At 40.7% G+C, this 72,089-nt stretch overlaps 1 long non-coding RNA gene across 1 annotated transcript; it reads right to left on the bottom strand.

Annotated features, from left to right (window-relative positions):
* Positions 1 to 46,181: 46,181 nt before the first annotated feature.
* Positions 46,182 to 51,297, bottom strand: LOC121141946. Its single transcript, XR_005878929.1, has 4 exons — positions 51,000 to 51,297; positions 50,684 to 50,731; positions 49,753 to 49,879; positions 46,182 to 48,306 (listed from the first exon to the last, which is right to left on the bottom strand). It is a non-coding gene; the product is annotated as an uncharacterized LOC121141946 (long non-coding RNA).
* Between the last annotated feature and the right edge of the window lie 20,792 nt (positions 51,298 to 72,089).

The raw sequence follows: 72,089 nt of genomic DNA, 5'->3' as shown, positions 1-72,089 counted from the left end.
TGTGCAACTAATTTGCATAAAAGGATACTATTTAAAGGTTGTTGCATGAAGTGGATAGTGCTCGGTATGTTCCAAAGTCTCACAGGTTTTGCAGAATATATGCAAATAAATGATAAAAATTATTGAAAGAACAGCCAGCATTTACATTAATAAATAAAATGAGATAGGACATCTCAACTTTGGGGAATTCTTTAGAGGAGTAGGGAATAGATGGACTGTTTATTGTCAGTTAGTTGTTCTGAGATGTCTTTCATTGTTCACGTAACCAGTTGGGAGACTATTTCCATGGGTTTCTGTGCATCCTATGAGCGAAGGTCTGGAGCAGGTCCATTGTCTGTGCAACCCAGTCTTTTCTTTTTTTGGGGGGGGGTTTGAGACAGAGATCCGCCTGCCTCTGTCTCCTTGGGAGTGCTGGGATCAAAGGCGTGTGGCACCAACACCCTTTTTAAGGATTTATTTATTATGTATACAGCACTCTGTCTGCATGCATGCATACAGGCCAGACAAGGGCAAAGGCATCAGATCTCATGTGAGCCACCATGTGGGTGCTAGGATATGAACCCAGATCCTCTGGAAAAGTCAGTGCTCTTAACCACTGAGCCATCTCTCCAGCCCCGCAGCCCAGTCTTTTCTAGTAAACATCTAAGCTGCTTTGAACTTAAGGATTCTCAACTCAAAGCCGTTGTATGGGCAGCATCAAAGTAAGTTGCCCCACATAATTTCTGTGGGACTCCAGGGGACGGTGGAAAGGACACATGCACACAGCTCAGAAATTACATGTAGTCAGCTTGCAAACCTTGCTAAAAGTACTCGAGTTTTTCAAGGTTTCTTCTGAGTGTTCTCAGGCTTTTCTGGACTCAGGACTGCTGATGTGGGTCACTGTTTACTGACCTTTGTGAGGCCAGGTGGAAACGGAAGAAAAAGACAGTACTAGCCTGAAGCAAGTAAGAGATAGTATCAGGGGCTCAGAGCTGATCTGATCTGGTCAGCTCCCCACGCTAAGTTCAAAGCTACCAGCCGGGAATAAATGGAATAAATGGATCGGCATCAGTAGCCAGGATGGCTCATATCCCAGAAGCAGATCGGCAGAAAACAACCCTTGACTTCTTTCCTCTAATAGGTGGCTTCTCACACAGACTGAATTTCTTCTTTAAGACTGACCTTTAGGTAATTGCTGGGCAATTTTATTAAGGTGCCAAATCCTCGGATTCCTCTAGCACCGTGGTGAGCTAAGTGAGGCTCTTCACCTGATGGGGAGGGTTAGCTGAGCCCAGACACACCTTTTGTAGTGTGTTGGTTCTCGATGCCTGGCTCTCTAGACTGAAGAATAGGTTGTCTCTCCTGGGACCCGTGACCCTTGGGGATGCAGATGAAGGTAAAGAAGATACAGTACCTTGGGCCTTAAGAATTCATCGCGAGGAAAACGCAAGTTGATAGTGGTTTATATAGCAGAAATTTCTTGGTGTAAATAGTTATGGGACCCTGAGAAATTTGAAAGTGCTGTCTGAGCACTTCCTAAAGGGAATGTGGTTACATCGCAGCACTCCATCCAAGCTGGCTCGCCAAACCATTGGCTACACAAAACAGACTTAAAAAAAATAAACATACTAAGAAACATGATGGTCACAGTGTGCTCATATGAAAGTTTGTAGAGGAAACTCACAGTTATGACTGTTCTTTTTTTATGGATTCATAATGTCGTTCTAAGTCAGCTAGTCTATTCAACGTTATGGCCAGGATCCTCAAAGCAAGACTCTTAATTAGAACATTCAGGAACAGTTTATCTTAGAAATGTATAATGTGGCATGTTACCCTTTAGTTTGCTTATTCTTATCTGCGATGGAGACTGTAGTTCTAAAAGCAAACTTTGGATTGTAAAAGGGCAAACTGGAGCAAGTATAAACCCAAATAAAGAGCTCCCGCAAAGCACAGGCTCTTGAGAAGGGCCATAACTGGTTGTCCATCCTAAACCAAGTTCAAAAAGAGGCGTGGAGCGTGAAGTGTAGCGCTACAGGGAAAGCCAAGAAAAGCAGGCAGAATGAGATCGGGTTGCGAATTTGGAGATATGCTATAGTTCCAGGGCAGCTTTTGAATGGGGTACACTGCCTGACTTGAAGTACAAGAAAGCAAGGAAAAGCTTAGTTTGGTGGTAAAGAAGAAGGAAAAACAAATGCTGGTTGAAATGTTACTTGGTCGCAGTGGCACCCTAGATAAGGGAGGGAAACTGCTGCAAAAGGAAGCCCCAAACAGTGGCAATTCCGCCTATGTAAACAAAGTGAAGTAGATGGGAGGCCGGTGCTAAGACTCCTAAATTATAATCTCGTTTGTTATGGGACCGGGTAAGACTATGCATGCCTGTAATAACTGTGGTGTTAACAGCAATTAGAGCCAAGAATGGTATTTACCTCGCCCTTTTTGGCTGGAGGACACAAGTGCCCTGTCTTGTAGGTTTCACCAGACACTGGCATTTCAGAAGCTCGTGAGTCAAACTGAGGGAGAATATAATCAAGGATGGGGCTACATTTAGTAATTTAGAGGTGTTCAAATGCAGCATACAACTGAAGTGCCAGAAAGTCTTAACTGGAGTCAAGAGTGAGTCCCCCCCCCCCCGCATTTCTTCTCAAGAATCTTCTCTGCTCTAATAATTTAGCCATGTTGGTTAAACAAATAAGCCGACTATTATCAACACTGTTAAGAGCCATGATGAAGGTCAACACGGACTCCATGAATAAGTCCGGCAATGGTAGGAGTGAAGAATGTGAAAAGTGGCCGTGCGGTGGTGGCACACGCCTTTAATCCCAGCACTCGGGAGGCAGAGGCAGGCGGATCTCTGTGAGTTCGAGGCCGGGCTGGACTGACAGCCTCCAAAACAATACAGAGAAACCCTGTCTCATAAAACAAACAAACAAAAAACAAACAAAAAAACAAACAAAAAAAGAATGTGAAAAGTGGAGGAGAAGTTTACCAATCTGTGTTACAGGGATGAAACGGGAATAGACAAGTACGAGAACACAGTACAGACTCAGGTTTGTGCAAATCTTATAAGTTGAGAGAACATTCAGAAAACCTTTGGGATTTCAGTTATTTAGCTGGAGAGCCATAGAAGCATCATATAAAAGCAACATACACACAGGCACGCGCACACACACACACACCAGTATCTTAAATAAATATAAATTTCTCTGCTATGGTAAACCAGCTCCCATCACAAGGCAGCAATCACTCACTATGCGCCTTGACCTTAAGTTCATCTTTCTGCCTTGGTCTCCTGAGTACTGGCATTACAGGTGTGTACTACCACACCCAGCTATGGGTGGTTCCTTCAGTCATAGTTGGGCTCTTCCCCAGGTGAGCTTAGCTTCATTAGAATTCCTGTGCTGTTACTTGGAAACAGAGTTCAAGCTTTTTGGGTGAAGGAGGAAGAAATTACTCTGTCTTGCATAGAGGCCTACATTCTGAGATTCGAACACCCCTCCCTCAAGAGTCCAGTCATCACAAACCCACATACCCTAGTAAACCTGTGGTAATTCTTCACCTTAAGTACTTACTTACCTTAGTGTAAAGAATGAGCGTAAGCTCATTCCTGATTAGGCCAAAAGCAGGCTCAGGGACATGCTTACAGCGAGCTATGTGCTTCTCTCTGGGAGACACATCTATACTCCTTTGGATGATATATGTCTGACACCTTTATATCTGTTTTAAAGATGTTCCAAAAATGAAATATGACTCTTAATACCTCGCAGATAGTATCTATAGTGATAAATTGTTGCTAGGAATATTTGAGCTTCTGTGAATGCCTGAAAAGGCAATTATAGAGAAGGTATTATAATGCTGTGTTACCCAAATAATTTGTATGGTTCTGGGGATGAAATGCCTTGTAAACCCCTAGGTAACAATTTGAGACATGAAATTCAGGCAGCTTGTAAAAATGATGAGGGACCAGAATGATATCTAACATTAAGTATTATCTGGGTTGCTATTTGTCTAGCTTTTGGTGGACACAGGTATTTTATTTTCCTTCTGAAATACATTTTTTTCATAAGGATGGTTACTATGGTACTAGAACTTAATTAAAAAGTGGCAAGTACATGAGGAAAGTGATAAAATGTCATTTAAGGCTATTTCAAATATCTCAAGGCGTGAATAGCACTTGGGTGCTTTCTCTGTATTAAAGGGCTGTAGTTACATGTAGAATATTTGACTCTGTTGTTTAGCATATTTTAAACACCAAAATAAGTAGTATTTGTTTTGAAGGATAATTACTATAAATGTGTTAGCTTTGATCCAGATAAAGGTATTAATAACTTCCAGGGGCAGTTTATAAAACATGGGAAGCTTTTTTTTTTTTTTACATAGAAAAGAGCAAGCCAAAATCCATGATATGAAAGCAACAGCGGCATACCTGTTGTGTGTGTGAAGGAGATCAGAATGGAGAAACCGATGAGGGTGGAGAGATCTGGAAGATGTCCACAAGCTTTCAAGAAAGGGTGGTGCCCGGTACACATATATTGCAAAAGGGTCATGGCTATTCTGTCCATTTGGCAATTCCCAGTTAATTGGATTAAGTATCTGTTCCAGTTTCTCTTCAGACACCCTTCTTGCTTGGCAAGTTGTTGCAAGCTTCTGTTGAGTACATGCCTTCCCTCCAAAGCTTTTTTTTTTAAGAAAAGCATCCAGATTTATTAAAAGAATACTCGGGCCATTGCTCCAAACCTATTTAGCAGCCTTTAAAATCATTTTATGACAATGCTCACTAGTTAGCAAAGTCCTAAGAGGGGGAAAGACTCATAATTTCTTCAATAAATGAAAGTTATTTACCAGTCAGTTGTGGTAGTACCATCCTTGTAGTTCTAGCACTCAGAAGGCAGCGACAGGAGGATTACCACAAGTTTGAGGTCATCCTGGTCTGCACAGAGAGTTCCAGGCCAACCATTGGTACATAGTGAGACCTTGTCTCAAAAATCCTAAGTAAATAAGATATTTACCTATAATAGTAACCTAATTGTCATGTGTCGCGTGGTGTGTATGTGGTGTGTGTATGTGTGTGTGTGTGTGTGTGTGTGTGTGTGTGTGTGTATGCATGCATATGCTATGGTTTCTTTGTGTAGCCCTGACTGTCCTAGTACTCACTCTGTAGACATTGGCTGGTCTCAAACTCAGATATCTGTCTGTCTCTGCCTCCTGAGTGCTGGGATTAAAGGTCTGTGACGCCACCACCATCTGGCTTTAAAAGCTCTTAAAATGACTAGTGTTTTCTTTCTCTCTCTTTTTTTGTCTATTTATTTTGCTTTCTGAGTGGGGGGATGGTTTATTGGCTATCAAAGCTACCTGCTCCCATGGAAACCGAGGTACCCAGTGGGATAAGGGTTCTTTCCTCCTCTGTCCTTAATGAAATTGATTGATTACCCTCAACGGAGGACATCCAGCTCTTAGTTTCTCAAGTGCATTGGTTTCATTACTCTGTAAGTAGGATAACCTTATTTTACATGTCAATCCCAGTTCCCTCTCCCTCCCCAAATTAATATTTTCAATAGAGCAAGTCCTATTTTATTTAGATAAGCCATATAAACGGACCACTATCATGTTAAGTGTTGTAAAAGAAGGCAAGAAAATTTCAAGGCTCTTGAATATTTGAGAATTTCCATCACATTGATAATATGTTAATTAATGGTTTCCAGTTAAGTCTCTTCTAGCTAGTACTCACAGATAGTTCAATTTATGTGGGGAATAAATTTGAATATACACATACTCTTTCAGACACACTCATTGATGAGTCCCCAAACTAAATATTGAATACATTGTTTTCTCAAAACTGCTCATCTCATGAATAAGGCCTATGATGGTAGATGACAGCAATGAATTACTTTCTCCATAATCTAAAGCTTGCAACTTCCAAGTTTTATTAAAACCTTGTAAAAGATGTTGCCTAGGTAATTTTGCGGTTAGCCAATCCTGTTTCGAGGCCAGAGTGATAATGCTGGGGCTGCACAGATATTTCTAGCTGTCTGGGTGTGGTGAAATGGGAGCCTGCAGAGCAGGTGACTGGTTCTGTCTGTTGGCTCAGAGGCCTGTGCCTGCCTGTCTCTGGATGGGTGAGTCTGAACCACCTGGTGCGTGTGGGTGTCACTTTCTGTTACCGAGTGGCTCTGAGAAGCATAATCTGACTTTAGGACAAAAACCCACGAGAGAAAAAGCTAACAAAAGCCTCTTGGGGATTAGGGTGTGCGTACAGCTGCAAAGGCATGTTCAGAAAGAGTGACAGGTCGGTCTGGTTTGTGAGGTACATGCAGAGACGTGGAGATCCATTCAATACTGTAGGGCTTGAGACTGGATCTTGAGGAGCCTACCTTAGTATTTTTAAAAGGCTAGAAAGTCCTGAAAACGAAGGTACAAGCAAGCTCGTTTCCTGAGAGGGACACTTAGATCACTGAGTCCCAGCCCATCATTTCCCTGGCCTTGACATCCCAGGCTCCACATTTCACGCCAAGTGCGTTGTTTTCTTCTTCCCTGCCTTATTTTTCTTTTCAGAATTTGTTAAATTAATTCTTTGACAATGACATAATGTATATAACACATTCTGATCATACGCAGCCTCTGCCCTCTCTTACTCCCCTCCCGCTCCGTTAGCACCCCTCCTCCTTATCCTACCAAGCCCCTCCCACTTTCAGGTCCCTTGTGCCCTGTCACATCGAGTTTAGCCAGGGCCACCTGAGTGGGCATGGCCGTGGAACTGTAGATCACTGGTGGATGCAACACTGAAGACTTTCTGTTCTGCAACGGCCACCAAACTGCTGCGGTCTCCCCTGGTTCCTCCCTCATAGTTGACTGAATTTCTATACTTTCTCCCTGGTTCCTCCCTCATATTTGACTGGATTTCTATACACTTGACCTTGGGCAGGCCCTATGCAGACCGCTGCAGTTTTTTACGAGTTTGTGAGTGTCTCACCGTCTCAGCCGTGGCTTGTCCACAGACAGCATTCCATAGACCTCTTCCCTTAGATACCTTCTGTCCATTCCTCTGCAGTATTCCTTGAGCCCAGGAGAGGGTCTGCCAGGAGTTTTGTACAGTGCAGAACAGTCCACAGTTGAGTCTAGGAAGGGTCACATGGGTGCGTTGTTACATGCCGGTCAGTCAACAGTCACTTGTTTTCAACCACGTGTCTCTGCTTGAGCGTCATTGCTGCAAAGAGAGGCTTCCTCGATCAAGGATGAATAACAGCCTTGACTGTCACCATGAATGGAAGTAGATAAGAGGCTGCTTGACAGTATGTTTATTTAGCAAAGTAACAGTAGTAGTGTGGTGTCTTGAATGAGGCTCATATATTTGAATGCGTTGTGCCTAGTTGGTGGACTGTTTGGGAAAGATGAGGAGATGTGGTCTTGTTGGAGGTGTGCCACTGTGGGGTGGTCTTTGTGGCTTTAAAAGCTCACACCAGGCCTATTCTTGCCTCTCTGTCTGTGGATCAGCTACTGTTCCAGCACCATGCCTGCCTTCCATATACTGATCATTGACTAACCCTCTGAAACTGTAAGCAAGCCCCCGATTAAAGGCCTTGTTCTGTAAGTTACCTTGCCATGGTGTTTTTCACAGCAATAGAACAGTACTGAAGACAAGTGGGTTCATTCCTAGTGACTGTAACCTTTCAGCAATGGGTATTTGATCAGGTCCCCAGTACCTGGGCGAACTCCTTGCTACAGAGACTGCTTCAGCTCTAATCAGAAAGCTGGTTGATTAAGGACAGACTTAATTGCATCTCACATGATTTGAAATGCCACATTTTCTGTCATAAAACAGGTTGTTATTGGGAGGGATTCTTTGATCAATGGGTTATTTAGATGTGTACTTCTATCCAAACATTTGGGCCTTTTCTAGTAACTTCTATTATTAAGTTCTTGCCTAATTTCCCAAGATTAATGGCCTTAATGGGTTGAAATTCATTGAGGCTTGATATATGATCCAATGCTTTGTCAATTTTGGCAAGTGGTTTTCTTTCTTTTGTGCATGAAAAAAATATGGCATAGTATTATATATAGCACTTACATGAGAGTAATTAATCATGCTTCAATCTAAAAATTATGGATTTTCTTTTGCTTATTCATTACTGAAATAAATGTGTTCAGATCTTTACATTTAAATGAGAACATATTTAACTGAATTTTTCCCTTTTTCCTTCACTTAAAGGGAAAAATGAAGTAATGTTTAAACATAAAATTGAGAAATTAAGCACCTTAAACTTTAGGGTTATATGTTTTACCAATATGCTGTTTTTGCCCTTTCTGTGTCCTTATGTTTGTGATAGGTCTTTTGTAAGCAATACTGACTTTAATTTTCAATTCTAATGATTTTCATAACTAGAGAAAATCATACAATTTTCTAAAATGCTTGTATTAAAATCTATCATCATATTAGTTCCTGACTCATCCTTCTGCCTTTAAATTATCTTCTTTGTCTGGCCCTTTTAAAGTCCACAGGTTATTTTTTATGAGTTTCTATTAGCAGATATTACTTGATGTTTTCTAGTTCTTAAAATTTAATTTTATGTGCATAGTCTGAAAGATAGTAAAATTGACATAATTCTTGCTTCACAGAAAAAAAGAGGAAAGACATTAGTTTATTTATTTATTTTATGTATATAAAAAGTGTTTTGTCTGCATGTGTGTATGTACATGTATATGTACATGCACTAGCCATAGAGGTCAGAAGAAGATAATAGATTCCCTAGAACTGGAATTACAGACAGTTGTGAGCCATCATGTGGGGTTCTGGGAATAGAATCCGGGCCCTCTGGAAGATCATCCAGTGCTCTGAACTTCTGAACCATCTCTCCAGCCCCCAATAAGAGACACTTTTGACTCAGCAGCAACTGAAAACTGTACTTTTGCTGCTTCTTGAACAGTATTAAGATGCCATGACATTTTGACTCCATGTATTACGTTTCTGCCCTTTTCCCTTTCTCCCTGTATGCATAAATAAGTATATTTATAAAATATACATATTTCAGCACCCTTCTTTAAGAATATTGTTTCTGTGGTTATAGCTATTTCTGTCTCCTCAAGTATTTAATTCTGTGTTATATTTTTATATTTCTAGTTGTGATTATTTTCCTTCAGCCAAAGGACCTCTTTAAATTGTCCCCTATATGCTGGTATACGAATAACAAATTCTCCCACCATTTTTTTTAAAGTCTTTACTTCTTCACCTTTTAAAAACAACTTTAGAATTGTTCTACGTTCAGCTTCACTTTATTTTTCCTCTTTCCATCATTTAAAGAAAAAAATGAATTGAAATGTACAACATAAAGACTTAGCTTTGAAAGAGCACACAGAGTCAAAAGGGTAAGTGGTGGGAGATAGTGTAGGGATTTGAAGGGAGGACGTGGGTGTGAATTTGATCAAACACATTATATGTTCGCATAAAACTCTCAAACATAAAAAGTTTAGCCATGTCAATAATTTGAAAGTGGCCATTGTGGCAGGGTTAAAAACATTTGCATTCTCATGGAAGTAATCTCTATGCATTTTCATCTCACAGATTTTCTTCAACACTGATTTAGGAGTTTTGCTTGATGATTGCTTCCTCTTAACAACTCATAATGAGAAGTCAGATGCTAGTGCTATTATTTCTTGTTAAGAGAAGCTTTTTCTTTTGCTAGCCGCTTTGGTTTATCCCCCGCTAGTCGCCTGGGCTCTGCCGCGCCAGCCTGGTTCTAGATCCGTATGAGTCCCAAATAAACACACAGGAGGCTATATTAATTATGAAGCTGTTGGCCTTGCTTGTCTCTTACTGGCTAGCTCTGCCTTAAGTAATTACTCCATAATTGTTAATCTAAGTATGTTTCTTACCGGAGAATAGCTCCCGGCGTCCTACCCCCATGGCGTCACATGTTGACTCTCCTGTGTTTCTCCTACCCAGAATCCTCCTGGATTCCTAGCCCCTCCTATCTAGGTTTTCTATTGGCCAGACAGTACTTTATTGACAAATGCACAGGCAAATAACAGGACTTCCCCAACAATTTCTTATTTAGAGGAAATGGCTCTGGTTTCTTTGCCATAAAAAAGTAAGACTTCTATGGTTTGATTGTCTGCCCTTCCATGTCTTCTCTTCTCTAAAGGATCTGGAGGAAATTCTATACATGGGGGGATTGTACAGTCAATGGGTGAATACAAGGTCTTTCCAAGGGTCTTATAATTGGACCTTTGATCATTTGTTCTATGGGCAAATGTTTGTGAAAGGAAGGAGTATCCAGAATAGTACCAACCTATGACCAAATACCAAATACGTGAGTATTTTGGGAACACTGAAAATATAAACTACAGAAAAAATTATATATATGTATATACATACACATACATAATACATATATATTGCAGCAATGGAAAAATGAACAAAGGTCACTAATATTATGCAGAAATATATGCAACTGGCAGGAATTTATAAATAAATAGCCAAAGTCAATAATTATTAAGAAAATATAAACTGAAACAAGATTATTTTCTCTATTATATTAATAATACTTGCTTTCTTACTACTGGTGGCAATGTAGATAAATTCAATTTATACTAATGATTGCTGAAATTTGTTGAGTCTGTTATTTCTTATATGTATTACATTATTTATTCTCATAAGATTTCAAAGTAAATTCCTTTTTCTTAAGTCTGTTTTCTATTTTTGAAAGTTAAAAGCTGATATTGAGAGTCAGTGAAATAGTAAAGGTGATTTTCATCAATCATAACCCCTTGTGTCCAATCCCTGGGACCCACGTAGTGGAGCCTACTCTACAAGTTATCCTCTGACCTCCTACACACACACACACACACACACACACACACACACAGAGAGAGAGAGAGAGAGAGAGAGAGAGAGAGAGAGAGAGAGAGAGAGAGAGAGAGAGAGGGAGGGAGAGAGAGAGAGAAAGACAGAGAGACACAGTTTAAACGTACTGATATTGAGATAGTTAAATTATTACCAGGAAACGCTGTGAGTTTGGTTCCCATGTGGAGGCTGACTGTAAAGCCCACTCACGTGTCTATGAATTTGGACTGTGTCTCACTTCAGCTTCTAAAGCTGCATCCTGCAAACATGGCTAGGCAAACGTGCAAAGAGGCTAGCTCCCTGTAATATTGCTTGAGATTAGGAAGTTCTTGAACTTTGGATTATGAGCATAATGTTGTGTGCACACAGTAGCCAAATCAGGAAATACTCCGTGTCAGTTACTAAGGATAAGGTTTGTTAAAATTTAGTCACATAGAAAAGTGACGAAGAGCAGGTCTCAGAATGGAGGAGGTAAACTGCGGTCCGGTTGCCCGCAGCCTGACTCTGGCCATCGCCGCCAACGCGGGGGCACCGCACGATCCAAAGGAACCAGAACAGTTGAGGAAGCTGTTTATTGATGGCCTGAGCTTTGAAACCACAGATGAAAGCTTAAGAGAACATTTAGAGAACTTACAGACTGTGTGGTAACAAGGGCCCCCCCCCAAACAAAACGCTCCAGGGGCTTTGGTTTTGTGACGTGCCCTTGTGTTGAAGAGGTGAACTCTGCAATGTGTGCTCAGCCACACAAGGTTGATGGGCATGTGGTGGAACCAAAGAGAGATGTTTCTAGAGAGGTTTCTGTAAAGCCTGGGGCCCATTTAACAGTGCGGGCAATTTTTGTTGGTGGTGTTAAAGAAGATACAGAAGAATATAATCTGAGAAACTACTTTTGAAAAGTATGGCAAGATTAAAACCTTAGAAGCTGTGGAAGACAGGCAGGGTGTGTAAAGAGAAGCTTTTTCTTTGCTAGCCACTTTGGTATATCACCCGCCGGTCGCCTGGGCTCTGCTACATTGTAGTCCCCAAATAACACACAAGACGCTGTATTAATTATGAAGCTGTTGGCCTTGCTTGTTTCTTACTGGCTAGCTCTGACTTAAGTATTTACCCCATAATTGTTAATCTAAGTATTTCTCTTACCGGAGAATAGTTCCCGGCGTCCTACCCCCATGGCGTTACATGTTGACTCTCCTGTGTTTCTCCTCCCAGAATCCTCCTGGACTCCTAGTCCCTCCTATCTAGATTCCCTATTGGCCAGACAGTGCTTTATTGGCATAAGACTTCCCCAACATCTCCTCTTTTTTGTTTAAACAAAAAGAAAGGTCTTAACTTTAACACAGTCAAATTGTATACAACAGTTATCAAATAAGAACATAGTTACAATATTTTAGCAAGATTTAAAGAAAATATCATCCATCCCATCCTTGTAAGTCCAAAGTTCTATATGTAGCTTATCTTTTATTATAACTAAGGAAAACTATAATTATAACTATCTATCTTCAACTCCATCAAAGACCACAGAAGGATAATATATAAACACTAGGATTGACAGAGACATCTTACTGCCTGGACAGTCACCCGAAGTTCCACTGTAACGTTGGGGCATCCATCTTCAGCCCATAGGCCACAATGTGTCTGGAACACTTCTCAGCAAAGCAGGAAATTTCAAACTGTCCATCTGCGTTGGCAGTCTGTCAGTCATTTTTCTGTGTCCTGCAGAAAGTCTCGTAGACTCTTTCATGAAGCAGGAACCCTAAAGGCTGAGTTCAGTAGTCACTTTCCTGTGGGTCCTGCATGTCCAGATTATACAACAACAGTCAAACAATCTAGGCAAGAGCAGTTTCTTGCCCAAATGGCTAATCTTGCCATGTTGAAAGCAAACTCCATAACAAGTTTCTTCAATGCCTATCTTCCTCTCAGACATAATTGGTGCTGCCAAGAGCAGATATTTCTCATTGTCAAGAAAAACCCTAAACCATTTTAAATGCCATTTTCTGAAGGTCTTTGAGAGGTTTGAAGACTGTTTATCTATCTCAAATATATTTCTGTATACCTAGAAAACCTAACTTACCTAACTATAAATTCTATTATAAGTAACTATCTATAGTCTGTATTCAATTATGTATTATGTTTTAAAAGATCAGTATAAGCACAATACTTAATCAAGAGGAGAAATATAAGCATCACAAAATTGACCTTGATTTTGTCTCAATAAATGAAAAACAATACCCATACCATAATTCCCCTTTTTACCATTAAAAAAGATTGGCTGTGATCATTAGCCAATTATAAACAACCCCATTTAAATGAAAACAAAGATTTATAAAAAAGATGGGAATTAGGACGTCGCTCATTCCAAACTGCTTCGTGCTGGAAGGGGACGCTGTTCATACCATGGGGATCATGACAAAACTCAGAAACCTGTATAAGTCCTTATTTTCAGGTCTGTAAAGCTCCATCATCTTAGCTGTTTCAGTTGTTGGAACACCTGGTCCACTGCTTCCGGGGGTCTTGGTTCGTCAAACCACAGAAGTCTGGAAGGAATCCTCAGCTTTTCATTTTCTGTGGAAAAATAAACTAAAACTCCTTTTCTGAGTAACATATCCTTATACTTAAATTTTGAAGTCAAGGCATTTTTAAAAGATAGAAGTTGGATTAATTCAGCAGCATTTATAATCAAGTGTACTTTAGTAGCTGTTCCTTCCTGAGCAATCAAAAAACTGAAAAACACAATAGCGTACAGTATCTAGATTCTCTGTGTATTTTCCATCTTTACATGGCTTATTTATTTATCTATTATTATGTTATTTATTTTACTTTTATTTATTTTTCTCTGAGACAGGGTTTCTCTTTGGAAATCTGCCTGCCTCTGCCTATGCCTCTGGAGCAATTTCTACCGGCGTGCGCCAACACAGCCGGCTTCTCTACTTATTCACCACTTTGACTTTTTTTTTTTTTTTCTCTCTCTCTCGATCTTATGTATTTTTTTTAAACACACTGTTAACCTTTAGAGGTTTTTCTTTATCCAAGTCTGACTTTACAGTAAATCTTTATGTTTTTCTGGCCACGTGTCTTATCTGTTAAAACCGTGGCCGCTTAAACTGCCGTATTTTCTAAGATGGCAGGCGTAAGCGTGACTCCAGCTTACCGCCTCAGTCCATGCTGACATCCAGCAAAAGCTGCCACTTCCAGCTGTACGTACACACCTTTCAATCGCTAGCAGAGTCTCTTAAAACAACCTTGGTGGTTTTTTTTTTTAATCCCGAGTCAGGAAGACTAACTTAAGCCAGCCGGGAGTCTCTGCTTGCTGCTAACAAAACAGAGCCCGCCTGAGAAAATGCTGCTACCAAAAATCTGTGCGTCTTTCCATTCTTCTGTTTCTAAAATTCCTTTAAAGCTTTTGTCATTCTGCGTGGAAATTCATGATCCCACCGCTGCCACCATTTTGTAAAGAGAAGCTTTTTCTTTGCTAGCAGCTTTGGTATATCACCTGCCGGTCGCCTGGGCTCTGCCACATTGTAGTCCCCAAATAACACACAAGACGCTGTATTAATTATGAAGCTGTTGGCCTTGCTTGTTTCTTACTGGCTAGCTCTGACTTAAGTATTTACCCCATAATTGTTAATCTAAGTATTTCTCTTACCGGAGAATGGTTCCGGGCTTCCTACCCCCATGGCGTTACATGTTGACTCTCCTGTGTTTCTCCTCCCAGAATCCTCCTGGACTCCTAGTCCCTCCTATCTAGATTCCCTATTGGCCAGACAGTGCTTTATTGGCATAAGACTTCCCCAACAAGGGTGGAAAAAAGAGAGGATTTACTTTTGTAACAGTTGGTGATCATGACACCGTTGATAAAGTTGTTGTTCAGAAATACCACACTATTAGTGGGCATAATTGTGAAGTGAAGAAGGCCCTTTCTAAACAAGAGATGCAGTGTGCTGGATCGCAGAGAGGTCATGGAGGTGGTGGATCTGGCAACTTTATGGGTCATGGAGGAATCTTTGGAGGTGGTGGAGATAATTTTGGTCGTGGTAGAAACTCTGGTGGAAGAGGAGGCCATGGTGGTGGCGGTGGTGGCAGCAGAGGCAGTTATGGAGGAGGCGATGGCGGATAGAATGGCTTTAGAGGTGATGGTGGCAGCTATGGCGGTGTCCTGGTTACAGTAGGAGAGGAGGCCATGGTGGTGGTGGTGGTGGCAGCAGAGGCAGTTATGGAGGAGGCGATGGCGGATAGAATGGCTTTAGAAGTGATGGTGGCAGCTATGACGGTGTCCTGGTTACAGTAGGAGAGGAGACTACAATGATGGTGGACCAGGATGTAGAAACCAGGGTGGTGGATATGGTGGTGGTGGAGAAGGACATGGTGGTTACAGTGAAGGAGGAAGTTTTGGTGGAGGTAACTATGGTGGTGGTGGGAGCTACAGTGACTTTGGAAATCAGTGGACAGCAGCAATCAAATAATGCACCCATGGAAGGGGGCAGCTTTGGTGGGAGTAGCTCAGGCAGTCCCTGTGGTGGTGGAGTGGTGGAGATGGTGGAGATGGTGGAGATGGTAGCAGAAGGTTTTAAAAGAACACAGCAGAAAAGGGCTGCAGTTCTTAGCAGGTGAGAGAGCGAGGAGTTGTCAGGAAAGCTGAGGTTACTTTGAGACAGTTGTCCTAAATGCATCAGAGGAACTGTAAAAATCTGCCGCAGGAGGAACGATGATCCATAGTCAGAAAAGTCACTGCAGCTGAAACAGGGAACCCTTCTTGTCCAGGACAGTCATAGCCACAGTCTGCAAACAGTGCAGCCATTGATTAATGCAGTGTAGTGTCAATGAGATGTACATCCCTGAGGGCTTTTACCTGCTGTAGCTTTGTCTTTTCCTTTTCATTACATCAGGTATGTTGCCCTGTAAATTGTGGTAGTGGTACCAGGAATAAAAAATTAAGGAATTTTTAACTTTTCAAAGAAAGAAAGAAAAGTGCCTAAGATATAACTTCTGGAAAGAAGAGATTAGAAATCCTTTGGGAAAAAATATGAACTCATACAATAGTCATATATGTAGCTAGATATGTTCATATTGGTATATATTAAAATATTAATAGTGATTTATTCCTGAAAGTCAAATTTTGGTGGCAGTGTCTTTTTAACTTATACAAGCATGTTTTACTTTTTAATCTTTATACATTATGGACTACTTTATTATTTAAAATTATATAATATAAATATATAAATTATGTATAAATATTTAAATTATATATATATATATTGATATGAACCTTGAGAAGTTCTACCATCACCCCACAGCACCAGCCAAGGCTGTGAACTTTTAATACATAGACCTTTGGGGACATTCACGATCCAAATTATAGCAATAATCAAATTGATTTCTGTTTCAAGAATGCATTTATACAGATAGCTTGTTTAAATCAGAATTTGGTTCTCACACTATGTTATATTTAATTACCTCTTTTAATCTACAAGCCATGAATTAGTTATTATTTTAATTATTAAGAGAAGTGGTGCCAGGCATAGTGGCTCATACCTGTAATCCCAACACCTAGAAGTTGAGGTTAGGAGATGAATGTGAGTTAGAGGACATCCTTGACTATTCAGAGTGTTTCACACCAGCTTGGTCAGAGAGAAACCCTGCCTCAAAAGCAAATAAATACATTAATTAATTAAATAATTCAACTTCAGATCCCTATAGCTACTTAAATTATTTGACAACCCATTGTTACACATTGAAACTTAGATTTTAATCCTATTTGTAAGCATCTCTCCACCTTCTACCGTTCACCAGTGTTTGAATGCTGAATTAAAATGAATGTTTCTTAGGATTTTTATGCAAAAGGATATCAACACAGAGTGTAAGAACACAAAAGGAAAAGGAAGTGCCACATTTTAAAGTGAAGTCTTAAAACTGAACTAATTTTAAAGCTCTCCTATTTTGTTTAAACCAGAAATTGGATTAAGTCATCCCAATGGTTAAAGTGTGTGTAAATAAATCCTATGTGAAAATCTGCATATTGTGGTTATTTAGTCTGCTACACTTATGCCACTCCCATATCCTAGCTTCAAGACAGTAACAATCAAAAGTCATTGGTGTGAAAGTCAACACACACACACACACATATATATACATCATGCATATGCATATCTAAAGTCCTTCAGCTTTGGAAAAATAGAATATGAATTTTCAAAGAAAGACAAGCTGAAAATTACAATCTTGCACAGAACTCTTCAGGGCAAAGCATAAGCATCCAATGCATAATAGTAAAGCTGAACATCATGTGGTTAGTCCTGGGAGGTGATACCAAGATACAGCAGCATTATTCATCCTGATCCAATGATATCCAGTTAGTACCGATAAAAGGAAGAACAGAAAATGAGAGCAAGAGCTTCAAGATCATAATGGACTGATTGATCACTTAATGGAAATTCCCAAGAGACATACCGTTAATGCAATTCAAGTATGTAATTAGGGGACAGATAGCACTGGAGGAGAGAGAAATATATAATTCTCTAAACAACCATGCACATGTCAGTCACTGTTGAAGGCATTTCATCTAGAAATACATAAAATATAGTATACATAGGTACATTCTTGGTGAATGCCTAGAAAAAAATGGAATTATGAAAAATATGTTTTATTTTTATTTCTCCTGCTGATGCTAAGTGCACATTCTACAACTTACCAAAGGAAACTAATATTTTTATTATTCTCACTGGTTACTTCAACATTATTAAAATGCTTCACGACATTACAATTGTTCATAAAACAGTATGGTACTATCCTCAGTCATTCACTAGCTTTTTGGAATATTAGAAAAGTATAGACACATTGGTATCTTTTATACTGAGAATGTGCTAAATGTAAGCTGTATCAATCTGTACCAACTGAACTCTTGATTGTTGATGGCTGAAATATATTTTTACAGCATCACTGAGCTTGTTGTAATTTCTCCTGACTAGGAAGAGTGAAAAAAAATGACAAACTCTATTGGCACTGTTACCTAAATTGCTTGTCCAATCAATACTGCTTTGCAAAATAATAGGTTGTCTCACTTTATTAAGCTCAGAATATAATTTTGATTTTTCCTTTCTTTGAGGGTTAACATACAAAGCAGCGGGTTTCACCCCAGTGTCTTTATACATGTGTCATTTCTTTGCTTATGTTTGTTCTCCTTCCTGTTAACTTTGCTACTGTATTTTATTTATACTTATTTTGTGGAAGAGTTGAAGCTTCAGAGTGAGCCGAAATGCCTCCCATTCTTTCCCAGGGTCCTCTTAGGTGAGTGTGGACGTAAGAATCAGGGATATACAGTATAGCATTTCCAGTTTGGTAAGCCTAAACAAGTTCTTTACTTTCAGTAGAAGACAAATTTGGGACTGAGTATTTAGCTTTCTTAGGTCAGAATTATATATTTACATAATGTAGATTTTTAGAACCCAGCTTCATTTATCGTGATGTACATCTTTGCTCTGTGTTGAGCAGACACAGACAAAGCATTTATGATTTAAACCAAGTTTCTCAAACAGGGCTAAGTGCAGAAAGATAATAGTATGTTGATAAGAGTGAGGGTTATTGTAAAAGATCAAAAATAATTGGACAGAAGGATCTCTCAGAGCTCACTCATTATACTTTTACTGAACTCATTTGATGTTTTGTCCTGGTCATAATTTAGGTGAATGATGCAAATTTGTTTGAGAAATGAATGCACCAGCAAATCATCTCGGTCCTGAGATTTGCACAGACAGACTAGAAATAGGATTTTAAATAGTCTGTCACCAAGGGAATGAATCAACCTGAAAAGCATCTTACAGATGCAAAACAAAAAAGTCTACATGCAAATACAGCTTTCATATTTGGCAACAATAAATTAAAATGAGAAATAGGATGGGCCTTTGCATGGGTTAGGGTATACATTAGTTGTGGTCCTTCAAATGTTTATGTGACTAAAAGACTACATTCCAAGGTGGTATTGGAAGTATTGGGCTTTTAAGAGGTGGGGTCAATTTAGTGGGAGGTCCTTAGTTCACTGGGGGCTTGAGGCAGTTCTTATGTGAGCCCTTGTGAAGGGTCATTATGAAAGAAGCAAGCATGACCCTTTCTCCTCCTCTCCTTCCTGGATGGACATATGACAATTGGCTGGCACATGCTTCCACCAGGTAGTGCAGCCAAAGGCTTGGCCCAGAGTCTTAACTATTTAGATTTCAACTTCTCAAACCCTAGGCTATAAAGTCTCTTTTCTCCTAAGCACCTTGTATCAGATGGTTCGTAAGGAACTAACTAATGCAGGTCTAGTGAGGTCAGTTGACACGTGGTGTTTACTGTATTTCCTTCCTTGCACTGCTCGTATTTTGTGCTTGATCTTTTCTGGGTCAGAATTCCAATGGTGTCCACAATTCACAATCACATGGTTTCCCAAGTAAACTTCTTCCCTAAGTATTCAAAATTATTATTGCTGCAAAAACAGAATTGCAGCAATGTCTGCTAAGTTTTATTTTTTGGGGTTATATGGGCACTGTTTCAAATCTGGCATGTCTATCATAAAAGCTTTTTTATTCAACATTTAAAATGTCATATTTTCAGATGTCTGAAGTACTTGAGGACCATTATCTGCTAAGTATATCCAAACAAGAAAAATGTTGCTTGTTTCTAGTTCTAGTTTTAGGCTTAACTTTGAAAACTTATATGAGAAGCTGAATCTGAACATATCAAAGGATTTGATCCTTTAGGAGGTGGCAGACAATTAACTTGCACATCTTATAAGATTAGGATTTTATAGATTTATCCCTGTTGAATTTCACCTTAAAAATAACCATTTCTGAATTGAAGTTATTTTAATATCAAGATAAGACCTTTAACTCATAAACACAGTCCACAAAGAGACTGGGAACTTTTCAAATCCTATTATAGTACACCATTATAGAACACAGCAGTTTTCTGTATGACATAGTTTATTAAAATAGCTAACAGCTTAGCAATGTTAGTAAAAAACAAGGAGGTTAGGCATACGTTCCTAAATCGGTCTCTGGCGGCCTGAATAGACCTTGGGTAAAGAGACCCTTTGCCAGAGTGCTTAGGTCACCATCTGGCTCCATCATAAGATAGAAATACCTCAATCTCTGCTGTTTCACTGACCCTAAATTTTAGCTTTTTTACTTATCTATTATTAACAAAGACATTATAATAAAATATTTTATACATTTAAACATTTAGAAAACAGTTTCTTAAAATTATATAATTTATTTAAACTGTGTAAAACTCTAAAATTTTCTTTGGAAGAAGTTGGAGATTTCTCAATTGTGTGTTCTGATAATATCCAACTAAAGTACCTTTTCATTTCAAGAATGAAGACACAGAGCACAGCCATTCTTTGTAAAAGGCAAAACCAAGTTTCAACAGTGGAAAAAATTCAGTGTCTCTAAATTAATACCAAGTGGATTGCTCTTCTGTTATAAAATCTGACTGCTAGCAAGATACATCCCTGTACATGAATGCATGGAGGTACAGCTTTAATACCTCATTAAACCAACATGGTTTATAAATCCTCTTTCATAAACTGCCTTTTCAGAACAGGACAAGAATTATCATACAAAAAATCTATCCTAATCCAAAATATCTTGGAGATCTGTTATTGACTCCTTGGTAGACCCATTCCATGTGGTCACCTTTAAGCAAGATGGTGGTGATGTCACATGACCTCCCTCTTCTTCAACCCTAGTCAAAAAGGCTGCCCACATGGCTGCACTCAGTTTGGTTAAGAGGGTGGCAAGCCACATGCTGTTTCCCAGAAGAGCTCCAATTTAGGGTTACATGTTTTGTTTTTTATTTTTATTTTTTTTTGTTTTTTCGAGACAGTGTTTCTCTGTATTGTTTTGGAGGCTGTCCTGAAACTTGCTCTGTAGACCAGTCTGGCCTTGAACTCACAGAGATCTGCCTGCCTCTGCCTCCCAAATGCTGGGATTAAAGGCATGCACCCAAAAAAAAAAAAAAAAAAAAAAAAGGCGTGCGTCACCAATACCTGGCTGGGTTACAAGTTTTAAGTTTACTTTTGCTGTAGATTTTTAACCATGCCCAACTCCCTTAGATGTTTTTTAATGAAGTAGAACAGCATAAAACACCTTTAATATTATTTGTGCCCAAATGACATTATGAATTTCAAGTTTTGGCACTAAGATAATAGGTTTTCTGCCCCCTACCCCTGTTGGGGAAGTCTTATGCCAATAAAGCACTGTCTGGCCAATAGGGAATCTAGATAGGAGGGGCTAGGAGTCCAGGAGGATTCTGGGAAGGAGAAACACAAGAGAGTCGACATGTAACCGGCATGGGGTAGGAAACCCGGAACTATTCTCCGGTAAGAGACATACTTAGATTAACAATTATGGGGTAATTACTTAAAGCAGAGCTAGCCAGTAAGAGACAAGCAAGGCCAACAGTTTCATAATGAATATAGCCTCTTGTGTGTTTATTTGGGACTGATGCCGATCTGGAACCAGGCGGGCGGGAAGGCTCCTCTCAAGAAAAAGCTTCTCTTAACAAAATACCCCATAATAGGTTTCTCCACCAACACAAATCAAGCTGAACTAGAAAGTATAACAACAGGTTTATTTGAGCAAAGCAACTCCCAGGCGGTTCCATAGTCCCAGAGATCGAGCGGCCAGAGAAGCCGCTCCCACAATTGAAAGCAGAGAGACTTTATAAGTTGTAGTGGAGGAGTGATGATATGTCTGCCACAAGCTGGGTTTGTGCCCAGGTATAGTAAAAAAACTGACCACTTTAGGTGGGGACTTGGATGGCTGGCAGCTCTAGGGGAGGAAGCTGCAGTAGCCGCCACGAATGCAGAACTAGGCTTTTTGGTGCCTTCCCTATTTCTGGAGACTCTCTGAGTGGGTGGGGTTTGGAGAGAGAGACAGGAATAGGGTTTTCTGGATCATGCAGGAGCAGGCCAGAGGTTCCAACTGAACATGATTCATAAAACAATCACATTATAAGCATAACCATCAATGCTTGCTGAATCATATCCATGACATGATAGCACTTTTGTTGGCATGAAGGTAATACTAAACTATAAGTTTCTCAAGGTAGAAAATGTACAGATTTTTTTTTGAGATAGGATAACATGTATTCACGGCTGAATTTGAACTTGCTATGTACCTGAGAATGACCTTGATCCGACTTCACTGATAGGGATGTACCACCACTGTTTTTATGACATGCTGGGCTGGATCCTAAAGGCTTCATGCATGCTAGGTAAGCATTCTACCAAATGAGCTACAACCCCAGCCCTTAATGACTTTTTAATATCCAGCATACATAGAAAGCCTGGCATAGGAAGAGAGAATAACCCATATTGGTGGGATTAAAATATTACATCCTATCCTTATGTCAATGGACTTCTGGATACACCAGATGATTAGAAATGGGAGGTACCTCACATCTGTTAATGCCTCAGAAGTTGGCATGGTTGGTACAGCCTGCTTGCTGGTTTACATTGTGTTCTAGACTTTCTCGATAAGATTTCACAGAGTGGACTCCTGAACTAGAATTTCTTTGTAGGTCAAATAGAGTTTACTTTGAATGCTTAGGAACAAATGTTTTGGGATTTGGTATTAATTTTTTTTAATGTTTTGATATACATAATGAGCTATTTGGGGATTTAGTGAAGCCTATGCAAAAAAACAAACAAACAAAAAACCCTTCACTTTTATTTAATATAAAAACTCTTCCACTTCAAGCATAAAGCTAATTTTCCAGACAGCACAAGGCTGATGTACATATGAACTCACAGAGACTTTGACCGTGCAGACAAAAGTCCCCATGGGGAAGGGGAAGTGAGAGCCAGGTCCCACCCACCAACCGAGAAGATATTTGCAACTGATAACCACTGGGAGAGGCACATCAGTTTTCTCCAGGGCAGTGACACTAGATATGTCACCCACACTCTAGTGCTGGTCTTATGTTCAGGAGAAGTTGGTGAACACAAAACAGATTTAATGATTTTTTTGTGTGTATTTTTTTCCCCTTAATATTTGGTGTTGTCTTCCTTGTTTTTGTTTTCTTTCGTTGGGGATGGAGAACAAGAAGTTAGGTGAGGAGTATATGCGAGGCCTTGGGGGGAAGGGAAAGAATATGATCAAAATATATTTTAGGAAAAATTAAAAAATGTAAAAACAAAGTGTCGGGTATTCATATATGCGGGTGTTCATTTTGGGGATCTCTACTCTGTGCTATTTATCAGTATGCTCATCTTCACATCAAAATCACTATTGTGGACTGTTGTGTAAAACACCCTTTGTTTCTACTCTTTGTCCAACAGGCCATTTTGAGTATTGTATTCCCCTAAGTATGTAATTGTAATTCAGGATAACTGCCAATGGGCTTTCACACTAAGTTTTTGGGGGGATGGGAGTCGGGGGAGTGTGTGGCTTAGCATAGTTGAGAACCCTTTTGGAATCAGAGCTGCACCTCCTGTCCTTATTCAAATATGGCTGGCAGGCTGCAGGCTGGGCTGCCCGTGGTCAATTTGCATGACTAAATGAAGCCCCTTGGGAAGAGTCAGGTCAGAGGGCTTGCCCTACCAGATGCTCCAGGCAGGAAAGAGAGCATCTTTATTTCTAGCACCCTGTTAGTTCTTCACTTCCGCCCCAGGCCTCACGGTGGAGGATAAGGTGTCCACAGATTTCCTCACCTCTTGAAGATATGGGGACACTAAGAATCTCTATTTTGGTCGCCAGGCTCAAAGCAAAGAAGGAAGAAACCGTCTCCTTTTTTTGGATGGCACAGCATGACTTCAGCACATTGAAGTTTCTCCAAAGCTCTTCACCTGCTGAACTGTGGGAATTCAGCATCCTAAGGGCTGTTTCCTACAAATCAAAGTCTCTGTGCTTGCCCCTGTGCAGGGAGTACAAGCGAAATAGATTTGATTCTGTGCACTCCCAAGGAGAACTGGGAAGCCTTTGAGAGAACCTGGGGAATCTGAAAATTGTAATTTGGGGGTGAAGGGGGTACAAACAAAGCAGAAATATGGATTTTTACTATCAATGTTCCGTAGTCCTATTTATTACATGGGTCTCATATTGTGAACTATGGGCAACATATTCTGATTAGATAGATTAAAATACTGTGTTTTGAATATAGTTTATAAAGATACAAAACATATAATCAGTTATTCAACAGATCTTTAGAAATGTATCCCTGTTTTGCACAATTCTGCTACTCTTAGATGTGTGTGTGTGTGTGTGTTTATATGTGTGCATGAATGTGTGTGTGCAGTTGCATGTGCAGGCCAGAGGTCAATGTTGGGTGTCTTCTTCAATTACTCTCCACTTTATTTGTAAAGTCAGAGTCCTCTATTGGACCTGAAACTCACTGATTCAGCTAGACTCGCTGGCCAGAGAACTCCAGGGATCTTTCTTTCTCTATTTTGCAATTCAGATTACAGGCATGTACCCCCAAATCCGGTGTTTTTCCTAGTTAACCAGATCCGAACTCAGGTCTTCATGACTGTGGTCAAGGACTTATTAACTGCCATCTCCTCAGCACCTTGCCTAATTTTTGGGTGGTAAACATTTTTCTGTGATGTTACATGCTACTTCTAAAGCTCTTGAAAGAGTGCAAGTTATAAAGTATGCAGAGGGATAAAATTTAGAAAAAGCCTTGTCTGCTTTTCGGCTTTTGTTGTATAATGAATGGCTATTTATTGCTTCGTTTTACTTACTTGTTTTTGACAATTAAAACGTGACTACTGACTTGTCAAACGTTAACCCAAGGAGTTTAAGGCCAGAGTCTCCTGTGGGGAAGAAGGGATGTGTGAATGCTGTATCTGTCTCTTTGTGTGTAAGTGAGATTTAAATGGACATGCATCTCGATGGCAATACTCCAAGCATGTGCCCCCTAAATCAGTCAATGCTCCCAAGTGATTATTCTCATGATGGCATCTACTGCTTAGAGTCTGTACCTACTAAGGTGTGTTTGTGTGTGTGTGTTTGTATGTCTGTATCACAAATCTTCAAGTTCGTAAGAAGTCCACAAACTTGAGATGTTAGGATCGCCTACATAGTGAATGAGCTTTCATATTCTTTGAGAACACAGATATTTCTCAAATGGATAAAGTACCATTTCCAAATAAAAACAAATACATAGAAGTCAAGTCTTCTGAGAATCTTCAGGTATGAGGCATTACTGTTCGGTCACAAAGCAGACCCCAAAATCGCAGGGCTGCAGATGATGTCCTAACATGATGACTTGGGCCAACCTAGGCCAGATTCCTAATAGGTAAACAGAAACCTAAGCTCAGCCTTCCTCAGAAATCTCATTGGGTGGGTGTATTAGTCAGGGTTCTCCAGAGGAACAGAATTTACAGAATGAACACACACACACACACACACACACACACACACACACACACACACACACACAAAGGGGATTTGTTAGAATGACTTACAGGCTATAATCCAGCTAGTTCAACAATGGCTGTCTACAATGGAAGGTCCAAGAATCCAGAATCCAGTAGTTGTCAGTCTATGAGGCTGGTGTCTCAGCTGGTCTTCAGTATGTACAAGAATTCCAAAGAAATGGGCTCTTCTGCCAGTGAGTGAGAACAAGCAGGCAAAGACAGCTAGCTTACATCAGCCTTCCATGTTTTAGTAATTCCTAAAATGCAGTCATTTATGTAGTCAAGTTGACGACAAAGCATAGCCGTCCCAATGGGTTTCTGTTTGTCACTGACTACCACTACTTCCCTTCTCCCACAAAGCTCACCTTGGGCAAAGGGCATCTGGTTCCCAATTAAACAAAGCAGCCTGCATGTGCTTGGAAGCTCCCACCCTGCTGCCCATCAGCTGAAACCCTCTTGCTCCCCGACTGAGCTGCTGCTTACTGCTTACCCTACGGAAGCAGCCTGCAGTTCCTTCCTCTCTAGATTGCTTTTCTACCCAGAGTGCTCTGGGCCAGTGGTTTCACTGTGTCTTGCTCATGACTACTAACTATTCTAGCTACCATCGTTTCTGGAAAGTGGGTTTATCTTTGTCTCACAATCTTTCTCATTCTTTTCACGTTTAAACTTTTGAATGGCGCTTTAACGTGATTTTCACTGTTAAAAATGAAAGACACCTGTCTTCTGCTTATTCAAAAATGATGTATCTATCTGTGTGCTTGCGCGCATGCAAACACATGTATGCATGTGTACCTGTAGGGACGAGAAGAGCGTGTCAGATTATCTGGAGCTCGACCTAAAGGCAGTTGCCAGCCCCTGGACTTAGGTGCTGGGAACCTAACTCTGGTCCTGGAAGGGCAGCAAACATTCTAATCCCCTGACCGCAAGCCTGTCTCCTCTTTCACGCTATTTGTATCTCCTCCGTCACACCTTTCCTTCTGACAATGACTCTTAACTGGACCATAGAAAAGAGGTCCAAGAGGGAACTGAGCTCATTTGAAGTTTCCGGGAGACAGAAAAATGTTTAAGGATACACTGATGATTTATTAACTAATATTAAAAAGAAACTAATAATGTTAGTTAGAACCACATTTTGAAAAAGTCACCACGTTGAAAGTAATTTTTAAAAAATGAACACTTTCACTTTGTTGTAAGTTATATTAAAATGTTAGTATTTTTTCTTTTTTTATCTTTTATTTATTTATTTGTTGTTTTTTTTTTCGAGACAGGGTTTCTCTGTGCCTTTGGAGGCTGTCCTGGAACTCGCTTGGTAGTCCAGGCTGGTCTCGAACTTACAGATCCACCTGCCTCTGCCTCCTGAGTGCTGGGATTAAAGGCGTGTGCCACCAACGCCCGGCTTATCTTTTATTTTTTAAGTAATCAAGAATTGTGATAGGAACAGAGAAAGGCTCAGCAGGTGAAGGTGCAAAAAAAAAAAAAGTCCTTCTTCATTCTACTGTAGATTATTCCAAAGTGCTAGATTTTGTCCCTCTTAATTCTACTGTAGATTATTCCAAAGTGCTAGATTTTCTTTGTTTTCAGAAAAGAGAGATTATCAAGATTTGCGATCGGGTCAGGGAATGAATGGCTATACAGGTAGAATTGCTTGCTGTGTGAGCCCCGGGACAGACTTAAGAAGTCGGGTGTGGTGGAATCCATGTATAGTACTAGTACTCCCATGGAGGGTGAGAGGCAGGGATAACAGAGTCCCCTAGAAACGCAGGGGCCAGCAGAAACAGGAAGACTGCTTCAACAAGGCAGAAGGTGATGACAGGATACCTGGAAGTTGTCCTCTGACCTACACACACACATGAACACACACACACACACACACACACACCAACAATTAAAAGCAGAAAAGCATTGTGATGGAGTTTAGGATTTACTCCGTTTGCAGTCTAGCCTGAGCCAGCTTTACAGCCAACACTCGCCTGCCCGCATGTTGATCTTACCTTCTACACCACGTCCCTCTGCATCAGGGTTCTTACATCCCACTAACTCATTTTAAAACCTTTTTTTCTTCTTATTTAAGGCTTGCATGATATTCATATAACTCATTTATTTCTTAGTGCAGTCTGATTCGCCTAAATTGATCCACTTTGTCCAAATTTAGATCATTAGAAATAAGACAAAGAGGACAATTCGAGCGCCCTCTCTCTGTGGAATGTCTTCAGTAACGTCTGTGGCTCTGGGTAAGCAGCTCATGTGACTTTGCTATCTCTCCCATGATTTTTCTTTGAGAATTTTACAAACAGAACTATTTCTGTAAAATCTGTTATCTTTCCCCATATTGAGCATTTACTATTGCTCCATATTTTTTTTTGAGGATTTTATAATTAGAACTATTTCTGTAAAATCTGTTGCAAATTCTTGGGAGATTATTTTAGATTTAAGTCTGGAATATAAGCAGTACTAAATTCCCTAAGGGTGGCCAACTTAAACACACATATCAAGCATTTACGATATGTCATACACTGGGCTAACTAAATGACTTCATACGTGCACCTCATTTCTTTCTTAAATCAGTGAGACAGATATTATTTCCATTTTACAGATGCAGGAGGTGAGCAGCCTTAGGATTTATATATTGAGGAGAGAACGTAGTTGTTATGTGGTTGGTCTTCCTCCTGATTAATGGATATTTCAAGAGGCTTCCATAGCATTTCTCAGGAGTGCATTAACATAGGAAATAAGGTTGCTTTATGGGCTTCAAGAAATGAATTTGCTTTATATGTAAATTGATCACTTATATCTGTACTGAATCAGATTGTGGGCCACACATTAACAAGGAAGTTCGAGAATGCTTCTGGTGAAAACAATCAAATTGTATTTTAAATAAAGACCCTAAGGCAATTTCAAGAAATGCTGCTACAACCTCATCATAAATGTAGTCCATGGAGCTGGTTGAGAACACTTGCAGCTCTTGGAAATCAGATAATAAAGACACTAGTGAAAAAGAAGCAGTTTTTAATGTCCAGCTCTGCCGAAAGGGATACCAGCATAGAAAAACAACAGTTAACATGCTGATTTGGTGCAAGATGGTAGTTTCAAAAACTGTTCAAACCTGAGAAATTTCTGTCCTCTTCTTCTATAGGCTGGGACTTGCACCTCCCAAACTCCCCATCTCATTGGCCCAGGACACAAAGCTTCATCCAATGAACAATTTGGGGCTTAAGATGACCCCCACTTTTCTGACCCTGGCCTTAGTGGTATAACTGACCACCTATAACTCACAAACTCAATCAGACACCAGCAGCCAGCTAGGGGAGAGAGTAGCCCAGGGCCCCTGCTTGCCTGTAGCTCCAATGAACCCTAAGAGCAGCTTGTAGGTGGAGGTTCCTGTCCTGCCTGGTCCCACGGTCACTTTGCCCCATATAAACACACAAAAATTTATATTAGGTATAAAATGTTGGTTGATGGCTCGGGCTTCTCATTGACTCTTTTCAGGAGGCTCCAGGGAACCAGGGTTTGTGAGGCTTCTCTCCAGTACTTCCCTTTAACTCGACTCAGTAACAGCACTCCGTTTGGATTAGACACCCAGCAGTAGCGGCTTGCTATTTATCCCGGGCTGCCTTGAATCTCACCACGTAGCCCAGGTTGGTCTGGGACTTGGGATCCCCACCTCTCCCCCAGCTTCTTGCAGGCTGTGGCAGCTTGGACCGCCAAGCTCAGAGCTCTCCAGGCTCTGCCCCACTTTTCAGTGGCGTGCTCACCAGTGCCGGCCCTGAGTGAGCCTTATGTGTCAGTGGCACTCTGCAGTTGTCCCAGCTCATAACCTAGTGGTTGCAAGCTACAGAGCTGTTTTTCTAGCTTAAATTATTAGAGTAGAGTTTGCTGCATGACTAATTTCATTGATCTGCATTTATTTCCAGACATCCCGGTGATGAGTCCCATCAGGCAGATGTACCTACAGCTGGGGTGATGGGATGGGGTAGTTAGTTTCATATAATAGAAAGACTCATTTTTATTTAGAAATGGTCTGGGTAAATAGGCAGCACAAAGTAAGTCTAGTGAAGTAATAATATGTCCCAAAAATCATTAGTAGTTTTCTCTGAGTGGTAAATCTATAAATAATGTTTAAATATTATTTAATGATGTACTATTTGTGTTTTTTCTTTCTTTTTTTTTTTTTTGGTTTTTACGAGACAAGGTTTCTCTGTGTTGTTTTGGAGGCTGTCGATCCGCCTGCCTCTGCCTCCGGAGTGCTGGGATTAAAGGCGTGCGCCCCATCGCCTGGCTTGTGTTTTTTATTTCTGATTTGTCTATAATTGTATGTGACTTCAGAAGTAAGGACCTCATATCACCAAAATGTTGTTTGTCCTTTTACCAAACTCTGTAGCTTGTAGTTTTGCTCTAATTCCTTTATTAGAGAATTGTCTCAATTTTCTCTTTTGATACAGAAACTTGCTGTGTAGTTTAGTCCTGGTTGACTTGGAACTTTTTATGTAGACTAGGCTGGCCTTGAACTCAAGAGATCCTTGTGCATCTGCCTCCAGAGTGCTGGGATTAAAAGTGTGCACCAGCCACACTCAGCTCTTACAGAATTTTTAAATTCTAGAAATACAATACTGCTTTGAAGAAGATGGCAAGTGCATTGACAAAATAAGAAAACAAGCAAGTGACTATATTTTGTGAATCGGAGTTGATATTAGGTACCTTTCTTTGCGGCTAACTTTACAATGGGGCATATTTTGGAATTGGGAGAGACACAGATAAAACAAAGACTCCAAGTTTAAGCTCATTCAATAAATCTTTCCTGTCATTGTTTAATGAACAACACGGATAAAAAGTGATTGGGTACAACCACTGTCTCCTTGAAGAGTTAGCAGTTCAACCAATCATAGGAGCATGAAATATAATTAATAACGCAAGTGAACATAGTGGGTCAAATGAGCAAGCAGAGAGTTCAGATGAGTAAGAAATCATTTCAAGTAGGGATGGATGAAAAAGCCCCGAGGAGAGATGTGCGCTTTGAACTTGTCTTACTGAATAGAGAATGCTTAGGGAAAGGAAGATATAACACAGGTCAGCGTTTGGTAGTGGAACAGTATGTATCATAGAGAGAAAGGGAGAAGCCGTGTTTGGAGATGTGATGAAATGCGTTTAATGTGTTCCTGTTAGAGATGATGGTTGATAATTGATTAGTGTGGTAAGCAGCAAGATTTGTTTCTTTTCAAGACAGGTTTTTTTCTGTGTAGCTTTGGAGCCTGTCCTGGAATTCACTCAGTAGACCAGGCTGGCCTTGAACTCACAGAGATCCGCCTGCCTCTGCCTCCCGAGTGCTGAGATTGAAGGCATGCACCTCCAGCGCCTGGCTGAGCAGCAAGGTTTTATGGAGAGCTTTTTAAATATGCTCTCAAAGTGGTTTGGGGGTAGATTGCTGTTAGCTGCAGGTTTAACTAAGTTTCCTGGGCTGCTGCATCTGGTTTGGGGGTTTGTCATCCTGCACTGCCTTTCTCCTGCCTGTCTCATGAGCCCAGGTTATTAGATCCTATGTGGTGAATGAGGGGCCAAACAGAGCCTTCACCCCCCACCGCCTTTTTGATGCCTTTGCATCCTGACATGGGGAGTGGATCTAGTTCTGCTGCTCTGGGCAGTCTCACACTTTCCCCACCGTCTTTGCCTTCCTCCATGCCCTCATCAATGTTACTGGTCTTGGCTCAGAGCATTGTAGCATGATGCTACGTGTTGACTCCCAATCGCTTTCTTTAATTTAAAATAGATTTTTTTCATACAATATATTCTGATTACAGTTTCTCCTCCCCTACTCCTCTCAGTTGCTACCCACCTCGCCTCCCATCCAGACCCAAACTCATTCTGTCTCATCTTAGAAAACAAACAGGCATGTAAGGAACTATAATAAAATAATAAATAAAAACAAATCAGAATATAGAAAAAACAAAATCAGAAAAAGAACCAAAGTAAAAGCACAAGAAATGTACACACACACACACACACACACACACACACACACACACAAACACAAACACACACACGTTCATACACACAGGAATCCCCTGAAACCCCAAACTGGAATCCATAGTATATACACAGAGGATCTATAAGGCAGAAAAAAATTGCTGATTTAACATTATGAGGCAAAGAATCTACAAAGATGCTGTTGCCTTTGTTTTGTGTTGGCATCTACTGGAGGGCATGGACTTACCCTTAGGAGTGGTTTGTTTCCCCAGTGAGACTTCCTTGGAGAAAACTACATTTTCCTTTACATGTGACTATTAGTTATAGATAGGTTCCGGGCTAGGAATGGGGCTATGTCCACTTCTCCTTTTGGCTTTAGGACCGCATCTGGTGTAGACCCATGCAGGCCCTGTGCATGTTGCAAGAGTCTCTGAGTTCATATGCATCCCTGCTCTGCTGTGTCTAGAAGGCCTTGATTCCTTGGTGTCCTGCATCCCCTCTGACTCTTGCACTCTTTCTACAGCGTCTTCCACAGAGTTCCCTGATTTGACGGACATCTCTCTTAGGGTTGAGTGTTCCAAGCTGAGTATTGCCTGTCTGCGGATCTCTGGATTTGTTCCCACCTGCTGCAGGAGGAAGTTTCTCTGGTGATGGCTGAGTAAGGCAAGGCACTGATCTATGAGTATAGCTCAATGTCATTTTACTGCTGCCTTCCTTTAGCAGAACAGTAGGATTTGATTTTCCCCTAGGTCCTTGGCCTATCTAGTTTCAGGTTATTTGACACCCAAGCAGCGCTGGGTATGGGTTCTACTTCATGGAGTGGGTCTTAAATCAAATCAGAGGTTGCTTGATTACTATTGCACTGATGTTTCTTGGTGGGATTGTAGATTGGAGGTTTGTAGCTGGGTTTATGTTTACCTTTCTCCATTGGTAGCATGTTGAGTACCTTCCAATACCATGAGCACTAGTCAGTAGGGGTGAAGGCTCTAGGCCAGCACCAACTTGACTTCTCCATGTTCAATGAGCTATATAGATGATGTCTCCAGTAGTGGGGCCTTAACTGCCAGTTTATAGAGAGATACCAACAGCCTTGTCAATAGCCTGGATTGTCTGGAGGTTCCCATGGGACCCCTTTGGCCAACAACTCAATTAGATGTAACCCATTCCTAGTACTATAAGCTTCTTTTGGTGGCAAGAGATGTCCTATACCCTGTTAGGACATCTCTATTGTAATGTGAAGAATACAAATCCACAGACTGATATTGGGGCCCAAGTTTCAAGCTGAGGATTAGAAAACAAAGCAGTCAGTCACTAGCTCTTACCTCTACCTCAGACCAAAATGGCTAGTTCTGTCTCCATGAATCCTCAGAGGCAAAATGTTCTGAATTCCTGTCTTCTCCTGCCTTATATTCCTTTCTCTGCCAAACTTTGTCACTCCTGTCTCTACCTTCCTAGTGCTGGGATTAAAGGTCTGTGATCCCAAGTGCTGGGATCACCTTTGTGTGAGCTTTCCTCTTTTAGAGTGGGCCTATTTTGTAGCTCAGTGTGGCCTTGAACTAACAGAGATTCATCTGCTTGTCTCTTGAGTCCTGAGATTAAAGGTGTGTGCCACCGCTGCCTGACTCTATGGTTTGTGGCTAGCTTTGCTTTCTGTACCCTCAGGGAAGCTTTAATAAATCATAAATAATGTATCACCGCATACTGTCCCTCAGATGACCCTTAGTTTTATCTGTCCCTCCTTGTGCCCCCTTTCTCACCTCCTCTTCCCTCCCCCTTCTATTTCAGTCCCCATCCCACCCTCATCCATCCATAACTATCTAGTTCACTTCTGCTTCCTAGGGAATCCCTAGCTATCCCTCAACTACCCCCTTTAACCCCTACTTAACTTCTGTGGTTTTATTGATTGTAGCTTGCTTATCATTGACTTAACAACCAAAACACACACACATATATAAGATGACATTACCATACATGGGACAGGGATGTTGTAGGTTATTTTTATTGGGGAGAAATCACATGAGAAACCCTATAACCAGGGTCAGTGCTCTGAGCATCCAGTCTCTGCTGCTCTCTGTAACCGAGAGAGAACTTGCCTCTCTCTCCTCAGGCCTAAATCCTACATGGCCCATACGCACATGTGGTCATGCCAAACAGGTGTGGTCATGCCACAGGTATCTAGTAAGATCTCTCTCTACACATATAAGCAAGTAAAATTTCAAGGTCCCCATACTCTGCCTTATTAACTTCTTTTTAAAGAATTCTTTCTAGAACCCAGTATGGACAAATGGACGGTTCAGAACCATGAGTCTGATATGGCTCTCATTCTGAGGAAAACCATCTGAGGAACCCATAACCAGATCAACTGATCTGGACTTTGTCCCCCATCCCACCCCAGGGGGTGCTTCCTATGTTATTTCCTGCTTAGCTCTGAAGAACATATTAGAAACATGTATAAGAACACGTATAGTTTAAGAACTGCTTACTGATTTTTTTACTTATTCTTTCAGAGCTAATCTTTACTTACAAATGTATAATAAATATGCAAATAAATACACCACATTTTATGCAAGTTTCAATATTTTGTGCATATTGTTCTGCCCTATACCGTTTTTTATAGTAATTTTTATGTAAGAATTATAATTGTCCACAGGAATGTGAGAAGACCAATTTTCAGTTTATGTAAACTCTTCATGCTGGTTTTTTTCTGCATAATGGTTTTAAACCTTCCAATGACCATGTCTTAGATGTACTTTACAATAAGTATACCATCTTCAAATGAGTATTGAATGTTCATGAGAATATTTTCTTTGAAATATCTGTGTTACTATCATAGATAATATTTGATGCTTAATATAGTTTTCCTATTACGATTACTGAGTACATACTGTTTATATTGTGTTTAGTGGACACACAGTACAGGCACTGTGCTACATACTGTAAGAGTTGCAGCAATGAACATGGTTTATATAAGACAAGGGGAAAGCATAGTTCTGTGGAGTGAGTATGATAATCATGAATAGGTGTGATCACAGAACACAGGAACTCGTAAGTCACTAAAGGGAAAGAAGGCAGGTTTATTCACAACGACATCGTCTCAGCTGTTGGCCAAGACAAAGAATAATTGTATACTCAAGACACGAAGCATGCCCGGCTTAATTGCCTTTGTCAGTTTGAAGGAGCAGACACTCAGGTGTGCAGACAGATGCTGGTGCTCCTTTGGGAACACTTGATCTGCATGTGTCTGCTTACAGGGGTGGTGATGCCCACTGATTTCTGCTGACAGAAGCTTCATGGCAGACCCCTTCCATACTCTATTCGGTTATGTATGACCTCTGCTTGAAAGAACTTCAGCAGCTCTGATGACAGCCTCGTGAATGGCAAAACCCACATCTTCATGTCAAGCTAATTTGGGAAAGGTTTCATCATTTAGCTTCCCAGTGGGAAGGACATTAATAATTCAGTGATTCGTATACATTTCCATTCATTTCTCTGGCAAAGTTATTTGCATTGTATACAGATGGTGCAGGGGGGAGGAGCTCAGAAGACCCGAGTTTTGGGTTGGGGTTATGATATTGAGGCATCTCTTCCACACCCTCTTTCTCTATATATTCTCTTTCTAAAATTTCTGTGCTTTCAGCAGCAGAGAACATTTGAAGGAAGAAGTAATATTTGTTAGTAGCTTTACCTCCCTGTGTTACAGCCCTGTGCTCACTCTGTCTGGGTTGTTAAATCTTTATTTTTAAAGCTTAGAATAATCATTATTTTTAAAATTGGAATGTGGCTTAATAAAAGTAATGTTTCTTGGTTGCAACAAATATTTTTTAAATGCAGATTTTCTAAGGGAAGGTGGCAGAGACTAGGTCTCTTGGGAGCTACCCATCTGTGAAAATATATTTCTGTTGGATTAGAGCTCTGACAGTTGTAAAATGATTGCTGACACAAGCCATTTACTTTGTCTCTTTGGACAAAATAAATTGTTTCCTAATTGAAGTTACATCACGACATGCTCTGAAAACTGTGGTAGCCATAGTTGCCTCCTGACTTACAGAGATGACAGAAAGTTGTTTGCTTTTACAAAAACCACTTCCCTATCAACCACATTATGAGATGTACTCTAAGAAGTACTTTCCTACTGTTTGTGCATATTAACCTGTGCTATATGTTTTACAGTAATTTAAAAGAATTCATCAGAATTATTTTGTGTGTGCTTTTGAGTTGCGTCATTGTAAAGTAAGTGAATTGGCATTTCTTTTTTTTTTAATTTAAATTTAAATTAGAAACAAGATTGCTTCACATGCCAATTCCAGGTCCCTCTCCTTTTCCCTCCCCTCCTCCCACACCCTCCCACCAGTCCCTCCAATATCCCTCATTTCCCCCAGGGAGGGTGGGGCCCTCTACGGGGGTGTCCATAGTCTGTCATTTCATCCAGGGCAGGGCCTAGACCCTCCCCCAAGAGTCCAGGGTGAGAGTGCATCTCTCATTGTTGGATGGGAGCCCAAAGACCATTTGTATACCCAGGATAAATACTGATCTACTACCCAAGGCTCAATAGATTACCTAGGCCTCCTCACTGACACCCATGTTTAGGGGGTCTTGATCAGTCCCATGCTGGATTCCCTGGCATCAGTCTGGGACTGGGATTTCTTCTTTGACCCAGGAATGATATAATTGTGCATTATTCAATTTCCATGAGTTTGTAGGTTTTCTGCAATTTCTGTTGTTGTTCAATTCTAATTTTAATGCATGGTGGTCTGATAAGATGCATGGAGTTATTCCAATTTTTTTGTACTTGATGAGGTTTGATATGTTGCCAAGTATGTGGTCGATTTTTGAGAAGGTTCCATGTGGTGGTGAAAAGAAGGTATATTCTTTTTTATGTGGATGGAATGTTCTATAGATGTCTGTTAATCCCAGTTGGGTCATAACTTCTATTAGACTCTTTGCTTCTTTGTTAAGTTTCTGTCTGGTATTCCTGTCTAGTGGTGAGAGTTGGGTGTTGAAGTCTCCCACTATAAGTGTGTGGGGCTTTATATGTGATTTGAGTTTTAGTAATGTTTCTTTTACAAACGTGGATGCCTTTGTATTTGGGGCATAGATGTTCAGAACTGAAACTTCATCTTGGTGGGTTTCTCCTGTGATGAGTATGTAATTACCTCTTTCATCTCTTTTTATTGATTTTATTTTAAAGTCTAATTTGTTAGATACTAGGATTGCTACCCCCGCTTGTTTCTTGGGTCCATTTGATTGGAAAAATTTTTCCCAACCTTTAACTCTCAGGTAATGTCTGTCTTTGAGGGTGAGGTGTGTTTCTTGTATGCAGCAGAAGGATGGGTTCTGTCTTCAAATCCATTCTGTTAGCCTGTGCCTTTTTATGGGTGAGTTAAGGCCACTAATATTGAGGGATATTAATGACCATTGATTGCTCATTCTTCTTTGATTTGGAATGGTGGCGGAATTATGTGTGGAATTCCACCCCCCCTTTTTTTTTGGCTGTTGGTAAAGTGGGATTACCTAATGCCTATGTTTTTCTGGTTGTAGTTAACTTCCTTGGGTTGGAGTTTTTATTCCAGAACTTTCTGTAGGGATGGGTTAGTAGATATGTATTGCTTGAATCTAGTTTTGTCATAGAATATCTTATTTTCTCCATCTATAGTGATTGAGAGCTTTGCCGGGTATAGTAGTCTGGGCTGGCATCCATGGTCTCTTAGTGTTGGTAGAATATCTATCCAGGACCTTCTGGCTTTTAGAGTTTCCATGGAGAAGTCAGGTGTAATTCTGATAGGTTTGCCTTTATATGTTACTTGGCCTATTTCCTTAGCTGCTCTTAATATTCTTTCTTTATTCTGTATATTTGGGGTCTTGATTATTATGTGGTGAGGGGAATTTTTTTTTGCGGTTCACTCTATTTGGTGTTCTGTAGGCTTCTTGTACCTTCATTGACATGTCTTTCTTTAGGGTGGGAAATTTTTCTTCTATGATTTTGTTGAATATGTTTTCTGCCCCTTTGAGGTGGTTTTCTTCACCTTTTTCTATACCTATTATTCTTAGGGTCTTCTCATGGTGTCCTATATTTCCTGGATGTTTTGTGTTATGGATTTGTTGGACTTAAGATTTTCTTTGATTGATGAATCAGTTTCTCCTAGTGTATCTTCAATACCTGAGATTCTCTCTTCCATCTCTTATATTCTGTTGGTAATCCTTGTATCTGTAGTACCTGACTGTTTGCCCAGCTTTTCTATTTCCAGCCTTCATTCAGATTGTGTTTTTTATTGTTTCTATTTCAGTTTTCAACCCTTGCACTGTTTGAATTGTTTCTTGCAATTTTTGCTTTATGTTTTCCTCCATTTGTTACATTTTATGAATTTTTTGGTTTGTTTTTTCCTCCATTTCTTGCATGTTTTGGTTTGTTTTTTCCTCCATTTCTTGCATTTTTTGGTTTGTTTTTTTCTTCCATTTCTCTGAGTGATTTTCCTATATCCTCTTTTAGGGCCTCTATCATTTTCATGAAGTTGTTTTTCAGGTCATTCTCTTCTGCTTCATTTGCATTGGAATGTTGGAGTCTTGCTGGTGTGGAGTCTCTAGAATCTGGTGGTGTCATATTTGTTTTTCTGTTGCTGAGTGTGTTTTTGTATTGTCTCTTTCCCATATCTTCTTCTAGTGGGTGCAGAAAGAGCCCCTTACTGGTCTGGTGGTTAGGGGACCAGAGTTCCCTTTTGGTGGGTGTAAGCAAGTCCAATACTCTGGTAGTTCTTCTTTTCCTGGTCCTAGTTCTGATCCTGTGGATGGAGAAGCCCAGGAGTCTGGGGTGCATAGTCTACCACCTGGTCCCCTGGTCCCTTTGGTGGAAGAGAAGACCTGGTATCTGAGGTACGTGGCTCTTGCTGGGATTGGAGGCTCTGTGGCAGTCCCCAGGCACTGGTCCCGCTGGTCCCGCTGGTCCCATTGGTAGAAGAGAAGACCTGGGATCTGAGGTGCGTGGCTCCCACCGGGATGGGAGGCTCTGTGGCAGTCCCCAGCAATCCCCAGGCACTGGAGCACAGGCCTGGATGAAGGGCCTGTTTTACCTGGTCCTGCTGGTCCTGTAGGACCCACTGATCCTGCTGGTCCCCTGGCCTCATTGGTGGAAGAGAAGACCTGGGATCTGGGGTGTGTGGCTCCTGCAGGGATGGGAAGCTCTGTGAATTGGGATTTCTTTAACATGATCTCGTTTATCATGAAGTGTCCTTGTTACAGAGACATTATGTCTGTGAATAGGAAAAATGGGGAGAACTCTCCACAGGAATATAGTAGAACTGGTTACAGAATCTTTCTTAAAGGTATTCCCTGGAGCAGACAGGAAGCAGCTTCATATGTAGAAATTTGAAGCAAACGGAACAAAAATCAGTTTGTAAAGTCCCATCCACAGCTCGATTCTACTTTCCTGTGAGGAAACAATGACAACAATGTATGTTCCTGTAAGCACAGGATGGAGGGAAGAGTAGAAAAACCATCGGCTGATGATGGCTATAGACGGAGCTGACCTCAGGACAAGAAGGGAACTTCTTACAGCAATTGACACTAAAAAGAGGAGGGTTATAGTTTGAACTTTTTTCCTTTTTCTATTTAACATCTGTCTTACAGACATGCATTACTTTTGCATTTGAAGAACGAATGTGACCTTGAAAAGATTATTCTTGAAGGATGGGCTGGAGAGATGAAGGGAGGCAATTTAGGGGACTTTTAAGTGCTTGAGAAGGTCTTGGCAGCTAACCCCACTACAGAGACAGAGGGATGGGAGGAGAAATGGGTGGGAGACAGCACTCAGAAAAAGCCCTGATGACCAGTTTGAGCTGGGAGCCTGCAATCTGAGTCCAGCGCTCTTCTGCAGATTGGTCCCTGAGCTGGGTAAGGGGGGGGGGTCATTATCCCATCACCAGCTCCACTCTGAGTCTCCTGGGGTAGAATTCGGTGTGAGCATCCGCACGGAGCCCCTCTGCCCACGCTGCCTATCTGTGCGTGCAGCAGTTTCAGTTCTGATTTCCCACTTAACGTGTTTCCACTTGAGACCTGGTAAAAGCAGTATCATCTCTGCTAACAGCCCCTCGGGCTTTTCTCCGCAACTCGGTGCCCTTCAGGCGATGGCACCATTACATCAGCCTCCTCCTTGGGGACTGGCAAGCAGCTCTCTGGCTGTTTCCACAGAATGCCTTTCTTTACTCGCTGGAAGCCTAACTGTTGCCTGCAGTCTGCAAGGTCCTTCTGAAAACTATTCGTTTCTGTTTTCACTGCGACGTGTGTAAACTTGAGTCTGAAGTCGGCTCTAAAGCCGGTGTCGTCATTGCCCAAAAGCAGTCATTGGGAACGTCATTGCTTCTCTGGACTCCTTCCAAGCCCCTGGCTGTACCCTCTAATTTGTATAACCAACTGCTCAACACAGGATAAGCAATGTCACACAGTAGATACTCATTTCACGAGGGACCGCTCTTCTTATTTGTTTACTAAGAAACAGATGTTTAAACATCTGTTTAAGTACTGTGATCTTTCCCCAGCAGATTGAATGTTTCCTTCCAGCAACATAACCAGGAAAACCAATATTTACCAAAGTAGAGGCAAATTGTATTTGGAAAAAGGAATTCTCAAAAATTACTTTTTATAATGTCTCTAAGACAGAAAATAAAATGTCAACAAAAGCTTACACGACACGTGTTTAATAGGCAATATCTTTGGCTATTTGAATTTTTAAAGCTAATTAGCATACTATGACCTTGAATCCTTTTTTTATTGTGTGGCTCTGTGATGTAGAAGGCCAGAACATAAAGTTTTTTTTTTTTTTTGCGAAAATCACCTGAAAAATATATATTTGAGAGCTGAACTGGTGTGCTAGAGAAGATATAATTAAAATTCATCGCCATTTTGTTATCCGGTTTTTCAAAAGTGGAAAACTTCCCTGCTTTTGAAGATTTTACATGCCCACATCGACATTTCTGAGGGACCACATATGGCTGTATGCACACACAAAAGCTGAAGTCCTGCTGCTTGCTTCTATAATCAATATAAAAGCATTTGGCTTATACAATTAAGATAATCTGGTTACATCCCAGAGCTGTCTTATTTTGAGTTTGAGTGATTTCTGTCTATTGTCACTTGGAAGAAAATATAATTCTGTCTTTTAGCAGGAAATAATTGGTAATTCTGTGGCCAAATGGCTTATCCGGAGAAGGAATATTGAAACTGCAACTTCAGACTTGGGTCGTTTTTGTCTATAATTGAAGTGGCAGTTTGTTTTGCTTTCAAAGGAGCGGATGGAAACTCAAGTTAGTTGTTTCTCACTGATATAAATAACTGATTTTAACTGAATAGTTTAGTTGCTTATGCATCCTGCAAAGCAGTTTGGGAAAGAAGAAACTACATCCAGGTCAGTCTGTTACCTTTTCTGGTATTGGTTTGCGCTCAAGTTACCTTATCACACACATGTGCAAGCATCTGCACAGAGAGACCCAAGACCAGAATTAAATGAAAGACACTTTTTAATCTATTACAAAGAAACACTACCATTGGTACCCCAATGCTTAACTGGTTATATGAGGGTGATGCGCACATGTCTTTATTCGTTCTTCTGTGCAGATATCCAGTGGCCACATCGTTTAGTGTTCCTAGAGCGATCAGCATCTCTTACAGTTGGTTTCACAGCTTCCTGATTTACCATTGCATTGATTCAGTCTAGACAGACTCCTCTTGCCCGGAAGCTTAAGCTTGAAGCTACTCAATTATTTTTCAGAAACCACACATAGAAGAACAATTTCAACCAATGTGAATATTTAATATTCCCAGAGGAAGCATAAAGAAGTAACATTGATGCATATGAATGTTTGATACCCATGGCTATGCATACGACAGCCTTCCACTGTGGCAAGCTTCTGTGTGGGGAGCAGTCGTCTGAACCCCACGCATGCGCTCTCGCGGCTTCATGCTAGGGTGTTACAAAGTCAACCTAACCCCCCAAGTCTAATGCTTTCTGGTATTGCAGAGCTTGAAAGGTTTGGGCCACGTGGTGTCTGCCTGTCTATGTGCTTCTTACGTAGACGCTGAGGAGCAGAACTCAGGATTGATTCTCTATGGATTTTTGGTTTTACTTTTTCTAGATTCTCTTGTAACAGGTACACCAGGCCCAAACAACACCTATCCGTTAGGAAATGGAAACGTGCCAACCTGGTCTCCAAGGGTTGTGAGGAGATGGCAGAACAACATTATCGTATTTAAACTTCACTGGGGAATGTGGTCTTTCCTGAAACACTGCATTCCCCCTACTGTGCTCTAAAGAAAAGTACTGAGATTCTTCACTTTCTATATTTGATTCTGAAAGAAAAAAGAAAAAAACTGGTGGTCTAAGCAGCTCAGATTACATCTATGATAAAAAACTATTTAGTGAATCTTTTAAACTTCGTTTTGTCTCTAATACCATTGTCTTCCTGATGATCAGACTTCAATCACTTAGATGATATTTTGGTTTTAAATGACCCCTTGTTGCATCCCTGAGCAAATTTGGTGGGACTTAGATATTTTTTTTTTCATTTTAGAAAAATAAGAGGTCTCCTTTTGCTTCAGTCTCCATTAACTTTAGTATATGAAATCTAGTGAAACTTATTCTCAGCTGGTCCAAGACAACGGTAGACACTTTCTCCGACTGTAATCAACAGTACATCTTCTGGTTATCCATGTAGCCTCCACTCGCACATGCAGAAGGAGAAAAATGATGCTTTGCTTTGTCTGAATGGAAAGGTGCCTTCATGCCATTTCCTACACCCTTATTCAAGAACAAGCTGGTAACTCTGGGGAGAAAAAAAATGCCTGCAGATGTGTGCACCCATCTGTTCTCTGCAAACATGCCTTGCTTTTCTTCATATGCAGCTGGTAGGTGGTGAGGGTATCACCAAAGGCAAGCAGGCCAGGTAGGTGTCAAACCAAGGAAGGGAGACAGACTTTAAGACTAAACAGGTATTGACAAGAAAGCCTGACAGTGTGGACTTGCTGCAACAAAGTTGTCTGCTTCCTGTTGGCCCACAATCCTCTGCAGCATCTTTATTCTGAGTGCTTCTTAAAAATTCCTGATTATCTTTGGTAGACTTTAAAAAGCTTGCTTGTGTGTTCTTTGCATTGTAGATATAAGGCCACACTGGTATAGAGGTCTTGAATTCTTCATGCAGGCGGTCAGACAACTGCTGTTCTTCTCACTTTACTAGTACTTCACCAAGTTCTGGAAAATACAACCCAGTTTTCAGAGAAGCTCCCAGAGTCGTATCACACAAGCAGGAGTTTTCTTTTCATGTCATTTCTCTCTTTGGCTGTTTCATCTTTGGCTTTAAGGGGACAGTGTATGAATCCTAACAATGACTCCTTCCTAATTTTGTTTTGAATATGAATTGTAAAGTTTATTTCAAATTTCTCATAATAGGGGTTTCCTGTGTGACTATTGAGACTATAAACCATGATTGACTGAGTGGAAAGCAATTTATGGAATCTCTTTATTTTTTTCCTTCGGGGAGGAAACTGAAGTTCTGGGAAGTTAGGTGACTCCCTGCGGTTGCGCAGCTAGTAAAGAGAATAATTTTCCCCTCTTCCCTGTGATGCAGGATAGCAAATATGCCTGTTCACTTGGATACACAGATCACAGTAGCTGTTTAAAAACAGTCTGGAGACAGTTAGTATACATAGCATATTTTAGGGGCTTCAAAATTCTTCAGATGCCTTTGTATGTTTTGAATGTTTTTTTATGGCTTGACAAAAGAATATATGTGTGAGTGTGTGGGTGTGAGTGTGTGGGTGTGTGAAGCTTTCCATATTTTTTTTGCAGTCTTAACATTTCCTGAGTCACAAGAATATGGCTTAGCTTTACACTTACGACTTCTAAAGCTCTGTAGCCTGTAAGTAGACATGAGCAGAAGACCCAAGGGGTTCAGAGAACACATTGGCTTCATGCAGTTATAGGTCTGGATCTAAATAAGGATAAATTTGCAATATGTCTGGGAAACTCTAGCAGAAAACAAACCAAAAACTAAATTTATTCCATTTTAAAACTGAAATTTCAAGCTGGGTGGTGGTGATGTACGCCTTTAATCCTACCACTCAGGAGGCAAGTGGCTCTCCGTGAGGTTGAGGCCTGCCTGGTCTACAGCGAATTCTAGGAGAGTCAAGGCTACAAAGAGAAACCCTGCTTCAAGAAACTAAACCAAACCAAAGCAAACAAAACAAAGCAAAAAACCCAAAAACACAAGATTGAAATTTCTTCAGTTTTTACTTATTGTAAAGTGTCTTTATACTTGCATTAAATTCCTACCTAGAATGCCTAACTGGTCACAGTCTTTGAATAAATATATGCTTTATACCCTACCCCTCCTGAAGAGATTCCGTCATTATACACAAATTTCTGGAGTCTAGTGAGCCACCTCTCAGCATCTCTGTTAAGTGCTGAAGAGATATCACAATATGCTTGACTGGGGCATCTCTGTGAGCCCTGAAAAGATATCACAATATGCTTGACTGGGCATCTCCATGAGCCCTGAAGAGATATCACAATATGCTTGACTGGGCATCTCCGTGAGCCCTGAGTACTTCTCAGGGCTGGAACCTGGAAGCAGTGGCAGAATTCAAGGTCTGAATGGAATGAGTACTTTCCCACCAGCCCGTCCTCTTGCACGCTACAAGACTATCTGTTGTCTTAATAACCGGCTGCTCAGATGTCTGTGCTACACCAGCCTAGCAGCAGGATCTTCACCACTCCCTTCTCTGCATGCCATCCCCAGCTTTCTTGGCCTGGTCACTTGCTTCCATTTCAGCATGATTAGCCCACAGGCTGCCTGTGTTTTTTGTGAAGGAGGCTGATGAATGGGTCCTTGAAAGATATTAGGGTCACTACGTAGATGTGTGCATACATTATCTTAGGGTCACTATGTAGATGTATGTGTACATTATCTTGGGGTCACTACATAAATGTGTGCATACATTATCTTAGGGTCACAACACAGAAGTATACATCATCCTGTTTAGAAAGACTTTCCTGATGTGATTAAGACTGTTATCACAATGGTCTTTGTAAGCAGGAGGCATGAGGAACTGTCAGAAAAAGATTGGTGATGGGACCAGAGTTCAGATAGATGCTCCCGGAAAATGCGTGGCATGGTCAGAAACTAAGTGTGGTGGTTTGAAAGAGAATGGCCCACAGGCTCATATATCTGAACACGTAGGCCCCAGTTGGTGGAACTGTTTGGGAAGGATTAGGGGGTGTTACTCCATCCTTGGTGCGGGAGATGGGTCACTAGGGGGTCCCAGTCTCCCTCTTTCTCTGCTACCTGCTTGTGGATCAGATGCAAGCTGTCAGCTACTGCCCCGGCGCCATGCCTGCTTGCCTGCTGCCAAGCTTCCTGTTATGAAGGTCATGGACTCCAACCCCCGAAACTGTAAGCAAGCCCCCAATTAAATGCTCTCTTTTCTAAGTTGCATTGGACATGGTGTCTCTTCACAGAAATATAAAGGTAGTTAAGATATCGAAGAAGGTGAGAAGCTTCCAGAAACTAGAAAAGGGAAGAAAACATTCTTCTGTGAACCTCAGGAGAAAGGAAATCTATAGGCGCATTGGTTTGCTTATATCTGACTTCCTGAACTGTAAGGTTACAGTTTGTATTGTTTAAAGCCAATGTATTTGTGGTCATTCATTATGGAAGCAATAAGAATAATGCAATTATATATTAAGTACTCTCAAGATCATAATTATTGTATCAGGTATTATTCTCAGTGGAGCATCATGATATTTTAAAGACTTTTCTTTAAAATTAGTTTTTCAAAAACACATTTTCAAGGTTGTTTCTTATACACACATTTTGGGCAATTTTTGTATTTTTCATTAATACATTTATTCATTCAGCTTGTATTTATTAAGCAGATAAAGGAATGTATTACTGAAGACAAATGTATTTAGGACATAGCATGTGGTTCTAAGGAACTCATAAGTTAGTCCGAGGCGTTAAGACACTGTATAAATAACTGCTGCCCAAGGTACCACGCTGTATTATAGGCATACAAACCTGTTTTCTCACAATTATGTCGGTTCGCACTTGAGAGTCAGGTGCCGCTAGAGATATTTCCTTCGGAGGCCTCTCTCCTTTGCTTGGAGGTGGCATTTTTTTCCCCTTGAGCGGTCACATGGTCTTCGGTTTGTGCCTGCACCCTAGTCTCCTCTTACTAGAACACCAGCCATATTGGATCAGAGGCTAGTCTACTGAGCTTTAAGTCAGCTGTCTTTCTAAAGACTTTATCTCCATACAAGACATATTTTGAGATCCTGGGAGTTTAGATTTCAGGTAGAGTTCAGCTCACAACACAGTCAAGCTTCTGTTTTAAGCAAATTCAGAGCAGGGTGAGATACTCCAGGTAACTGTTAGTAACAGAATTTACTTAAAGCGATGTCTGCTGGTGGCGTGGCTCAGTGGATGAGGACACTCGACACCAAGTCTGATGACCTGGCTTTATTCCTTCCACTTGATAGAGGAAATAAGCGACTTATGCAAATTGTTTTCCAAGCTCCTTCTATACACACACACAAATAAATACATACTTGTAAAAGATGACCAAGTGATGACCAACAATCTTGTTGTGGGAGGCTCCTCACATCATATTGCTAACCTGGAGGAGAAATTCTGTTTAAAAGAGGTGGAGATAGTGAATACAGCAAAGGCTTTTAAATTGATTCTTTGGGAATTTCACATCATGGACCCCAATTCCACTCACCTCCCAGTCCCTCCATATCCTCCCTTCACCCTTGTAGTGTCCTCTTCCAAAAATAAAAAATAAAAAACCCCAAAAATTAAAAATATTAATTAAAAAAACCCAGGCAACAACAAAATAGCAAAACAAAAGCAAAAAAACCACTGGCTCCTCCGTCTTTCCCTCCTCTCCATCACCTTGTCGTCCATCTTAGTGGCATTGGGAGCTGCAGTGTGCCATGGAGTGTACTCTTTTGTCCAAACAGCTTTACTTGCAAATGTTCACTGTGTAATGAGTTGTTGGTCTGGTGCAAGGCCTCTGGCTTCTGGTACACCATCAATATCGCCTCATCGAAACTCCTCTCACATATCCTGCTGTTGCCCTGAGTCATGGAGATCCTGTGACCGTGGTTCCTTCCACAGGACCAGTTCCTTCACATCTGTCCACCTGTCATAGATAACAGATGTTGGGATGGGCCAACTCAAAGCCCTGGATGTGGGTCTGGGTGGTAGGAAGGCTCCATTCTGCCCCTTCCTGAGCTCTGTGAAGAGCTCCTTGGTGGGATTCCTCCATGCCTTTCCCAGGCTGCAAACAAAGCCGGCAACTAATGAATGACCCTTCTGATAATCTGACCTTTTGGAGTAACCAAATTTACTGCCATGAACTTTAGTGTGCTTCCAGGAGCTGCCTCATCCAGGTTTATAGGCGTTTCTTGGCTAAGACAAAAATAAATAGATGTTTATTGTTCCATTAAGACAATGTATTCCAATAGAAAGAGCAAGGTATATATTTAACATGTTAGGTAAGCAAAATATGCTAAGTTCCTTGGGGTCCCAATTATTCAAAGGCAAGGTCTAACCCAGAGGTGAGCTCTGATCCTGTTACAAACACAGAGAATATTCACACAAATCCTTTCATTTCCCTATCAATGGCAGTAAAAATGCTCAGCCTGCTGGGGACACATTGGAGCCTGTGATTTTGTTAAACTTAATTTGGCACACCACCGTTAAAGTGCTGCAGATGCAAAGGTGTGTCCCAGAGGTTGAGATCCTCGATATGGAAAGATACCACGTACATAGAAGATGCACCACACATTAATGCGTGAGGTACCATGTAAGAAACCGGATAACGGATTTGAGCACCTTTGAATTTTTAGGCACAGGAAAAATAATAAAAAAGGAGATTTCACCTTTAGGTTACTCATTTGATTGTATAAGTGTCTGCTACCATGTGACTTACTTACACTTTTTTTTTTTTGGCTATCCTCTATCATTTCAGACAAATTGTGCTACTATAGAATTTTGAATGTAATTTAGTTCTCAAGTCCCAAATAACCCTGCTAGAGGTAGAAAATGAATGTTTTCATGTGAAGAAATAAAATGGTAGGCTGGGGAGATGCCCAGCAATGACAGTTAAAATGCTGCTTTTTCTAACTTAGTATTGTTTCAATTGTAGGGTAATTGAATTCAATTGTCTGAAGAGTATTTATTTGCTAGCAACATGTGAGTGTGTTTAATGGCAGTACATAGTTTTTAGCAGAAGTTTCTACAATGTTGATTCACCTCAAGCCACACTGTTTTCTAGATCGGCTGTGTTGGGTATTAAGGAAGGCCCCCTAGCTAACCACAGATAGGAATCAATTATAGCTCACAAGTGTTTGTATTGATGGTACTGTTATCATGGAGCAAGCACAGGAAAGTGCTCCTTAGCAACACTCTTTCTGTAGTAAGGAGATGCTGTCGCATACTTTGGGAAGAGATGGAGATATCCAGGGGTGCAGAGATGATGCTTTCAGAGAAGCAGCTGGCATCCCTTATAATCAAATCTACAGCAACTGACATCCCTTATAATGAAGTCTAAGACTCAAGTTACTATCTTTTTGATAGTAAAGTTGTGCAAACTTGGGTAGAGGAGATGTTACAGACACGGAATGGGTCACTCAGAGTCGCAAGGCACAAATACATAAGTCTCAGGTAGGCAGAGTCAGTTCAAGGATTTTACTTCAGAGAGGTGCAAACGATTTCCAAGACGGGTCTGAAGAAAAGAAGAGCCAGCAGGGCAAAATTTCTCCTCCTTTTAACTATGTGTGCTCTCAGTAAAGCAAGGCAAGGGAGTCGACAGCAACCTCAGACAGAGACAGTTGTCTGTGGGTCTTTTCTAATGCCTGAGGCTTTATAATTATGTCTTGTTGTCTCCTCTGGGCCCCTTCCTTTCTGGAACGTCAACATCTTCCCTTTCTTTGCCCTCTGCAGATCATTTGCTCTTGGCCATGCTTCCCGAGACATCTCTTCAGAGCACTGCCCCCCAGCACTCCCTTCTCCAGATTCTGTGTGTAGGTGCTCGCTTCCTGTGGACAAGCTTGGCTCCATCTCAGGTCTCCTCGGTGCCAACGAAACCAATCTCTTTATTTCTGAAATTAATGGATGTGCTCAGAGTTAGTGTCATTGTTTTTGGAACCTCAAGGCATACTTGGATCTACAGGCTGTAAAAGGCCTAAATGGATAGAAAGTTTTAATAATTTGATAGTTACCATTACATTTTTTTGAAAATGACTTTTTCTTGAATACAATGGAATCCGTTCAGAGTTTCTTAATGATCTATATGGCTATGCTATTATACCAGTGGAGCCATACAGATATCACAAGCTATCATAAGAATAGGATAAGTTTCAAATTTTAAAGCAAATCTGTGCTTTGCTCAAGTCACCTTAATATTTTATGAATTTCTTACAACACTGTGCTTCAGTTAAGGAGTAGCTAAGCCACTGTAAACCAAGTTATAGATTGTCAAACGTGTTCATTCTTTTCTAAACAGCATCATGGAACACGTTATAAAAAATTTGTCTTTTGTAGTTTAGAAATTTTCTTGTTGATAAAAATTTTTAAATGAAAAAATTGCATTTGTTGCTGTTCAGATCTTTGACATGAGATGCAACCCATCTGAATTGTCTCTTCATGCTTATCTAAAAACTGGATTCCAGTCTAGGTACCTATCAATAAAACATGGGGGGAACAAATAGTCCTGTTGTGTTTTGAAGTAAGATTCAATGAGACAGCAGCAAATTTCCTGCCTAGATGGAAGGCACTCTGTGCTGACAGTTGCCTTAAATGTCTCAACACTGTGTCGAAGCCAGGACACAGCAGAGCATCCTTTCTGATTCAGATGTTGGCTGTAGGTAATCCGGTCCACCTTCAGGGGACAGAGTCTGAAATATGGCCTTGATTTCATGATCTTGAAGAATATAGAATGCATAACAAAATTCGGTTGTTTATGAGAAAACACACCATGTTTGTACCTACACTGCAAGACAATTAAGTAAGATGTAAGCTATATAAAATCCAGACAGTTGAAGATTTAATTTCACTTTTGTGTCTAAATGATACATGCATATTTTAAAGCCAGAAAAGTCTTGTAAACGTTCTCCAACTCTTCTGTGACTAATCAAAACGAAATTGAAGTAAGATGGGAGGTACATACTCAATTATGCAATCACTTGCTTCCTGGCCTTGCAAACTTAGCTAAACGTAATTTCTTTTTGTCAGCCTAACTTATATATATATATATATATATATATATATATATATACACACACACACACATATATATATATATATGTATAGAGAGAGAGAGAGAGAGAGAGAGAAGCATCATCACGTTTGTGCTTGGCATGGCAAATCTGGTCATTTGCTGGCATCCAGTCACGTGCTTTTCTGAAGTCTCATTCTTTGTTTTACCATATTTCCCTAAAGCATGAAGATCTGTGCTGCTTAACTTCAGTCAGCCTTTGTTGTTTCCCTTCAGAATGTACGAGTCAGATTCCATGCGCTTCAAAATTTCATATTTCTCTTGATCAGACCTGCTGGATGCCACTTCCTTCTTTCCATCTGTTTCTTCTGTGAAGAAGTCACCCTTCCCTCCAGGAAAGGAGTTGATAAAACTCGGAAGGTCCTGTTTATTTCAGCTTCTTTACTCTGAGAGGGTAGCTGGAGAGACCAAGGAGAAAGAAAGAATGGTCAGAAGGATCTAATGATCTAAGAAAGAGATTTAGAATTTCAAATTAAAACCATACACACACACACACATATATTTGTCATAAAATTCTGAACCAATTTTTTGATCCATAGAAATGTAAATTAAAATAGTCAGTTAATTCTGCCTTCCATTGAAAGTCAATTTTGTCAACCATTTTTCTCATTAAAACATTTTAGAGCTAAACCAACAACAAAATTACGTCTTCAGAAATGTGATTAGATTTCCTAAAAGAACATCAATCTATTTAGAGAACAGACTTGGCATTTTTAAGCATGTGTCTACATCAGCGCTTTTCTTCTGTGGGCAGAATGCTGTAGTGAAAAGTATGTGAGATTCTGGAGTTAGACGAACTGGGCGTGACTCCCAGCCTGCCCTAGCAGCTGCGTGACCTTGGGGTAGGTCATTTCATCTGTCAAGGCTTCTTTTTCTTACCTGTCAAATTAAAAAAAAGTGAAAGAACCTTTCAGGTTTGGTGTATGGATCACATGAGTAATACGAGTGAAAGAAAGTGCTTTGCTGACTGTGAAGCATGATACAAAGTACAGTCATTTTATTTCAGATGAACTTGAGTTAGAATATACTAAACAAAGCAGATGACTGTTAACACCCACGTTAACCCTGTTTTTTTTTTTTAATTAACCAATTGTCAATGTGTTGAGTTTTTTGGATAATGTCTGAAATTATTCAATCTAGAAAAAAAGAAGCTTGTTTTAAAGACCATCCCTCCCCTTTAAGCTGAATCATATGACTCTCACCTCAAATTTTACCACACATTAGGAGCACTGTCCTCTCCTTCGGAGAATCTGTAAGAGACGATAATGGAAGGAAGTCCCTGAGTGTGGAAACCACTCACCTCTTGGACATAGTGAGCACAGTGTCAGGGTTCTACTCTGCTTGGAGGTGTCCACAAGAGTATTTTACTTTCTTGAGAATGAACTTCGAGGTCCAAGTAAGCATTTTAATATATGTTATTAAAATGGTAACTTTTGGGGTAGTATTATAAAACACAATATTTAATGTTTATCATAACCCTGAGTCCCCCGTGATGAATTAGTCAAAGAACTCAGTTACCTGCAACCCAAGGCACACCAAAGCACTTCTCCAACAACAGTGGCACTGCCAAGAATCGCAGATACAGTTGATTACCTCTGTCTGGGAAACAGGGAAGGCTGCATCATGGAGCTGATGTTTAGATCAGTCATTTGGATAAGGAAGAGCATGTCTGAAAGAAAAGTCATGGAGCTGTGGAGGAAACAGTGTTATAATGTAGCATTGCTAGCATCAACAGCGTTCTCCTCCTTGTATGTGGGATGGGGTGTAGGTAATCAATGCTAACTATGTAGTAAAATCTTGCCGAATTTTCTCCAGTTTTGCGTTAAATTCCTAAATTCCAAAAGCACCTACAGAAACTTAATGAGTGAACAGTAGATTGTCCTTAAGCTAATGAGATTAGGTAAAGTTAATTAGTACACCATGTTATTTTATGTATCAGTTATTATCTGACTACAACAGAGACTGACTCTAGCTAATTTTGCCAGTCAAGAAAGAAAAAGAACAAAGGAGATTAGAAGCTGCTCTCACTAACAGACTGGTGTTCTTTGTAAGATCACCAAAACTAGGTTATCCCGTTCAATCTGGAGGTTCAGCTTTATCAGAAAACTCATCATACCAATACCAATCATTGGTCCACACCCAGATTATCTAGCTGAAAATATGCAAGCTGAACCATGCTTAGTGTCTTGCGAAAACTGATACAGAGTATGTGGTACCATTCCAAAAGTCCTGTCCCTTTTCTAAAATCAGATTCTTCCTTATAGCCTAGGTTTCTGCTCTTTCTTCTCACTTTTTCTTTACTCTCCAATCATCTCTAAGTGCCTATGTGTAGGACTGACACTAATTCTCTGAAGAGTGCACTGGGCTGGTTATTTGTACCTGAGATTGTGCTAACGCTTGGTTCTGATGTTTTAATGTATCCTTCTGTCGTGCTGTTCTGAAAAGTTGTTGACCATGTGCACCAGTGGTTAGACATTTTTCATAGCATTTTGACTTGAATCTAAATGTACCCCATTGGCTTCTGTTTCTGAATAGTCGGTTCATAGCTTGTTCTCTTTTGATGGTTCTGCAGCCTTTATGAAATAGGACCTAGTTGGTGGAAATAGGTCACTCTGGATGGACCGTTGAAGGATACACCCATTTCTGATTCTAACATCAGTCTCTGCTTTCTGGCCAGCCACAGTGTGAGCAACCGCTCCAACCGGCTTTTCTGCCGCCAGGGATTGAGTCACTCAGCCCGGCCTTCTCTGTTACGGTGAGCTGAAATCCCTCTAAAATACGATCCAGAGTAAACCTCTCCTTCCTTAATTGTCTCTATCAGGCATTTCTTCAGAAGAAACAACCAACACAATGCCTTCCCTGCCATGATGCTCTGCCATGTCACAGGGCCACGAGCTAGAAAGCCATCAGACTCTATCTATCTGTCTGTCTGTCTGCCTATCTATCTATCTATCTATCTATCTATCTATCTATCTATCTATCTATCCATCCATCTATTTATCTATCATCTATCCATCTATCTGTCTATTCATATGTATGTATATCCTTTAAGTTTCTGTTCTTAAATACTTGATCACAGCCTCTGGAAACTGAGCTCTGTAATGGCAAACTGTGAGGAATCACTTGGGGTAACCTCTAGCAAGCCCTGGTTTTTTTTCTATGATTTGTTTGTTGTTTGGCTTGGTTTTATAAACTGAGGACTCTTGTTTAAAAGTCTGTTCCACTGTACTTACCTGGTTAACTCCTGCACACCCCCCAGTCTCACTCTATGGTCAGATTCCTTAAGGACAGTTTCCACTAATGGTTCCCAAAGCCTTGATTTGTCAGTCCCCTTAGGTGTCCGTACTTGTCCTGTGAAAATAGTCATATAGAACAGCAATTCCTTCTATTGATTTGTATGCTAAAATTTGAACTCTTGTAATTCTGTATTTCTGTCCAGAGTTGGTTTATATTTTACTTCAGAAAGCATCTTTTATATTTAAACCTCTCAATGTGAAATGCTGCTGCATGCCAGATGCTTTAAATGCATTATTTCATCCATTTTTAAATCATATTTGAAAATATAGGCTTATGAAGCACTTAGGAAGTGGGGATAGGAAGACCAGGAGTTCAAGGACAACCTCCACTATATGAGAATGTGTTTCAAAAAACAACAGCAAAAAGACAAAATAATGAACAATAAATAGATTTATGAGTAAGATGGGTTTTTAAGTAAAGAAATAGTCACTTAAGGAATTCAAGCAAATCATCTATTGCTACCCAAATGACTGCATTTTCTAAGTAGCAAGGTACTGTAGATTATAAAAATAAAACAAGATAGAAATAAACCCACAAGACATTATTTACTTCCTAATAGCTTTTCATGGAGAAGAACACACTGTATAGGTGCACATTAATTCCAACACTGATCCAGTCAAACACATGGAAGCTGAGAGTGAGGGGCAGCCAGGTGAATTCGGGATTGTGTAATTCTGGAACACACACACACACACACACACACACACACACACACACACACACACACACTGTGCCTCTGCATTCTTCAGAGTCACAGGCTTTTAGTTACAGTGTTTGTAAAAGACTTGTGAAATAAACACTACTCTTTTTGAAATTGTGAAAATAATCCCACCGAGAGTAGAAGTGAGTATACAAACAAGAACTGAATAAAATCCCAAATTGCCCCCACATCACTAAACACAAACTTGCCAGAATATTGGTGCTTTAGATGTCAAAGAAGGTGATGAGTGGAATATTGACTAGTGTGTTTGCTACCTTACATGGCTCTGTTCACTTAATCCTTATTGTAGGCTCAAGCTACATAAAGTATCCATGTCCAGAAAGGGAGGTAAAGAAGCTGGCTTAATTCATACACTAACACAAAGCAGGGGTTATAGAAACCCAGAGAGACCGACTTTGGAGTCCACAGATTGTGAGGGCAGTTGGTAGAAAATCCCATGGTCCCCAGACCTTAGGGTTGCAGCGGTGTTTTTGAGCACTTGCGCCAAGTTCTTGCAGAGGAGTGCTTCCTGTCAGAGCTGCCTTCTACATGGGGCAGCCTGAGTTGCTGTGGCAGTGGGATCCTTCCAGAACCCCACTGTGTTTCCAGACCGGATTTTACCACTGTTGGTTTTGACAGCATTCCATTCTTTGGATCAGAGCCCAACAGAGGGATTAGTCATTGGGTTGTGGCATGATTTTGTCACTAGACTAAAATCTGTGGTCAGGCTCTGTGTTTTGTTTCTGGTTCGTGTCTGGCAAAGCTAAGGACTACTCAGCAATTACTCTCAATATTAATGATCTGTATAAAAGGCCAAACAGGAGCAATTTTACTTTTAGACAACAACAACGAAGGGCACATCATAAGAAATGAGGTTCTTTTTTTTTCGGTTTTTACGAGACAGGGTTTCTCTGTATTGTTTTGGAGGCTATCTGTCCAGCCCAGCCTCGAACTCACAGAGATCCTCCTGCCTCTGCCTCCCGAGTGCTGGGATTAAAGGCGTGCACCACCACCGCCCGGCGAAATGAGGTTCTTTTATCAGTCAGCACGAACCCACTCAGCCCCTTTGATACATGAGAGAAAGTGTTCTGTCAGGTGAATAAATCAGGGGGATTCTCGAAGATCCAGGTCATCCCTGGAATCCATTATAGTAGGTTATTTTCAAGCGTCGTGTCTCATGCCTATAATCTCATATCTCAAGACAAAGGCATGATGGTTGCAATTTTGAGGCCAGCCTGGGCTGCATAGTGAGTGAGGGTCTGCCTCTCCTTTCTGTGCCCTCCCCACACCAAAAAAGCAAAAATAAAACAAAGAAGAATGGAAGAATGAAGGAAGGAAGGGAAGGACGGAGGAAAGGAAGGATGGAAGGAAGTAAGGAAAAGAAATAGATTTCCAAATTCACCTTCTCTTTGGCTAGGAGAAGGTATTTAAGTTTTAGTACACAAAATGTATAACTATATATGACAGTCTGGTTTATATTACGGGTCTCCATTTTGTGGTGTGTGTTTGTGTTTCTGTGTATATATGTGTAGGAAGGAATACTGTCCTTGTGTCTTTCCTAAGAAATTTCTATTTCTGTCTAGCTTATAAAGATAGACAGTGAGAGCTTCTATTGATTTATACTTTATTCACTGTCCATGTCACTCTACTTTTCAAGGACAGTGCCTTAGATTGAGTGGTTATTATTTTCATCCTTATATTATGATTTATCTATAATTTATATTGGATATTTTCAATGTTTAGAAACAAAACTATCAAACCCTAAAACATTGTATGAATTCTCTAATGATTTTCATCTCCTGTGTTTATTGAGCCACTAGAAAAATAGTGAAATCTAGTGTCACACAAGGGTGAATTCTATTTCTTTTCCAGATGTGTGCTGGAATATTTTAACATTGTAATATTTTACATATGTATGTGTCCATGTACTTGACTGTATTCATGACAAGGCACATGTGTGGAGGTCAGAGGGCAATATGGAGGAGCTAGGTCCCCCCTTCCGCCATGTGGATCACAGGGGTCAGACCCAGGTCCTCAGGTTCATTCACAAGTGCCTTACCTGCTTAGTAGCCTTATAGGCCTACCACTAATTCTTTTTCAAGTAGGGCTTCTTAAAGTTTACATTTGAACACTGTCTCAGATTACTTAGATACACAAACGTTCTGAAAATATAGGAATTTAACAGATATATCAAGACAGGTTCTCACTGTATAGTCCAGGCTAAATTGAACACAAAGAGATCTACTTGCCTCTATCTCTTATCAAAGGCATGCGTTACCATACCCAGGTCAATTAACACATGCTTGTACTGACTATAACTCTACTACTACAGTGTAGCTTTTAGGAGTGATATTCGTGTTTATTTTTAATAAGTACCAAAGGCCATTTAAAGGCCATGTTTAGTTATTTTGGGGGGAAGTACTTGTTTTCTCTCCATTTACAAGCCCTCAACTTAGAACCTTGCCTCCTTGTCTCCAGGTGCATTTGGAAATGTGATGTCTCAGCTGCCATCAGTATCTGGTGTTTATGTTAATTCTGAATTCCCGGCGTGGTACCGAAACAGAGTCCTGTCCCTGCCCTCACTCTGAGGATGATTCACTCAGTGTGGGAGAGGTTTGTAGATGGAAAGTGCTCTGCTCTCTCCTTCAGTAACCAAGGCAAACACATCTTGCTGAGAGGGTGTCCAAGTACCATCGAAGGCCATACAAGAGCATCTAGACCAAAAGCTAACCCCACTGAAGGTCATAGAAAAGTGTCTAGAAGAATAGCTAACCCCACTGAAGGCCTTAGAAAAGTGTCTAGACCAAAAGCTAATCCCACTGAAGGTCATAGACGAGCATCTAGAAGAAGTACTAACCCCACTGAGGGTCATAGGCAAGCATCTAGAAGAAGCACTAACCCCACTGTCAGGCTTGTGAATGCCTGCTACTGTTGACTACCCTTTGATTAGTAGAAATTCAGTTCTCAGCATCTTCAGAATGATATTATTTCCAGATTCCAAGCTATTTTGTCTTCTGCCCCATGTTGGCTCTGTCATTGAGCAGGTGTATGCATTGAATTGGCCTCTGGGTAAACTAGGGAGGACTAGAGAAGAAGAGAGGGCTTGGGTATTTGGGGAAATAGCTCTGAACACAAAGTTAGAGAGTGAGGGCTCTGAGATGTGCCTTAGATTCCAGCTTTGTGTTTTCAGTTTTGGAAGATCTCAGAGGCATCTAAGTTTCCTTCATTTCCAATATCCCTTACTTTAAATGGCTGTTGCATGGAAATCACCTAGCACAGAGTGCCTGGGTTATTCTCAGTGATTGCTAAATGACGTCTTTTCCTACTACGAAAAAAAGTTCTGAAAGTCCCTTCTCCTCCGTTGATTTAGAAGCCCCATGAATAGCTAGGATAAATAAGAATATGGAGACTTTTGAATTTGGGTGATATTGCCAAAGGTGTCTAGTAAGTTAGCCTTAATACGTACTACATGTTTCCAATGAACTTGATTAGATAAGTACCAGAAATAAAAATAGTAATGAAGACACTGAAATGAGTGTATTATCTTCTGTTTGCTCAGTGTAAACTTTACTTGCTATGTGGCTTAAGCAAATGATTTTGAAGTGTTTACAGTAAAGGTACACATTAAGTATGCCTGTTTCTATTTGACAGCTACAGCAGTAACAGAGTCTAAGACCATCTTCAAGATGGTTTAACTGGCAAACAGAAGCCCTGGAGTTCAATTCCAGGCTTGAAATACATGAGGCTCTTTCCTCTCTTGCTCTCACTGTGTGCCTACTGGACTAAGGGTTTTGTCCCTGAAATCAGCATAGTGAGCATCAATAGGTAGTTTGATCGCCTTAGTGAATAACAAAGTCTTCGCCGCTGACTTCACAACTACTTATGGAATCTCACAAACTCTTCTTTGCCTTGACTCAGAAAATCCCCTTTAGCTGATTGAATTATTTCCATGGATGTGGATTTCAATTCCATCTAATAGCAACAAGATTTAACTTAACAAAGGAGATGAGCTGTGCTAGGGGTTTTCAGAGAGGGGTTTCTGTCATAACTTTTCAGTTAGATGGATTTGGAGAATAGAATTAATAACATCTGTCCAGTTCAGGAAGAAAAAAAACCCTTTATTTGAGGGATAGGCTTTATTTCCCATGGATCTTGTATGAGATTAAAAATAAAAGATCCCAAAGGAAAAAAAGTTCCATTATACAACTAGAACAGGCCATAATATCAGGACATATTGAAGATGAATAAGGCATAAACTCTGGGGGAGAAGAGACAGGACTCCAACTCAGTAATGAAGTCAGAGTCACCAGGAGGGGAAATGCAAGGACTATATCCGGGAGAACAGAAGAGAATGTGATTAGGCTCATCAGTGAATTCAGGAAGTTCTTTGAACAATTGAAAATCACTGAATTGAGTCTTGGATGGTGGAGTAGCATGCTTGCAAATGATGGAGGGGAGGAATGGAGTGTAAAGTGGAGTTCAAGCTCATAAAACAAAGGAAAGCATCAGACAACTTGGGAATAGATCAATAGTATCATTCAAATGGAACGCAGAACAGAAAGTAATCAAAATAGTAGACCCATTGTTGTGTGACAGATTTTACTGAGGGGACATGACACACACGTTTGTTCAGCCCTGAAAGGAAGCCCAAGACAGACCAAGGTAGCAACTACACCATTATTCTACATGGCCAGTGTGTTCTCATTAGGGCTGCTAGCAGGGATATGGGTGAGTGGTTACAGACTGGGAATAGGGATGACTCAAAAGCAGCTGCATCATCAAGAAGCCCACTGCAACATGGGCTGTGATTCGTGAAAGATGCAAGCCTGGAGCCCTCTGGACAGCTTGCAGGCCACCATCCAAAAATCTCTCCTCTGAAACTCTGTCTCTTCCCCATCGGCTGCTTAAATATTTTATAAAATGGGTAGGGTTTTCCAGAGCATCTTCCAAGGTACCTTCTCCCAGACTTCTGTCCTTTTATGTACCTCCTGAGTCTCCTGAGCCACCTCCTCTCCTGGATGGAATGTTCAGAGGAAATGGCTGCATAACTCCTGTATGTGTGCCCCTTCCCAACACTAGCACATTTTTCTGCTCCTTTCAAACCAATAGGGAAGAGCTCATTATGACATAGCATATGTGGAGTTAGTGCCAGATTCCATGGGTTAATGAGTTCGGTACCATATCATGGTTCCCCATTTCCCTTGGGATCCCCAGGCATTCCTCATTTCCCAGTTAACTACAAATTTGGTGATTCCCCAGATACCCCTCCATAGGTTCAATAATTCCGTTGAATCACTCACAGAAACCCACACAGTGCTTTAATACCGTGGTCAGTCTGTTGCAGGGGATAGAGCTCAGGGCCATCTGAATGGGAGGTTCCAAAGAATAAGACATAAAGGGTGGCAGGACATGGCGCAGTGCTCTGTAGCACATGACCCACTCACCAGTGGGATGTTCTATGACCGCTGCTTTGTCAAAGGCCCCTTATGTAGACATGATTAAGTCGTTGGCTACAGGTGACTGAACTCATTCTCCAGCCCTTTTCTGCTCCTGGGTAGGGTGAAGGTTACTGAAAGTTTCAATCGGTTAGTGAATGGGCTTGCTTTTTCTGGTGACTAGCTCTCATCTAGAATGTATTTAGGACCAGTTCTCCTCTTACATCATCATAGCATACAAAAACAAATAACAACTAAAATTCAGCCAACTAAACAAATGAAAACCATTTGTCAATAGCTAAGTCCAAGGGTTTTAGGACTGTCGCGTCCAGGAACAAGTGACAAAGGTCAAGTATACATCTATATCTTATTATATCTCTCCTATCTAATCTTATCAAGTGTCAATGAATTAAGCTTGTGCTGTCCAGTGTGGCTCCACCGTCACACACAGTGACCCAGTACTATTCTTGTTAAGTGTTATTTACAAGGCCATTCCTCATTTGCACTAGCTACATTGCAGTAATCACATGTACATAGGAGATATGCTAGATAGTGGAGATGAGAACATTTTCTCCCACAAAGTCCTATTAGGCCTGAAATTCCAAAATAAAATGCTCTTTAAAAAAGCAAGACCACTGGGATTGACATGTGAAACAAGCTTGTTTCTAACTTAAATTTTAAAAAAGGAGGAAAAAAAAAAGCAAGACCAAACCAGGTGCATGCCTTTAATCCCAGCACTCAGGAGGCAGAGACAGGCAGATCTCTGAGTTTGAGGCCAGCCTGGTCTACATAGCAAGTGCCAGGATAGGCTCCAAACCTACATAGAGAAACCCTGTCTCAAAAAACAAACAAAACAAAAAGCAAGACTAAGGGACTGGGGGTATAGTTTAGTGGTATATTGCCTGACTACTGTGTTTAAGTGATTCCCTGAGGTCAATCCTTTGTGACACATATTCACAAAAATACATCCTAACTATGTGTTCTCTGTAAAAGATATACTTACTTATTTATACATTTACATACCACAGTTCTGGGGATTAAACTCATGGTTTGCGTGTGTGAGGCAAGTGATTTACCACTTGGCTTATCCCCAGCCCAAGAAGTAGAAATGTAGAGACATAAAAAGATATTCTGGGCAAACAATATGTGCAGGGATGCTGTAGTTACTGTGTTAATGTCAGTTAACACAGACACTGAAACAAAAATACATTATTAGAATAAGATGAAAATAGTCTATTATGATAAAAGACTCGATGGAGTAGAATGTCATAATAATTTTAAATGTTCATATACCTAATAGTAATACAACATCCAAATACAGAAAGCAAATTTAAGACAATTAAAGGTAAAGATAAAAAATCTATAATGGTATTCGGAGATTTCAATATCTCCATGCCACTAGTTTATATAGTAAACCAGACAAAAGAATAATTAAGAACATAAAGGATCTGATCAAGACTATCAGTCATCACAGTCTAGCTTACGTTTGTGGAACACAGACAAATCAGTAGTTATATTTGTAGAGAATTTAAAATCTTTCAGTGTTTTTATTAGGCAAGAAGTTCTATCACCAACAATTTAAGGTCTGTCTTAAGAAGGCAGAAATGGAGCTGAGAAGAAGGTTCAGTCAGTAACATGTTACTGGGGGCCTGAGATCACATAGAAAGTCAGACACAACAGTGAGTCTCTAACCCCGTGCTGGGAAGTCAGAGGCAGGCGGGTCCCTGGAGTTGTCTTACTCTGAGTCTAGCTGCCATCAGTGAGCTAGAGACAGGTGGGAGACACTGTCTCAAGAAGCAAGGTGGAGGGCAGCTGAAGAGGACACTTGGTGTTGACCTCTGGCTCCCACTCCCAAATCCACATGTACACACACATGCACACAAGAAGCTAGAAAATGGAAAACAATGAAAAGGGAGGAAGTAAAGATAAGAGCAAGAATCAATGAAATAGAGAAACCAACTGAGAAATACAACCAAGTCAAGGGGCAGGGAGCATTCAGGAGTTTGGGGGTGTCAGGTGTGAGGACCATAGGTCTGCAGTGAGAACACCCACAAGGTCATCACATCTTTGTAAGAATACACAGTCCTTCTAGAGGTTGTACAAATCATGTTGTGAGGCTGTATCATTTTTAACAGTATTTTGAAATTTAAAGTATTAATGTTTACTCAAAACCATGTGTTTATGCTTCTGACTTCTCTCTTCACTTAGCTTCACTAGAAGAAACACTCTACTTGGCTTCCACTGACATTCTCTTTGTCCAGGCATGGGACAAGGGGTATGGGCATGGGCGTGGGGCAAGGAGCATGGGGCATGGGACAAGGGGCATGAGGCATGGGCATAGGCATGGGACATGGGTTATGGGGTATGGGGCAATGCCTTCAGCTCTCCAGCTTGTCTCAATGCAAAACCAAGAGATTGTCTGAAACGGGCCTGTTCGACTTTTTTTTTTCAGTGCTGGGGGTGGAACCTAGGACCTTGTACATGCTGGGCATCCTCTGTGAAATATTGCCAGCTCTCTGATTTCTTTTAGACCCTTACTAAATTGCCTAGGCAGCCTTGAACTCATTTTGTGGCATGGGCAGGTCTTGACCTTGCATTTCACTTGGTTCCTTCTCTAGAGTGGATAGGATGACAGGCTTGTGCCTCCAGGCTCTGCAGTCTGTTCCAAGCTGTGAAATTTGAGGATGACTCACACATTGTAGAATGTTGGTCAAATGGTACAAAGTTCCAGTTATACAGATTGAATAATTTGGGAGATTCAATTACAGATGGTGACTGGAGTCAACAGAGCTGTATTTTATTCTTGAAACTTTGTTATAAAAATACTTTTCTTAATTAAAAATTTCATAAATTAATTTCCCCAAGCCCACCCCTAATCCCTTGACCCAACAACTTTGATACCTGGAATTTTCTAAAGCAGGTATTATCACCATATGAAAAAAAATATTCAAGGTGATATCTTAAACAGGTTGACTGTGACAACCAGTTAAAATTACATACATACATCAAAACATCAAATGTACTACATCCCTCAAATAAGTATCATTTTTGTCTATTATACCATGATAAAGCTTTTGTCCATGATAGCAGGACAAAAGTTGCAATTTTGTATATAGAAAATGGCAATTTGAACAATGTAGTTTTGGGGCTTCCATTGAATTTTAAAGTTTCTTAGTTTATTGTTATTACTGTTATTTTTTAATTCAGTAAGAGTTTTGGGTATGGTACAGATGAGCAGCAATATTTTGTTCTATATAATTTGATCAGAATATTCTTGGCTTCATTGTATTTTTCCTTTTGTTTTTAATGTGAACAGAAGCCAAAATACTTGTTTTGAAGATCTGTAGTCTTTTTTGTAGAACATACAAGATAATTTTTTTTTGGTTTTACGAGACAGGGTTTCTCTGTATTGTTTTGGAGGCTGTCGGTCCAGCCTGGCCTCGAACTCACAGAGATCTGCCTGTCTCTGCCTCCCGAGTGCTGGCATTAAAAGCGTGCGCCACCACCGCCCGGCCACAAGATAATTTCTTTATACAGAAACATTCGATGTATATATACATGTTTGACTATGCCAGAGGTCAGACTTTAGCCAATAAAAACAAACTGCACTCAGTAAGACATACTCATCTGCAGTGATGCTTTGCAACATCCCCCACCGCTACCCTTAACATACACACAGCATCATTACGGAAAGGTCGTATCTTGTCAGAGATGGAACAGGAGGGCAGAAATAACATGAGTCAGACAGCTCTGGTTTCGGATGGCAGTGTGGCTCCAAGTGTTTTTGTAACCTCAATTAAGCTCCTCAATGGGTTTCCATGTCACTCTTGTAAATAACTCCCTCACAAGGCCACAGTGTGCTAAGGCCTGCAGTGCTTTTGAAGAATTCTGTTAAGTGAGGCACCTGGGACCTAGGAACCCTTCCTGGACTCTAATGCAAGAGGCTGGACAACAAGTAGTTTTCTACATTTTGTATTTTAAGAACCAGTGTGGATGAACAAAAGGAACAAGGTCTCTAAAGTCACACAAGGAGCTGGAGAGATGCCTCAGTGATTGAGAGCACTTGCTGCTCTTTCAGAGGACGAGTGTTTGATTTCTCGCACCCATATGGTGACTCATAGCTGTCTATAAATCCAGTTTCAGATTATCTGACATTCTCTTCTGACCTTCGTGGGTACCGGGCACACATGTGGTATGCATTCAGACAAATCACTCATAAGCATTAAAAAATAAAGTATACAAAACTAGTGTCCTTGTCATACATGAACACTTCTACTTTCAACAAATTATTTTCTAGTTCAAATGCTGGGTATTTAATTTTATCTCTGCCGCTGTGCTTGAGTGCCAAGGAAGTAAATCTTCCTACTTCGGGTTCTGCAGAGCTGAGAGATGCTTTACACACTCAATGGATATCATTCTTCTTCCCGACTCCAACAATTACTGCTGGTTTAAGATTTTTAAAGTTTCTGTCCAGAGAACTCAGATCAGTAATTTCTGTTACTCACTTTACAACACACCAGGATATATAATCAGTAGTACAAAACAGTATTTATTTGATTAAAACTCCTTTAGCTTAATTTTCTTGTTGCTAGTAGCAACCCACAAACGATAGATCTAAACCAACAACCGCCACAATGATCAACATATGTGTTTTGTTCTTTCCTGGCTTGTGGTTTTAAAATAGCTTCCCCAGTGTTGATAGCAATGAAGACAACTGTTGTTTATTCTGCCTTAGACATATCGACAAACCATCTCCTAAACAGCCTGTCCTACGAATGAACCTTTGCCTGAGGCTTTCAGAGGGAGCTTTAGGTCCCATGTACTGTTGCCTATGTTCGTAGCTCAAGGGACGATGATGGTGTTTGTATTATAGAAATTACCTGCTAATTTCTATAAACTGATGCTTGGGATCAGCCTAATATGCCCAGTAAAAGAAGATATTTACATCTTTTTGAAAGCTGCTGTCACTTAATAAGCAATGTATAGCATCTCTTTAGGAATTTGGTTGTTCTGTTATAAAGATGCTCTGAAAACATTAAAGGAGACTAAAAATAAACCCAGGCAGAGCTGTTTGTAGATGACAGTGAAATTCTATTAGGCAGCTTTCTAAGGACAAATGAAGAACATCTCTGTCAGCAGGAAAACGTTACTGTGGAGAAGCAAGATGAATTTTTGAGATGGTTGTTGGGTCTTCTGAAATTGAACCTGGTGTACTGAAAAAAAAATCAGAGTCCATGTTGGCCATTGGGGTTCATAGGCATGAAAGCTGGGTAGGCCTGTTGGTTGCTTCTCTCCATTGGAAGCTTGCATGGTGATTTCTGGTACCATGGAAGCTAGGGGGAGGCATTCAGGTCAACAAAACCCAACTGAGGTAGCATGTGGCGTGATAGTTTCACTCTTCCCCTCACACTTTGCTCATATGCAAGTCAGTAGAGAGAACCTTGGCGTACTTACTTGATTTCTGCTTAGTATGATGTGATGGCGGATACCCTTATATATGCTGTGAATATATGTTTCTCTTGTTGGTTGATGAATAAATGCTGATTGGCCAGTAGCCAGGAAGGTTGTATAGGTGGGCCAACAAGATCAGGAAATTCTGGGGAGAGGAACACAGAGAGGGCCCGCCAGGGAGATGCCATGTAGCCACTGAAGGAGTAATATGCCAGAGTATTATGGGCAAGCCACAGCCTTGTGGAAATACATAGTTTAATAGAAATGGGTTAATAATTAATAGAGAGCTAGACAATAAGAAGCCTGAGCCATCAGCCAAACAGTTTACAATTAATATAAGTTTATTTAGGACTAAATGGTTGTGGGACAGGACAGAAACTCCATCATCAATAATGCTCTGTGTTGGACCCCTAAAGCTTCACTCACATGATCAAGGGGTTTCAGAAAGAGGACATTTACCATATTGACTATTGATGCTTGACAAGCCCATTTGTTACTAATAGAACCTGCTAGGTTGCATTTCTCAAGGTCCAGAACAGGACTCATCCCCAGCAGGTGAAGAACACAATCACAGAGGAGGATGGGCCTCTGGCAAGCAGAGGATAGCTGCTGACAGAGTCTCTTAGTCACCTGGGACTTACTGGGACCCATTTCCAATGAGGGGAAGCCCTTAGCAGCAAGCTGTGACCCAGGAAGCATGTTTCTGGGAAGACCTCTGGGACAGACATGAGAGACGGTCAAGGAGAAAAAGCCAAAAAGCATCAAAAGCGGATCCAAAATTTGGCATCACTTCATGAAATTTCCCGAGACTAACACCCAAGACTTTCTCTAATAACAGCAACTTTTTAAAAAAGCTCTGAAGTTTAGTGAAAGCCAGTTTTCCTTTTGCCTTGTGTCTCAATTTCTACAGTGTCGCAACCGTGTCTCCTTGCTCAGGTTGGCCTTGGGCAGTGAAGACGGGCACGTCCCAGCTGAGTATTTGCCAGGGAGAGCTGCCAGGGCCACAGCTGGTAAAGATGACTAAACTCTCCACCAGACCTTGATCTTTTCTTGCCTCCTCACTAACACTAAAGTCAGAAGCAAAAGAGGGCCCGATGTCTCCAGGACTATCGCTATTGTGACACTCTATTATTGAAGCAGGAAGTAATTTGCACACAAGACAACAAACAAGCAAAACAAAACAAAACCCAACAAGGCCTAGGCCTTGACCACCTGGCAATCCTTCTGAGTATGTGTGTTGCAGCCCTGCCCTTCCCACCTTGGGTTCCCAGGGAACTCACAAGGTCCTCTCTCTTCTGGGACTCATGAGAAGTATCACTTTAGCTCAAGTACTCCAATTCCCTAGGCTCTAGACAGCTCTGTAGAGAGAAGCCTTTTCCTTGCCAGCTGCTTTGGTTTTTCCCCACCAGTCGCCTGGGCCCTGCTGCGTTGTAGTCCCCAAATAACACACAAGACACTGTATTAATTATGAAGCTGTTGGCCTTGCTTGTTTCTTACTGGCTAGCTCTGATTTAAGTATTTACTCCATAATTGTTAATCTAAGTATTTCTCTTACCGGAGAAGTTTCCGGGCTTCTTATCCCTATGGCAGTTACATCTTGACTCCTTGTGTTTCTCCTACCCAGAGTCCTCCTCGACTCCTAGTCCCACCTATCTTGCTTCCTTATTGGCCAACAGTGCTTTATTGACATATACACAGGACTTCCCCAACACAGCTCAGTTGTATCCCTTTGATTAGTTTGAAGTCCTTCCACTTTCCATTTGTAGTCAGGGTACACACTATCAGTTGTATGGCCCGGCCCTTTTCAACTTGGCTCATCTACTTAGGAGTGATGGAAGCTTGGAGCTAGAGGTCAGGCTTCCTTTGAAGAATTCACTAATGGACTGTTTTTATTTTTATTTTATTGTTGGTTATTTGAGACAGGATTTCTCTGGGTATCCCAGGCTGCCCTGAAACTTGCTATGTAGAACAGGCCAGCCTAGAATTCAGAGATCAGCCTGCCTCTGCATCCCGAGTGCTGGGATTAAAGACATAACACACCACACCAGGCTTTACAAAATGATTTTTAGAGAGCTAACCTGCCTTTACAGAAAATGCCACCAAATAAAATAAAAAACACCAATGCTGGAGAGGATGTGGAGAAAGGGGAACACTCTTCCAAACTGCTGGTGGAAGTACAAACTCGTACAGCCACTTTGGAAATCAGTATGGCAGGTTCCTCAGGAAAATGAGAGTCTACCTCAATATCCAGCAATTCTACTCTTAGGCATATACACATTCATACAATAAGGATATCTGTTTATCTATGTTCATAGCAGCATTGTTTATAATAGCCAGAACCTGGAAGCAACCTAAATGGCCCTCAACTGAAGAGTGAATAAAGAAAATGTGGTACATTTACACAATGGAGTACTATTCAGCAGAAAAACAAAACAAAACAATGGAATCTTGAAATTCACAGGCAAATGGATGGAACTGGAAGAAACATTCTTAGTGACGTAACCCAGTCACAAAAAGACAAACATGGTATGTATTCTCTCATATATTGATTTTAGACACAGAACAAAGGATTACCAGCCTACAATCCACACCACCAGAGAAGCTAGGAAACAAGGAGGACCCCAAGAGAGGCATACATGGTCCCCCAGAGAAAGGGGAAAGGGACAAGATCTCCTGAGCAAATTGGGAGCATGGGGGAGGGGAGAGGGAGTTAGGAGAAAGAGAAGTAGAGAAGAGGAGGGGAGAGGAAGACAGGAAGATTGAGTCAGGGGAAGAATAGAGGAGAGCAAAAAAATGAGATACCATAATAGAGGGAAGCATTGTAGGTTTAAAGAGAAATCTGGCACTAGGGAAACGTCCAGAGATCTACAAGGATAACCCCAACAACAATCTAAGCAATAGTGGAGAGGCTACCTTAAATGCCCTTTCTCTATAATGAGATTGATGACTACCTTATATGCCATCCTAGAGCCTTCATCTAGTAGCTGATAGAAGCAGAAGCAGACACCCACAACTAAACACTGAGCTGAACTCCTGGACTCCAGTTGCAGAGAGGGAGGAGTGATGAACAAAGGGGTCAAGACCATGCTGGGGAAACCCACAGAAACAGCTGACCTGAACAAGTGGAAGCTCATGGACCCCAGACTGATAGCTGGGAAACCAGCACAGGACTGATCCAGACCCCCTGAATGAGGATGTCAGTTTGGAGGTCTGGGCAATCTATGGGGCTTCTGGTAGTGGATCAGTATTTATCTCTAGTACATGAATGGACTTGGGGAGCCCACTCCACATAGAGCATACTCTCTCAGCCTAGACACCTGGGGGAGGGTCTAGTCCCTGCTCCAAGACATATGACAGACTTTGAAGATCCCCCATGGAAGGCCTCACCCTCCCTGGGGAGCAGAAAAGGGATGGGATAGGATGTGGGGGGGGGCAAGGGAGGAGGGGAGAGAGAGAAATCTGGGATTGACATGCAAAACAAATGTCAATGTGTTTCTAATTTAAATAAAAAAGGAAAGAGAAAAGAAAAGAACTCTACTGCTGTAGATGACAGAAGAGAAGCTCTTGTCTTAAATCATTTACATTTTTGGTAAACACCTGACACAGAAATGGGAATTTATAAAATTAAAGGGCCATGCCTGTTTAGAATAGTATTCAGTGATATTTCAGGAATAGAGGGTGCTTGAAGAGTGAGGAGTTCTTGAAGCAGAAACTGTATTCTTCTTTATGCTTTATATCTTGGAATAGAATCAGCCCCAATGAACGCAGGCCACCAGGGTGACTGAAAGGGCTCAGGGGAGAAAGGATGGAGAGCAGGACTAACTAGGTAGGAGTGTGCCTGCTGTAGCTAGAGAAAAACCTCCTATTCAATGACCTGATTATGTTGAGTAATTACAGCTCATTAAAACGCCCCCTTCCTCTTCTAGCCTGCACTGATTTTTCTGAGTGTGTTTGTGCTGTAGTTCCAATGATCATAGTGCATTGTTAGTATTGGGAACAAACCCTTGAGAGATTAGTGATCTTGTATTAGTTTACCATTGCTGTTGTAACAACCACATGGATTCTGACTCTTTCCCCAAATTTTGGTCTAAGTTCTTTGCTGACCTTCCTTTCCCTAAACTCAGAAGAACTGTACTACATATAAACTTTGACCTAAGAATACATTGCACTCTACATCAGGATGGATATTTTTTGGTCTTGTTTATACTTTCTTTTTTATTTATTTAAATTAGAAACATTCTTATTTTATGTATCAATCCCAGTTCCCTCTCCCTCCCATCCTCCCATGCTCAACACCAACCCCCCATCCCATCCCCCTTCTGCTCCATAGAAAGGGTGAGGCCTTCTATGGGGAAATCATAAAAATCTGTCAAATCATTTGGGACAGGGCCTAGGCCCTCGCCCATGTGTCTAGGCTGAGAGAGTATCCCTCTATGTGGAATGGGCTCCCAATGTTCATTCGTACACTAGGGATAAATAGTGTTCCACTACCAAAGGCCCCATAGACTGCCCATGTCTTCTGACACCCACATTCAGGAAGCCTGGGTTGGTCCTATGCTGGACCCAACTATCATTCTGGGGTCAATGAGCTTCCCCTTGTTCAGGTCAGCTGTTTCTGTGGGTCTCTCCAGCCTGGTCTTGACCCCTTTGCTCATCATGACATATAAGGTAGTCATCAATCTCATTATAGGTGAAGGGCATTTAATGTAGCCTCTTCACTATTGCTTAGAATCTTAGCTGGGGTCATCTTTGTATATCTTTGGACTTCACCTAGTGCCACATTTCTCTTTAAACCTATAATGCTTCCCTCTATTATGGTATCTCTTTCCTTGCTCTCCTCTATTCGTCCCCTGACTCAATCTTCCTGTCCTCCTCTCCCCTCCTCTTCTCTACTTCTCTTTCTCCTAACTCCCTCTCCCCTCCCCCAATGCTCCCAATTTGCTCAGGAGATCTTGTCCCTTTCCCTTTCTCTGGGGGACCATGTATGCCTTTCTTAGGGTCCTCCTTGTTTCCTAGCTTCTTTGGAGGCATGTATTATAGGCTGGTAATCCTTTGCTCTATGTCTAAAATCCATATATGAGTGAGTACATACCATATTTGTCTTTTTGTGTTTGTGTTACCTCACTGAGAATGGTTCCTTCCAGTTCCAACCATTTGCCTGTGAATTTCAAGATTCCATTGTTTTTTTTTTCTGCTGAGTAATACTCCATTGTGTAAATGTACCACATTTTCTTTATCTGTTCTTCAGTTGAGGGCCATTTAAGTTGCTTCCAGGTTCTGTCTATTATAAACAATGCTGCTATGAACATAGTTAACAGATGTCCTTGTTGTATGAATGTGCATCCCTTGGATACATACATAGGAGTGGAATTGCTGGATCTTGAGGTAGACTGATTCCTATTTTCCTGAGGAACCACCATACTGATTCAGGATGAATTCTTTGTGTAAATATTTGCGTAGGTAATACATATTGTGGTTCTGAAAAAAAGTCACCATATATTTTGTTCTTTTGCTACTAGTTTTACATAACTAAATGTCTTTAGTAATGGAGCATGGATATTATTTTATTCTCTAATGTTTTTGTGCTTTCTTTACAGATTCCATGGAAAGCAAAGTAATGCATTACCATGTTATATTTGGAATGAAAGGTATAATTGTAATTAGAGCTATATTTTAGGCCAGAATGGTGTCAGCTAGACAGCAATTCTTCAGCAAACATTTGATATGCCTGTCTTACAGATTCTCTCCTTGAAGGACCCACAGTTTACTAGGAGAAAGAGGTCATATAGACAAGAGACTATTAACAACCTGTGGGAGTAAGATTCCTAGTAGAAAATTTGATAATGTGGATTCAAATCTTATTAGTGGATGACACCTTGACTCTAACATTCATGCAAAGATGTTTCCTTGAGAACTGGCCATGATTGTGACTTGCATAATGTTCATATCCAGAGCAGAGGACGTTAAGAATTATGAAATGGTAACACAAAATTCATATTTCAAAAAATTTTTAAACTTGTTTACATATTTTTTCTTGATTTCACCAAGAATCTTTTGAAACTAATGAACAGGAATGTACAGAATGTTAAATGGATATTTAAAAACAGTTTTATTTTGTTTTTTGAGACAGGGTTTCTCTGTGTAGCCTTGGCTGTTGTGGAACTCTGTAGACTAAGATGGCCATGAACTCACAGAGATCTGCCTAGTTCTTCCTCCCTGAGTACTGGTATTTAAGGCATGACCCACCACTGCTGAGTTTAAAATAATTTTTAAAGAAATAAAACAACTGAAACGTGTGTTTTGATTGTTGAGATTTTTGTTTGCATGAATGATGCTAGTGATTGAGTTTACTTTTAGGGATATGAGGCCTTAGGCCATAGGAAAATCAATAATTCTTGCTTTTGATTAGTGAAGATGATGGGCAGACCCATAACAGTTAATTATGGTATTAAAATAGTATATGATTAAATCTGAAAATCCCAAGTACCAATGGTAAGAAGATAATTACATAAAGACAACAGTCACCGAAAAAGTTAAAGGAGATATAGATTAATAGCAATCCTTCCTTCCATCCCTCTATCCCTCCTTCCTTCCTTTTTCAATTATGTATAGGAGTGTTTTGCCTGCTGACATGTATGTGCATCATGTTCATGCTTGGGTCCCACAGACTCCATAGAGGTTGTTGTAGTGATATATTATTTATGACTTATTAAAGCTTGACTGAGGATTCAGAAAAGCAAAGTCAGCCACAAGCCATAGAAGTCAGACACACAACTTTAATCCCAGCTTCCAGAAGGTAGGAGGTAGTGTCACACATCTTTAATCAGGATTAAGAGACAGACAGATCCTTGTGAGTCCAAGGCCACCTAGATCTACACTAGAGTAAATCATTCTGAAAGAGCACTATAGCTCACACCTTTAATCCCAACATTAGGGAAGTATATCAGATAGAAACAAGGTCTCAGAGAGGCACTCATTCTCTAGCCAAGCTGAGGAGAGGTTACAGTCTGAGGCTTGGTGAGAGTTTGTGGAGACAGGATCAGCCCATTCAGTCTGAGGTAGAGGTAAGAAGCTAGTGGCCGGCTGCTTTGCTTTTCTGATATTCAACTTGAAGCTTGAACCCCAATGTCAGTCTCTGGGTCATTTATTTTTTGTGTTACAGAGCATCAAATCCCCTGGAACTGAAGTTACAGACAGTTGTGAGCCTACATATGGCTGCTAGGAACTAAACCCATGTCTTCTGAAAAAACAACAGTCCTTGCTGGGCTTTGGTGGTGCATGCCTTTAATCCCAGCACTCAGGAGGCAGAGGCAGGTGGATATCTGTGAGTTCAAGACCAGCCTGGGCTATAAGAGCTAGTTCCAGGACAGCCTCCAAAGCCACAGAAAAACCATGTCTTGAGAAAAACAAAACAAAACAAACAACAACAACAAAAGAACAACAGCCTTCTTAACAAATGAGCCATCTCTTCAATCCCTTAGAGTCATTCTTAGTGACTGTCAGATAGTGATACTTTAATGAAAATTCTTCCTTAAATGTGTCTGATGTCTGTCGACTCCTTTGATGGAATGGCCTGAGCAGGTTTAATATAGAGCTTCAATTAAAATACACAGTTAGATTTGTGACATGGCCTTATGACATCTCCTTTTGTTTTTGTTAACCCATTTTTGGTTGTTTTAGATTATGGTGAAGCAGATCTTCACAATCAACATTACTGATTAATGT

The sequence above is a fragment of the Mesocricetus auratus genome, unplaced genomic scaffold (assembly GCF_017639785.1).
Source record: "Mesocricetus auratus isolate SY011 unplaced genomic scaffold, BCM_Maur_2.0 Super-Scaffold_2245, whole genome shotgun sequence".
Lineage (NCBI taxonomy): Eukaryota > Metazoa > Chordata > Mammalia > Rodentia > Cricetidae > Mesocricetus > Mesocricetus auratus.
This window is presented reverse-complemented; position numbering and strand designations above follow the sequence as displayed.